The following is a 69,219-nucleotide window of genomic DNA, read 5'->3' on the forward strand; positions in this document are numbered from 1 at the left end:
AACATTAAGTGCTATAGAGATGATAAATGAGCTTGATGGTAAGAGAATGTTCTAATGTGATGACATAAAAATTTGGGTACATACGGAAAAACAGACCTGTGCAACTTCCATCATTCTCATTGTGAATACTACTTAAATACATAAAACCTAATGAGGACAGGTAGAAGAGAAGAATAAGACCTCTTATAAGGCCAATGAATAATACTGTGGCCAAGGTGTACAGAATAAGAAATATATAAAAGCACAGTCCTCTATAATCCTTTACTATGGTGTTCAGTATAAGAATACTGATTCTAAATTCAAATGAAACAATTGTGAAATTTGACATTAACTTAAACACCAGTAATACTCGAGTGAAATTATTAATTTAACTCGAGTCCAATTATTAGGAATGAAACCCATATATAAATTAAAGTAATTAATATTAATATATTAATATTAATATATTAATATATTAGAGCCAACTAGGAAAGGTGCCCTCCTAGATCTGTTGCTGGAGAACAGAGAGGGTCTTGTGGGAGAAGTGGCAATTGGCAGCCATCTCAGTCATAGTGACCATGAAGTGGTTGAGTTTAGAATTTATGGTGACAGAAGGAAAACTGCCACCAAAACTTCAGCCCTGGATATGGGGAAAGCAGACTTCAGGCTGCTCAGGGAACTAGTCAGCAAGGTCCCCTGGGAAACTGATTTTGAAGGCATTGACGTCCATCAGTGCTGGTCAATCTTTAAGCACTGCCTCCTAAAAGCACAAGATCAGGCAATTCCAAAATATCGGAAGTCAGGCAGGCGGGGCAGAAGGCCGGCCTGGCTGACCAGGGATCTTCTACTGGAGCTTAGGCGAAAAAAGAAAGTGTACGGCTGCTGAAAGGAGGGTCAGGCAACGAGGAAGGAATACAGGGATGTTGTTCGTGTTTGTAGGGAGAAAATTTCGTGTGGCCAAAGCCCAACTAGAGTTGAAGCTGGCCATGTCTATGGGAGACAATAAAAAAGGGTTTTTTTAGATATCTGAACAGAAATAGGAGGACCAAAGAAAACACAGGTCCGATACTTGATGGGGAAGGTCTCCTCACAGACAATGACATAGGCAAAGCAGAGACACTTAATGCCTTCTTCGCCTCTGTCTTCAATACTGATGATGGGCTTCGGGACCCAGGGTGCCCTGAGCTGGAGGACCATGACGGTGGGAATGACAAACTCCCAACCGACCCTGAACATGTGCGGGATTTGCTGCTCCACCTGGATCCATACAAGTCCAAGGGTCCAGATGGGATTCATCCCAGGGTGCTTAAAGAGCTAGCTGACATCATCGCGGGACCTCTCTCAATTATTTTTCAACGATCTTGGGAATCTGGAGAGGTCCCAGTGGACTGGAAACTGGCAAATGTTGTGCCAATTTTCAAGAAGGGTAAGAAAGAAGACCCTAGCAATTACAGGCCTGTCAGTCTCACGTCAGTGCCTGGTAAAATTATGGAGATGATGATCCCTGAAGTTATTGAAGCGCACCTGGGGGACAATGCAGTCATTGGTCCCAGCCAACATGGGTTCATGAGGGGTAGGTCCTGCCTAACAAATTTGATTTCCTTTTATGATAAGATCACCCATCTAGTCGATCAAGGGAAACCAGCTGATGTGATCTTTTTGGACTTCAGCAAAGCTTTTGACACAATTTCCCATAGGATCCTACTGGACAAAATGTCCAGCATACAACTTAACAAAAACACCATACGATGGGTGAGCTATTGGCTGATGGGCAGGGCTCAAAGGGTTGTGGTAAATGGGGCCACATCTGGCTGGCGGATGGTCACTAGTGGGGTCCCTCAAGGCTCCATTTTAGGGCCAGTCTTCAATGTTTTTATAAATGATTTGGATGTAGGACTAGCAGGTGTTTTGAGCAAATTTGCTGACAACACCAAACTTGGAGGAGTTGTGGACTCGGATGAGGGTGGAAAGGCCTTGCAGAGAGATCTGGACAGACTGGAGAGCTGGGCAATCACCAACCACATGAAGTTTTAACAAAAGCAAGTGCCGGGTCCTGCACCTGGGATGGGGCAACCCTGGCTGTACATACAGACTGGGCGACGAGACGCTGGAGAGCAGCCCCGCAGAGAGGGATCTGGGGGTTGTGGTTGACAGCAAGTTGAATATGAGCCAGCAGTGTGCCCTGGCAGCCAAGAGGGCCAACCGTATCCTGGGGTGCATCAAGCACAGCATTGCAAGTCGGTCGAGAGAAGTGATTGTCCCCCTCTACTCTGCACTGGTGCGGCCTCACCTCGAGTACTGTGTGCAGTTCTGGGCACCACAGTACAAGAAGGACATTAAACTGTTGGAGAGTGTCCAGAGGAGGGCTAGAAAGATGGTGAAGGGCCTAGAGGGGAAGACATATGACGAGCGGCTGAGGTCACTGGGCCTGTTCAGCCTGGAGAAGAGGAGGCTGAGGGGAGACCTCATCGCAGTCTACAACTTCCTCACGAGGGGGAGTGGAGGGGCAGGTGACCTATTCTCCGTTATCACCAGTGAGAGGACCCGTGGGAACGGTGTTAGGCTGAGGCAGGGGAAGTTTAGGCTGGACATCAGGAAGAAGTTCTTCACCGAGAGTGTGGTCACACACTGGAACAGGCTCCTCAGTGACGTAGTCACTGCACCAAGCCTGTCTGAATTTAAAGAGCAATTGGACTGTGCACTTAGTCACATGGTCTAAACTTTTGTGTAGACCTGTGGGGTGCCATGAGTTGGACTTGATGATCCTTATGGGTCCCTTCCAACTCAAGATATTCTATGACTCTATGATTCTATGATTCTGTGATTCTAATATTGTAAAATAATGGCTGGAATACTAAGTGTTTTATTATCACAATCAATAATATGAAAATAATTAAAAAGATTAAAAAACATAAAGTCAGTGTACTATCAAAACAGAAAAACTTAAGAAATCAAATAAAATCAATCACCTTATACCCTTGATTTATGCATTCTCATTGACCCTTTGTATTTTGCCTGACCCTACATAAACACAAACAACTAAATCCAGTGGTATTCAGGGATGAAAAAAAAAAAAAAAAGTATTGTTTTTCAGTCAACTCGATTAGTCTCTTACATATTAAGGTCCCAGAAGAACAAATCTGATATACATCAGAATATTCTACTACTACTTATAATCCAGTAAAGTAATTATAAGGGTGATTTCATCTGACATAATATCAATTTTAGATCAGTTCACATTTAAGTTTCTGTTTGTTTTTTGGTTGATCAGCCACTGCCAGTATAATATTTACTGTGCATGCTGATCACTTCAACAGTCATGATTTAATAGCTTTATTTAATAGCTTTATTTATTTGGTTATATCCAGTAAGTTTGGCTAACTATAGTATTCAAAGATTTATAATTGCAAATGGGCAAAATGAAGGAAGCAAGCTCAGGAGAGCTAAGGAAAACAAACAAACAGATAAACAAATAAACAAACAAACAAAAAACCCAACCCCTTAACTTACATGGAACAAGTAATAAATTCCTAGCTGCATAAGTTTTATGTTAAATTTTGTTTTTTTTAACCATAGCTGTGATACTGTGGTATCGAACTCTTGATAACTAATTGACGATTGGTCATGTTCTGCTTATTTAAATTCATTGTTGGTCCCAAGCCCCCTAAAGAGCTTAATTTGCTGTATCTTTTGAATTTATTACCTCCAGGCTCTGGTATGGTATGCCTAAACCCTAAAACATCAGATTGTCAGATTTGCTTGCATTGGTCTATCTTTTTTTTCTTTTTTTTAAACTAAGTGTAAGGCTGTGTGTAGTTCCTTTGACTATGTAAAGCACTAAAGCACACTGGCCCATCTTCTGTCCATCCTGTTCAAGTATTTTTACACTCTAAAAGAGTGTGGCTGCCCCATATGACTTATTAGGCCTGATCCCTGATTTGTGTTACTTTTTGATAGAAATTATATGGGAAAATAGCATTTGTACAGATGAAGACATGCCAAGCATCACTTCAACAATTTAACAATCTGAAAGATCATGTTCCAGAGCCTGAGAACATGCCCTTCTATTGTGTAATTTGCCCATACAGATATATGTCCAATGAGCGCCATGGGTGCTAAAATGAAATCTAATGAATCTTAGTATATATGTGAATACTACTTTGAACTGAACTAAATATTTGATCTTCAAGGATGGCTCAAGAATGTCAAACCAACATCAGGAATAATGACAAGATTTTTTCTATTATTTTTATTTTTTTCCCATTAGCTGTTATTGAGGGTACTGAGTGTATAGTTTCTACCAAAATACTTGATTCACACCATGCCTTCTGGAGACCTAGTGTGAAGTATACATACTTCTCCCTCAGAATGCACATCAGTCTACACATGCATGTAGATATCAATAAAATTAGGGCAATTCCAGTGGCACACTACACGGGGACCATTTACCCATTTGGATCAGTGCGGGTTTGGTACGTACTATTTTAAAGGCAAAACTAAGTATTAATGTAGCCTCATTACATTAATTACATTACAGATGAGAGGCCTCATCTGCTTTCAAGATGCACATATTTTTGATCCACCACAGAAAGTAAGCTATAGACACTCACCAGGAATGATCCATTACCAGAGTAAACTTTTTAGCCCTCCTGTTCTTAGCCAAATTGCTTAGAGTTTCAGCAGAAAGCTTGGTGCTCTGACATTACTCCACCAGGTTTACTATTATGCTCAGTAGGGACAGAAATAATATGAATACTATTTGGCTTATCTATCTTATCTAAAATTATTTTCAAGTAAACGCCTCAAAATCCGATCTGCAAAGGAATATGACTATTCAAAATATTCCTATAAAGTGACCGTTGGTCTGGGGATGCAAATACCCATTAAGAGATTGTCTACAGGGAACTGTGCCATATACTTTGTCTCTCTAGAAATTGATTATGTGTTCCTCTGTTGTTCCTCTCTCTTAAGGTAACAGAAGTAGGATGTTTGTCCAACCATGCTCAGTACGGCACCTACCATTAGACTCTAAAGAGTGAGAATAAGTAATTTTAATTAATATTAAATAATGTTTAGTATTAATTAAAGTTAATATTAAAGTTTAATAAGAAAAGGAATAAAGCAAGGATAGATAGATTTAAAAAAAAAAAGAAAAAAAAAAAGTGGTGCATAATGGAATTACACATCCACTGACCATCCCAGCCAGTCTCCAAGCAACTGCAGCCCACTCAGCCAACTCCCCCTGTGATGTGTAAAGAATGTTTGTTCGTTATTTCTCATGGCTATATTAAGAAGGAACAAAAGGAGTCACCCAGGTGGCGGTAAGAACCTTGAGATATCCTGCCTGTTGATGTCTTGGACATAAAATTGAGAGAACTTTGTGTAAATAATATAATTGCCAAACCGATAACCCACTGCCCTATCTTAAGACAAACTAACATGACCAATTAAGGAGGGGAAAACACCACATACTAAGCAGAGGAAGACTACTGCCTTCATCCGCGCGACCACCAGAGGGACCAGAGACGACCCCCTAGCAACAGCCGACGCAGCCGCAGTACTAGGAAGGGGCTACATAAACCTGGAAGAACTTGATGATAAAAGGGGACTGCGAAAAAGGGGGGGGCGCGCGCCGTTTGGAGGAGCATGGACTCCCCGGCCGCCCAGCGCTGTTTTGCTTGCTGATCGCTTACTCAATAAACTAATTCTTTCTGGCTGAAAGAGTAATTTATAACACCCCCCAGTTCTATTGTTCAGCATGACACCATATGGTATGGGATATCCCTTTGGCCAGTTTGGGTCAGCTGTCTTGGTTCTGTCCCCTCCCAGATACTTGTGCACTCCCAGTCTCCTCACTGGCAGGACAGCATGAGGCGCTGAAAAGTGCTTGACTTACTGCAAACCCTGATCAACAGCAACTAAAACATCAGTGTGTTATCAACATTATTTTTCTCCTAAATCCAAAACATGCACCAGCCACTATGAAGAGCTCTTACCCAGCTGAAACCAGGACACTGATACATTGCACAGACACCAGTGTTCAGAACATAAGTCCGCAGTCACAGATATTAAAAAAACACAGCCAAGAATACTCATCAGTTTTTCACAAGATGTCAAATGGTTGACAAACAGTTCTAGAACGCTTCTCCAGAAAGTGAAAAACTTGATTTAGTTCAATGTTCTTCATAAGGCTTTTCAAACTAATTTTTCATCTTACTGCTACTGAAGCTACTTCATTAGGACTATATGCCAAAAATGTAAGATTCATCAAATTAGCAAGAGGACAAGAATATGATTCTGTAGTGTGGTAATAAGGAAAAATCCCAGTGAAGGGTGGTACTCAGGCTTCCAAACAACTGCCAGAGCTGTATAAACATTTTATGCCACATCTCTTTAACATGAAATGTATGAACGTATGTAAAAACATTTAAGTGGGGATTAAAACCAAAGACCTAAGCTACACAAGCATGTTGTTAACAAAGCTACAGAAGTAGGCACCTTTTATTGTCCTATTCTTAGAATTATTACAGCTGTCCACACAGTGGCACAACTTCCACAGAGGGAAGAAAAAAAAATAAAAAAAAGAGACAAAATTTCAGGCAAATTGCTTTAATATTACCAGTTAGATGAATATGGGACTGCTGTGTCTGTTTAGCATACCTTTTTTTCTTCTTCTTCTTCTTTTTTTGTATAGCTCATCCTAAAATACCCTGTTCTGTTTATATCTTATCCAAGTAATCTGAGAATCTAATTTGCGTTTACAAATTCCACTCCTCCAGCCATATCTCCCTCTCTCTATATATATGTATATGTATACATATGTACATATATATGTATATGTATATATGTGTATATATATGTATATATGTGAATTTGGCCACTGATATATAATTTGGATGAGAGGTGAAGAGGAAATGAACTCAGGCAAGCTGGACAAGGAGACAACGCTAATCAAGGTACAAGATTGTAAACAGCATATAATTTGATTTGGTGGCAGCTTACTGTTACATTTTACTGTATATAAGGGAAAATTAAAAAAGAAAAATGGTAATAGCAGGTAATGGAATTTTGTTACATGATGTTGAAAGCATGTCTGCCTCCTCCAGCTCCCCTAGTCCACAACTCCTCCTGCATGGTGCTAGAGCCCAGCCCAGTGCCAGTGGAACCAGGGTCTCTGCCCAGGCTGGGAAATGCAGCTGAGCTTTCTCCATAGGTTCAACCTATAGCAAAGCTGAGCACCGGTCCCAGAGATGCACAGGTAGCAAAGTCCCCTCCTCCTCTTGGTATGGCAGAGATAGAAGATCACTAGTGAAGGCAAAAACACAACACTTTCTGCCCACCGTCCCTGCCTGGATCCTGGCCCGTCACCTGCCTCATGGGTTCGCCCACTCACCAGCTGCTCCTGCGAGGCGTTTGCCAGCAAACACACATGCACACTCTGCACACACACAATCTGGGGCAAACACAGACGCTACCACCAGCAGCCAGCACCAGGTACACGGGCTGTTTGACCTGTGACCCCGCTCCAGCTGCCAGCACAGAGCCCCTCACTCGTCTCACTCACAACTCCCACCCCAGGGGCTGGAGGCTGAAGACCACCACCCGCTCCAGGAGCTGACAGTAAGACCCCACTGGTTCCAGCAGCTGTCACCGCAGGGCAGGGTACATACAAACCCGGCCTGAGTGCAGCAGCTGGTACCAAATTTCTCTCACACGTCTCACCTGGAGAGCCCCTTGTAGCAATGACACACATGCAATTTCTTATTCTTTGTTGCACTGGAAAAGGTCATTGAAAAGAAAAATACCCTTTCAAGAGCAGACACATTCTCTCCTTCTACCCAGCTTTACAAATTTAACTGAATATCTCAAGCTGGATATCCAAGACAGTAAACTGGTCTAAAAACATGAAAATTGCTGTAGTGGATAACATTTGAGGTCCATCTTTCCCAGAATCTGAGTACGTACTATACCTAAGAGATCTACTTTTGCTTTAGAAGACAGAAAGAAATGCTGATTAAGACAACACTGAATAAATCTGTATCTTGGAAATATTCTTTTAATCCCTAATTAGGAATGATGTGAATTGTGAAGATATAAATTTTAGAAAACTGAGCTAGAGAAAAAAAAAAAAAAAGATATTTTTTCTGTTGGAACTGAGCTATGCAAAATACATAGTTTTCTCTCTAAATTTATTCTTTCATACAGCAGATTATTCTTTATCTACCCAGGAGATGGCACCAGAAGCTTGAATAAAGTTTAGTTCACACACCTTGACATTTATATGTCTTCACCGCATACCTTGCTGAAAAAATAAAAAAACAAACAGCATAAATGCAATGACAATGGCACAAACCCAGAATTCTATGTCTGCCAAACACTTTGAAATGACATATACTTTTTATAAACTGTAAAGGTAGCGCTCGCCTCAGTTTGATTCAAATAGGTATTTTGCTACATATTGGACCAATACTGAAACTTAAAATATTTTCTCAGAATACTTTAACAAGGACTTAAAAATGCAGGCTAGTTCCCAGGGAAGGCCATTTCTTCAGTAATATGATTTAAGTTTTATATTCTTTTAAAGATCAAGTAATTACATTTTATTAGAAGGTCCAAACCTTTGGAATTGTAAAAGATCTTTCAGGGTTAGTAGTGGTTAGCATCACTTTAAATGGGGTTCTGCCAAAATGGAAAATTGTTTATGGTGTGACTGCTACTGATGAACTTAGAGATGCTGATTTATTTAGTTTCTACTTTTTATTTACTAAATCTTCATTAAAAAAAAAAAAAGAGAGAGAAGGAGTTTCTGTAATAATATGAAGGGTATAACGAATGTTTCTATTACCCTTCTCTGGGAATCTTTCAAATAAAAATAAACTATTTGGAATTGAAATAAGACCCTTAAGATTTCTTTGTCTACAACAATCTATAACAGAGTAATGATGAAAGTGTTCCTGTAAAATCTTCAAGATGATTAAATTGTAAAATTGGAGAAAATTGTAACTTTCAGAAAGCAGAAATTCTTTAGATTTGTAAAACCAAGGTAAATAATTAACCTGCAAAAATTATCAGAAATATTTCAGAATTCCAATGCATGTTCTTTCGTCATATAAAAGATACACGTGCCTACATGATATAGATATTCTTTAAATGTATGAGACAAAAGGACTGACTAAGAATGAGAAAAGAGAAAAATAATAATAATAATTTCATACTGAAAACAAGACAAGTTAATTGTAAAGCTTCTGTCACACCACAATGCAAATGCCAATAATATGTAGTTAATATTATTTGTCACAGATGACAAAATTAAAGGGAATTATACAGTAAATTGGAAAAAAATACACTTTGACAGTGTATTTTAATAAGTTTAAGTACAATTTAAATGGTGCAGTAAGTAAAAAAGCAAAAGGACCAATTCCCTAATCTTTTCATGACAATCTGCTTGACTGCAGTGACACAGCATGTGGAATAGTTACAGACATGCCCTAATGCCTTAATTTCTATTCAGAAGATATAGAAAATATATTCTCAAATAAAGTACAGTGATCAAAATTTAATCAATCCACACTTTAGTTTGCTGTCTTGAACTGGGCATGACATCGTGACTTGCTGAATACATGGCTGTAGTATTCTGGCATTTCTTTTTTCGTATTTTTAGTGACTACATCATATCTCACAAAAAGTAATTCAGTCTGTGATTCTGATATATAGTGAGTAGAAAATGGCTTATATCCTGAACTTTCCCCTTTTCCTTACAGTTCATATTGTGACAACATTTAAATGTTTCATAATTACTTAGATGCATACTTACCTAGTACTTCTTTAGTGCTACAAGAAGAGGTTATCAACCCTCCTCAGGGAACTGAGGGAACTCTATATGCCGGGAACTCTAAATTGTTTGATTCAGCTGTGTTGTAGAATGAGACACCCTACTATTAATGACGGAAGGTTTATATTTATCCTTTCTCTTTTTAAAGTCTGGAATAAAACCATGTTCAGAATATTTTGCATATGACAAAAAAAATAACATTTCAGTATTGTTTATGCATTTTTCAGTTTCCAGGCCTGAAACAGTTATATCATCAGTCCTCTCTGAGTACATCAGAAATTCACAAAATCCTTTTGTTTTATTAACTGGTACCAGATGTCACAGCAAGTTAACTATACCTCAGCTGTCTGTGGGTTAGCAAACTCCTCATGTTCAACATTTCTTAGATTAATTGGCACCCCATTTGCTTTTGACGAGCAGCTACTTGCACTGCAGGACTGGGCATGGGTACAAAACATGTCTCAGCTATGCAATTGCATCAAAGGCTACAAGAAATAAAGCTTCACCTTTAACAGCTAGATTAATTAAAAACCTAACATGCATTATTTATGGCTGATTCTTCAAATATTTTTCTTATGCATCTAACCCCCCCCAAAAAAAAAAAAGTCAACAATGCTCCCTTAAGATATGTTAAGAACAAAAAATATTTTCATATTTGTTCATTTTTTAATCTGAACTTCCCTTTGTTGAGATTATGTAGTTTTACGGAATTTCCCACTCTCAATCAAGAATTACGCTAAAATGTGTCTTATTATGTGACCTCTAAGATTTTAAGTATGATCCTTGGCACAGTAGAGGAGGTTTTAGCATCTTTAAGCACTTGAGAGGCCTTCCTGACCAAGGGCTCCCAAATTCTTAAGATATGTAAATTCTCCAATATTGACAGTTCCACATAGCCACCAATGTGAGGACAACCCTAGCTGAGCTCATCTTTCACAACATTCAGGTGTCAGGCAGTAGAAACCCTTCCCTAGAGCGTGGCATCATAGATGATAGTCATGGTTATAAGCCAGCAGTGTGCCCTGGCAGCCAGGAGGGCCAACCGCACCCTAGGATGCATCAAGCACGGCATTGCAAGTCGGTCGAGGGAAGTGATTGTCCCCCTCTACTCTGCACTGGTGCGGCCTCACCTCGAGTACTGTGTGCAGTTCTGGGCACCACAGTACAAGAAGGACATTAAACTGTTGGAGAGTGTCCAGAGGAGGGCTAGAAAGATGGTGAAGGGCCTAGAGGGGAAGACATATGACGAGCGGCTGAGGTCACTGGGCCTGTTCAGCCGGGAGAAGAGGAGGCTGAGGGGAGACCTCATCGCAGTCTACAACTTCCTCACGAGGGGGAGTGGAGAGGCAGGTGACCTATTCTCCGTTATCACCAGTGAGAGGACCCGTGGGAACGGTGTTAGGCTGAGGCAGGGGAGGTTTAGGCTGGACATCAGGAAGAAGTTCTTCACCGAGAGTATGGTCGCACACTGGAACAGGCTCCTCAGTGACGTAGTCACTGCACCAAGCCTGTCTGAATTTAAGAAGCGTGTGAGAAGAGACTGTAAGATGCGTTAAGAAGAGACTGTAAGAAGCGTTAAGAAGAGACTGTGCACTTAGTCACATGGTCTAAACTTTTGTGTAGACCTGTGTGGTGCCATGGGTTGGACTTGATGATCCTTATGGGTCCCTTCCAACTCGGGATATTCTGTGATCCTATGATTCTGTGGTTATCATCCCTAAAGCAGAAGACTTCCACTCAGCAGGACTGGGTGGATCATGTGTTACTTGCATAGTTGACAGGGTGTCTTAGTGAGAACATCCTGCATCTTCAAGGGGTTGAGGGTCCCATTGAATCCTGCAACTTTCTACTTTTGGGCAACTCAGGGGTAGTGGCAGTCCCCACCTACTTCCTTACATTTGAAGTCTCTCTGCCTTATGATATTCCCTGCATCTCCCCATGAAACTTTACCCAGCCAGTCTACCTCCAAATCTCATCTTGGAAATGGATCTCTGAGATTATGCTCCATTTCATTTTCTTTACGATTTCAGAGGGATATTGGTGCCTTCAGAAGGAAAGAAACCTCAGTGAGCTAGGGAAATCTGTTATTTGTCTTTACCATGAATATAAATTGCAAAATCACTCATGAATAAAAAGCTAAGGAGAGTGAACTGTGTGGTTCAGTACATTGTTTCCTCTGTGATGAGAAGAATGTCCCTTACCTGAGACACCTACACCAAATAAAACCACTTCCTTACTTCCACCATGGGTACAGTATTTCCTACAACTGTTCATCTCATCCTTGTAACCCTGACATGAATGTCTTGGAACCAGAGTCTCGCTAATGTGAACAGAGAATAAACTGTTGTCATCCCTTGCTACTCCTGATTTTATAGGCCTCACTATTCCTTCCTCTAAGTAATACTTTTTTTTTTTTTTAGATTTGATGTTCTTAGCCTGTCTAGTCATTTCTTGTACAGAAAAAAAAAATAAAAAAAAGTCTGTATCGTCTTTTTCTGTTTTGTTTGCTTGTTGTTGTTTTTCTTTTCTTTTTTATTCATTGCACTTTTTATTAGAATCAGAACTGTTTATATCATTCAAGGTGTGGGACAGTCTGCTAACAGTATTATGGTGGCTTATGTTTTGTTCTCTCTTTTTAAAATAATCCCTAATATTCTATTTGTTTTTCCAACTACTGCTATTATTAAACTGATATTTCAGGGAACTGTTTTTTATAACTCCAAGATATGAGTCTTGAAAGGTAATGGTTAGTTCTGAATCTGTAATTTTATATGTGAAAATAGGACTGTTTTTCGTCATCACTCTACATCACATTTATTTACACTGAATTTCATTTGTCACTTCATTGCCCTTTAAGTCTTAGGCGGTCTTTTTCAGTTCCTCGCAGTCAGCTTTCATCCTTACTATCCTGAATAATATAGTATTTTCAGCAGTCTTTCTTTTCACTGATTTCCTGCTTTCCAGGTCAATGATTAATATGTTTTACAGTACAAACCCCTGCTTACCAGCACTGATGACCTGTCTCCACTTCAAGAACTGACAATTTATACTCCTACTTGTGTTTTATTTCTCTTAACCAGTTATTTATACATGCAACAAATGGCTTTGTTCATGCTATCTTATTTACTTAAAAGCTTTCTGAGAGAGCCTGTCCAAAGGCTTTTTGAAATTTATGTAGACTAAATAGTTTTTGCCACAGCTCTTGGAACCTGTTAGAAAATTTGAAGTAAAATTTTCCACCTTCTGATCTTCAGGATCTAAAGCTTTTTAAAGTGAAAAGCTACATGAAAGTCAGTAATTCAGATATTTCATCCTTGAGTTCCTCTAGATCTCATGTGTGAATAACATCTGGTCCTGGAAATTCATTATTGTTCATTTGTCATTTTTTTTCATAAACTCTACTACAATTATGCACTTTCAGGCAGATCCTTGATAAGTCTCCTGCAGAGAGTGGCTCCCTAATAGGAGTCTTCTCTCCTTTTTTCTTCTGCAAGGATCACCATTACAACCTCTCAACAATGACCTTTTCTGCTGGTTTGGTTTTAGTACTCCTTTTATGTTCTGATCATCAACTAGCTGCACAGACTTCTTGATCCTGATGTATATGAAAAAAAAAAAAAAAGTTTTAGTTTTGTTTCCTTTTGCCACTTTTTTTTTCCTGTTTTATGCTTTCTGTTTTCTTTTGAATGTAAGAATATGACTTCATCTTTTTGAAGGATGACTTAATGCTTCTTCACTCCACTTCATTATGAGTTGGGCTTTCAATTTGTTTTTGCTCCTCAGTCTTCTGTTAGCAGGTAATCTTAATTGAACTTGCCTGCCATTGCTATTTTTTAGTGATACTCATGTTCCCTATAAGGCTTGAATTTCTTTGGTGTGGTGGTTTTACTCAGCTGGGCAGCTGAGCTCCACCACAATCACTTTCTCACTCTCCTTCTCAAAGTGAAACAGGGAGAAAATACGATGGAAAGGGCTCAAGGGTTGAGATTAGGACAGGCAGATCACTCAGCAAACTAAAAATACCTTCCCCACCACAACGCTCTTCCACCTCCTCCCCCCGCATGGTGCAGGGGAACAGGGAACGGGGTCTGCGGTGAGTCCCTAACACTTTGTCTCCACCGCCCCTTCATGGTCACTCTCTGCCCCTGCTCCACGTGGGGTCCCTCCCACGGGATGCCGTCCTTCCTGAACTGATCCTGTGGGGGCTGCCCATAGGCAGCAGCTCTTCAAGAACTGCTCCCACATGGCTCCGTACCACAGGGTCCATCCCCCAGGAGCAAACTGCTCCAGCACGGGTCCCCCACGGGCGGCAGCTCCCCCCAGACCCCCTGCTCCTGCGTGGGCTCCTCTCCACGGGCTGCAGCTCCGGCCCGGGGCCTGCTCCTGCGGGGGCTCTCCATGGGCTGCAGCCTCCTCCAGGCCACATCCACCTGCTCCACCGGGGGCTCCTCCACGGGCTGCAGCGTGGAGATCTGCTCCGTGTGGGACCCATGGGCTGCAGGGGGACAGCCTGCTCCACCAGGGGCCTCTCCACAGGCCGCAGGGGAACTTCTACAGCACCTGGAGCACCTCCTGCTGTCCTTCTGCACTGACCGTGGTAAGGGCTATTTCTCACTCACAACTGGTGTTGGGCAGCAGTTATTTTTGCCGTTTCTTAAATATGCTCTCAGAGGCACCAACAACGTCACTTACTGTCTCAGCTCTGGCCAGCAGCGGGTCCCTTTTGGAGCCACCTGAAACTGGCCCTTATCTAACATGGGGCAGCTTCTGGACTCTACAGAGACCACTCCTGTACCCCCATGCAACCAAAGCCTTGCCATGGAAACCCCGATACAGGCCTGCATTACGTTTTCTAGATTGAAGAGGATTGAAAGTATCTATGAAGAAAAGCCATATGCAATATATATTCATTTTGAATTACTGTTTTGCTTAAAAAAAAAAAAAAAAAAGTAGAATTTTGGCCTCTGCTTTAATGCCGTGAAGTTCTTGTTATCAATGGAACATTGATCTGTTTGCTGTCTTCTATTTTATTTTACCAAATTAGGGATCTGCTATGAATAATTTTGTTTTGTATCTCAAGCACATGTAATATAAAGCAAAAAATGTCTATCTGCCCTCACAGATATATTAAAAATATTGGTTCTATTTATGAAAGAACATTTTCTTGTGAAAACCTTCTATATACTCAATCAGTACCTATGTTTTTGGGTGCAACACTTAGCTGTAGGTAGACTGTATAGATCAATGTTATTACACTGAGATTTAATGTAGCTTGGAATTGTATATTATCTTTATATATGACAGACATTTAATATTCTATTTCTTACATAGTGCTCTGCACCCCCAAATCACTTTTTAACTGCATTTGCTTAATGTAAAGTGTAACTTCATAAAAAACAGTTTTTATGTCAAATTTTTGTTCCCAAATTTTTCGTTTGAAATGCACATCTAGTAACTATGATCAGAAAATGGTGCAACTGTGAATTTAATTGATGATTAATCATTCTAAAAGAGATCTTCAGCTTACTTGAATATAAATCATACACAACAAAATTGAGACAAGCAAATTTACACAAGACTGTAAGATAATAATGCTTCCTGTAAGTTTTCGAGCACTGTTTTGTTAGTTTCTAAGTTGAACCTGGTTTGAGGAGGAGATTGCACTAGGTGACCTCCTGAGGTCCCTTCCAACTTGAATTCACCTGTGAATCTCGGTTCAAGCTATGTCTTAGAGGAGGATCCTTTACCTCAGTTATGCCGTTGAACTGCCTCTGTCTTCTTCATATTTTCCAGACAACTATGTTGAGAACATTAGCAGTATTAGTATGGTTGATCATCTCACCAAAAGATGAATTGATCATCCAATCGTATCATGAGTAACAAGATTATCACGATTAATTTAATCATATTATATATATATATAAAAAATTATTTTTATATTTTTATATCTTTTATATTTTTTATATTTTTTTAATATAAATTCTGCAAAATACTCAGTAAGGATATTTTTCAAAGTAGTTGTACTTATGACTCCTGGATTATTTTTCATGTTCTTTTAATACTAAAAAATGAATAAATTTGAGACAGAAAAGCAAAATATATGTTTGTTTGTTTTTTGTATGACCTGAAACCATGAAACCAGGAAAGTCTTTTTTTTTTCAACTATTAATAACTCAAACAGGAATCCATGTCAGTCATATCCTTGTTTAAGGATAAAGCGTGACTGATAGCAATCTGCTTGTGATTTCTAATGGCTAATGTTATGAAAATACATACGCATTATCAAAATGCCTTAATTAAAAAAAATAATTAAAAAAATATTATCAACATATTGAATCATGAATGTTAGATGGCTGCATTGAAACTCCTGTTTCAAAGACAGCTAGTGTTCAGAATCATCATTCCTTTAGCAGAAGTGGAAGAAAATTTCGTACCACAAGTTAATCTAATGTTATTGTTAACACTTGTTATATTAATTTAATTTTACATTTAAGGAAATACAGGATAAGATTTAATACTTTTTAGGATAAGAAAATCTCTAAGCTAGATCCAAATTACTTTGTGGTTCAAACATCTGGGCCATGGCAATCCCATGCACAAATACAGGCTGGGCAGAGAATGGATTGAAAGTAGTCCTAATCAGAAGGACCTGGGGGTCTTGGTTGATGAGAAGTCCAACATGAACTGGCAATGTGTGCGTGCAGCCCAGAAAGCCAACCGTATCCTGGATTACATCAAAAGAAGCATGGCCTGAGCAGGTCAAAGGAGGTGATTCTCCCTCTCTGCTCTGCCCTTGTGAGATGGCAGCTGGAGCACTGTGTTCAGCTCTGGAGCCCTCAGTACAAGAAGAACATGGACCTATTAGAATGAGTCCAGAGGACTACCTCTCCTACAAAGACAGGCTGAGGAAGTTGCCGTTGTTCAGACTGGAGAAGAGAAGGCTCTGGGGGGACATCAAAGCGGCCTTCCGGTACCTAAAGGGGGTGTACAGGAAAGCTGGGGAGGGATTCTGTCAGGGAGTGTAGTGATAGGACAAGAAGTAATGGCTTTAAACTAAAAGAGGGTAGATTTAGATTAGATATAAGGAGGAATTTTTTTTCCTCTGAGGGTGGTGAGCCACTGGCACAGGTTGCCCAGAGAAGTTGTGGATGTCTTGGAGGTGTTCAAGGCCAGGTTGAATGGGGCTTTGAGCAACCTAATTTAGTGGAAGGTGTCCCTAACCATGGCAGAGGGGGAGGGGGAGGGATGGAACTAGATGATCTTTAAGGTCCCTTCCAATCCAAACTATTCTATGACCTGTAACAAGAAGAAAAGAATAACGCTACCTTGTGTTTTTCACTTTGAAGAAAGGACTATTTCATGAGCAAGTTCTCCCGTACATTGTCCACTTGAGCATTTGCTGTCAAGTTGTGTTTTAGTCATCATCTAATAGACAGAACATGGAGAGCTGAAAGCTCATCTTTTTTTCCATGTGCTCTTTCCTTTTCTCACTACTTCTCACAGTTCTGAAGTACAGTCCAATGAAAAAGTTATTTTATGACTTTCCAAGACATACATATTTTTATACATTTTTGGATTCTTTATCATGTCCTTAACTTAGAGAAATTTTAGTGTTTTACCCATCACTTAAGATCACTATGCATTAAAACCATATCTGCAAAAAAAACATTAAATGGAATTATGTCCTCAAATCTAAAATTGAATGTCCTATAGTATCTTACTCAGCTGACTCTAAGCTTCCTACAGAAACTCTCAGTTCTGAAGTTTTTTTTTGCCTGAAAGTGTTCAAGGGACTCAAACTTCTGCTTCCTGGTCTGTATGGAAATGCTTTAGTCTTGAGGAGGCTGTGGAGTCTGACACCCAATGAAATTAACTGCAGACTTGAAAGGAGGCATTCCACATAACATCCAGAAGGACTGATTCAGTGAATCCTTACGGAGAATGTGTAATAGACTTGACTTTGTATAAGATGAAGAAGAGCAATATTTGATTATAACACCATCTGCTCAGTACCTATTGGTGCATTAAAGAAGGAAGAGAGAAACCCATACCCTTTTTTTCTGTGCCTCAGGAAACTGGAACCTACAAAAGTTTACTTGAAAATGGTGATTTAATATTTTGGCTGTCCAAAAGTAATGTTAAAAGCCAGGGAAATATGGGAAATATTTAACTTCCATTTTTAAAGATGTACTTTTCAGGGAACTTAAGCAGTAACTCAAGGTGTAGTGAGCCAGAACAGAAATGGAAGAGACACAAATATGAGGAATGACATAAAATGCAAAAACGGCTCATGGATAGGGAATGGAATTCTGTCTTTCTTGCTACATTAATATGTTTTGTTTGATAAAATGTGTACTTTCTTTTAATTCTGCCATGCATAGCAAAGCAGCTGCAACAAGGCAGTGGTGCATGTCTCTGAGTTTTAAGGCTGAATTTTTAAAATTATATAATCTGAATTTGTAGTAGCACAGCCCCTAGGATCTCATTGATACTTCCACGAAATCTGTAAGGCCTGGCAGAGCTACACCATACTTACTTGAGAAGATACTCACTCCTATTTAAAAGCCGTGAACTGATAAGGAAGCTACTTCATTTCCATGTTAATTAGTCCATTAGTTAATTACCCTTATCATTTATTTTTATGTTCTTTCTTCATTCATTTATCTCTGGCTTCTAACTTTGGGTCTCATTGTGGCTATGGACACAGTGTTATTGGAAATATACTCTTTCTACAAATTCATAAATGACATGAATATGTCACTCCTAGATAAATTACAGAGAAATGACATCTGTCTCTCAGTGGGGTTTGTTATATGGTGAAATACTGCAAATCATTTCATAATTGTGAGCATCTATTTAAAGCAGAGATTCTATAATGTGCACAGTATCCTAATATTTTTTTTATTAATTCTGTAAATGGTTAGAATATCATCTGGACACCTTCTGTTTCACATTCCCTAGCTGGTATACCCACAAGGCATTTTTTTCACTTGAGATGACTCACTATACTGTTGGCTGACATTAAAACGGTTACTTATTACTTGGAGAGAAAAAAAAGCTGTAGCTCTTTTCCTATGCAAAATCTGTATGTATGGTTAGCAATTCAATACTGCACTAGTGACAGAGTATTACAGTATGCAACAATGTATGTATTATCTAACCTTTATACTATATATTTAATAAATACTTTATTATTTTTTTTCCAGAAAGAACAGCTTCTCTGTAAGACACAAGTTCAAAAAATTCATATGTCACTAGGATTTGCAAAGTTCATATTGAGCCCCCTGGCATTCTGTAAGCTGCTTCAGGCTTAGAAATCAAACAGTTTATACCATAGTACATTTATTCATTAAATAAATGCTGAAGAAGGTGAATATCCACAGACAAATGGGATATATTAACCAAAAGAGACTGTGTGGTTTTGTGTGTTTTTAGTTACTGCATATTTTAAACCCATATTTGTATGTTTCATCCAAAGACAGAAGGTTAGAAAGTGTCAGGAATAACCTCGCTAATTTGATTTTTGTTAATTCACAGAGGTCATAAGACTCATCCCTTAAAAAAACAGTTGGAAAGACATGTCTCTCTACTGTCTTTCTTGTGGCTCTCTGTAGCGTAAGCGCTGTGCATTCCTAAAAACAAATAGTTGTGGCTTTAGTTTAATGTGGGTCCAAACTGTCTCTTAGCTGCTCTGAGTATTAGCCTCATGATGCATATAAAAGTCTTCTTCTTCAGGTCCCCAAGCCCTGTGCCAGAGAGTGTGTATGCCTTGCTTTAGATATCAAGAGTGAAGGTGTAGAGAAAAGGATGTGTTCTGAACATTTCAGAATCAAGTCTGTATGCTAAATATTATTTCATATGATCATTTTAATTATCACCTTCCTTGAACTACTGTAATTTTTCCAGTCTTAAGCTGAAGTAATTTACAGAAGAATTTGACATCATTTTTAGAGGTTAAATGGTAAAGATTAAAAAAGAGGAAAGATCAATTTTCAGTAAGAGCAATTAAGTAGAAAATCATATATGATGAAGATAATGGAAAATTAAAGTATTTTAGGAGAAAAGACTACACTTAGAAGTTCTTAACACCCTTTCATAGAGCAAAAGCACCTTAACATCCTATATAAAAGTGGTTTCGCTGGAATCATATTCAAATTAATTAAAAATATACAGCTGTAATTTTTGCTTTTTCTCCTTTATTGTAAAACTATTTATTTTTTTAAAGCTCAGCACCACTTAACGTTGTCTTGGAGTATGACTAGTATGACAGATACAAAGCCATTTATTATTTCATCAAAAATTATGTTTCTACTCACATGCAAATCAACTGTTGGTATGAGTCATTATCAGGAGTAGTTCCCCAAAATAATTGTTTTAATACTTTCCAACTTATTTTTTATTTTGTTTTGTTTTAAAAATTGTATGATTGTGATTAAAGTCAAAACTTCTGTTAGATTTAATTACACTTCCAAAATGTGCTTTTGATGGAAATCAGTTTTAAAAGTTATTTGAATTAGAAACTCATTGTGTGCTCTGCTTGAACATGACCTATACAGTGAGGCCCTTCTGTTTGCCACAACAAATGAAAAAAAGAAGGAATTCTGACTAATTAACTTAATATGACAAAAATTATCTTTTTTGTTATAGTTCATATGACACATTTACTATCTTTACACTGTAGTAGATTTAGCATTCTCTTTGCAAGTATTATACTTCACAACATAGGTACAATGGAGTATCCTGATAAGCAGTTGAAACTGTGTCAACATTTGCTCTGCTTAAAATGCTTTAGCTTCAGAAGTGTCCAGACTTAATTTTGAAATGTTGGCTAGGTTCTGTATAAGGAGTTCATATACTGGTGGAAAATGAAGTGAGATTATTCAGTTTTTGGGGAACTGACAAAAGGGAATGAGTTTGATCTTCTTTCCTAGTACTCAGAGAAGCACATTAGAATTAATCTCATTCATTGAATGGATTTTGTTTGTCCATTCTGATACCTCTCTTTCAGTTAAACTGAGACTCAAATAGAAATTCATCTTGAAGGCTTTCCTTACAGATAAAAAGTGTCACTTGCCTGTGGCAATGATGTGTGTTATGGCCTCAGGAAAGGTTAGAAATGAGAAAATCTTGTATTTTAGTCTCCAAACCTCCAAATTAACTGTGAAGAGTTACTAGAGTCATGTATGTACTCAGCTACAGGTTAGGGCTTGAATTTTGATCCGAAATTACTGGAACATGCCAGAATGGTCCAATTTCTCAAAGCTTATTCAGATTGCTAACTAAAAAAGCATGCTGCCTAACAACAAAATTCAACAAATAATGCATTTTATCCTGATAATGTCAGCATCAATACCAAAAACATGAACTATGATATGCAATGAGCAAAATACAATGTAGTTTGAAATTGACAAAAAAAGAATTGTCAGCTTTTGTGTATGGCTAACTACCAAGTCCCCACCTAACTGCTCTCTCATTCTCCTTCCTCAGCAGGATCAAGGGAGAAAATACGACGAGCAAGGTCATGGGTGAAAATAAAGACAGGGAGATTGTTTACCTTTATAGGCAAAACAGACTAAATTTGCACAAAATTATTTTAATTTCTTGCCAGTTAAAATAGATTCAGGTAGTGAGATACAAAGAAAGATGTTAAAACATGTTTTCTCTTCACTTTCTTCATTTCTTCTCCCTCAACTTAATTTCTTCACACCCAACTCCTCTCATTCTGAATGCTCCAAATAAGTTTTTTTTTTCTTTTCATCATACCTTGTTTTCAAGGAAGGAGTCTGCTTACTTTCTCAAAATAAGTGAGCAGTCACCCTTTTTTCCTTCTTTATTCCTTCTTTTAATTCAAATTCTTTCAAAAATATTTTCATTTCATTTTAAGAAAATATATAGAGAGATGGTAAAAGAGTAAAACATCCAGTAACAGCAAAATTTTGCAGAACTAGGGAACAATGCAGGGAATATGAGAAAATGAAATAGACGAAAAGGCAAATATGAAAAATAAGAGGAAGAGAAATGTATAATAGAAGTTAAATTAATGAGTTATAATGATGTGGGTTTTTTTTTTTTTCAGTTAAACTGAAACACAATGCAATACCATTACATTTTGTTTCAAAACCTTTCTTCCCACCTTGACTCAAAATTCTTAGAAGGAAACCAGATTCCTTTGCCTGTCCAAACACCACTGAAGTTTGTAAGGATTAGTATGTTTCCTAGAATTGGAATAGATTATCATTCAACAAGGGTGAGTGCTGGCACCTGCATCTGGGACTTAACCTGAAGCAGCAGTATAGGCTTGGGAAACAGTGGCTGAAAAGTTCCTCAGCAGAAAAGGACCTCAGGGTGCTGAACATGAGCCAGCAGAGTGCTCAGGTGGCCAAGAAGGCCAATGGCATCCTGGCCTGCAACAGAAATAGCATGACCAGCAGGGCTAGGGAAGTGTTTGTCCCTTTGTATGCAACACTGATAGGACTGCATCTCAAGTACTGTGTTTGGTTTTGGGCCTCTCACTACAGGAAGGAAATTGAGTTGAGTGTGTGCAGGGAAGAGCAATGAAGCTGATGAAGAGACTAGGAAACAAGAGTTACGAAGAGCAGCAGAGGGAATTGGTGTTGTTTAGTCTGGAGAAGAGGAAGCTGAGGTGATACCTCATACCTCATTACTCTCTACAACTGCCAGAAAGAAGGTTTTAGCAAGATGTCAGTCTCTTTTCTCAGTTGACAAGTGATAGGACGCAAGGAAGTAGTCTCAAGTTGTGCCGGGGGTGTTTTAGATTGGATGTTGGGAAGGATTTCTTCACAGAGAGGGTGGTTAAGCATTGGATCAGGCTGCCTGTGGAAGTGGTGGAGTTGCCATCCGTGGAGATATTCAAGAGATGTGTGGACGTGGCACTATGGGACATGGTTAAGGGATGGGATTCACTAGGTCAGGCTGATGGTTTTACTTCGTGATCTTAAAGGTCTTTTCTAATGTTGATTATTCTATGATTCTGTTTTGCAATTTTCAGTAAGAATTAAGAAAAATAAGAAAAATTATTGCATTCTGAAAACTACAATAAGATCTTCTTCACATGTTAAGAATAGCAAACTTGTTATGTCAGGTAGTTCTGATATTACCTAAAAGTTTGTTTACTGCTGTGGATGGATTACTGGATAGTATGGAAAGGCAAAAGATTCCTGATTTTGTACTGTATCATCATACTTTGTATCACCTCTTATTTCTTAAATCCGAATAAAATTAAAAGACCATTGGAATAATACTTATAGAACCTGTTTTTCAGTATGAATCTATTTAAAGTTCAGCCTCCAGAATGAAAATTCACATGTTCACAGATTGTTAAAGGCTATAGCCTAGCACAAAATGTTATCCCAAAGCACTTTCTGTTCACTGTAGTTTTTACATTGAACAGTTCCTGTAAGCAAGAGCAGTTCACTTAGACGTATTAAAGTATGTTTGATTGTCTTTGCAGAGCTCAGCCTTTTAGTGTTCCATAATGTGTTGCAGTTCCTAGTTCAATGTCAGAGGATAAGAACTGTTTCAGTGGGGTTCATTTATATCCAGTTATTTTTCCAATAAAACAAAGCCAAAAGCAAACTGATCTAAGAAAATTGACACCAAAAAAGTTGAGTGTATTTCAAAACGATTTATAACTTGATGCAGTGATTAGCAGGTATAGTGAGACAACATTTATTGTCTTTTTTTCAGTCATACCTTATGCAAACATAGACTATTCAGATTGAATAGGCCACTTGCTGGTGCTTACTGCCACTACATGTAGACTATTATTACACATATGAAACCATAACTTTTTATTATCTTTAGTGTATGTTTCTATGTTTTATGTTTTTAAAGTTACACATTCTTACTGACATTAAAGTTATTGCTGATATTCTTTTCAGTCTTCTAGAGTAGGTAATAGAAAAACAAAATTTTTCACACAATAAAAAAAAATCTCTGTACACTTTTTTCTTTTTTTTTTTTATGAATTTTGTGGTGTGTCAGTTCTCTTCATCACGTATGAGGAAACTGGTCCAGCCTTAAAAACTAGCAGTGCTTAAAACCACATGGAGTACAACCCTTTTTGAAATTTTAATGGCCCACTAAAAACACGTATATTGAACTATGTTTTTTCTGCTGATTGATTGTGTGTGTGTGATATTCCCAGATCAGTACTGAAAGGAAAGAATACCTCTTAGATAAGTTTATGAACTTCAATTCATATATGTGTTAACCAAGTTTCAAAAAAATTTCAATTTTATTCTACATTGGTAACGATTTTTTTTCCCCCCAAAGGAATAAAGGATGTTCAGAAAAATTCTAAATAGAACATCTTTAAAAAAATGCTGTTTTTCCACCCACACAAACTTGAAAACAGCAGATACATTCCACGACAAAGACAGTAAATAAGCCTTTTTTTTTTCCCCCTCAAATGGAGCAGCAGAAAATAACACAATAAATATGTGAACAAACAGAAGTCTAGCTAAAAAGGTATTGTTAGCAGTAGTAATAGGACAAACACAAATCTAACATTTGTCCTGCTGAATTCACCGTATAGCACCCAGTGATCTTCAATGAAAACATAACTAAAGAAGGTAAATGGTAGACTGATAGAAGGCAAAAAGAGGATGTAAACCACAACAGATAAATCTTTACTATCATTTTGCTATTATATAGTTAATCTGTACTGTTAATATAATCAGTAATGCCTAACGGGAAAGTAACATCCAAGAGTATATTTTCTGGAACATACTAAAAATTATATGTATTTTTGAAAGTTTGATTTAAAACATTAAATAGGTAGATTATAGGGGATAAATTTTAGATTGATTGATTTGATATTTAGTTTTAATTTGCTACATACAGTGCAGTTAAATGCTTCCATGTGCTCTTTTCAATGTTAACAATGTAACATTTTAATTGTGCTTATTTTTTTTTTCTTTTTAAACAGAAAACCCGATATGAAGATGAGTTTATCCTAAAACTCATCCATGATAAATTCTAAAGTCTACTTCTTGTGCAATATTAAGCATCTAAATTTGGCCTAGACCATTTCAGGCAGTTGAAAGAAAATATTTAAAAGCATTTGAGATTCTGATTTAGCTTTTAAATTCATCTATCAGCTAGTCAGACAAGACTGATGAATGTGGTTCAAAATTTTATTTTTTTTTTTACACATTACTTTTAAATTATTTACAGACAAAAATTATTCACGGAAATTATTTTCTGGACACTATGAAATGATTAATATATCTGGGAGTGTTCAAATGTTCCCACAGAGAATTCAAGAATATAGATAGGTGAAATTCAATGAATAAATTAGAAGAAAAAAAAAAAAACACCTCAGCATCAGCTAGAGTGTACAGATCAGCATATTTAGGGGGCCTCTTTTCAGTCTTTTTTTTTTATTGATTAGCTTTAATATACCATCGCATCATTTTCTTTAACTAGGGATGTCTTAGGGATGCAGGTTGTAATTGTTAATATGCATCAGTTGTTTCTATTGTATGTTACTGATTTTCAATCTTTTATTCATCAAAAGAGAACATCACAAATTTAAAATTTATCTTCATGATATTCTTCATATCATGTAATATCGTCTTCATGTTATCCCACTTGTTAGATACGGCAAATACAAATAATTTAAAAGAATATAAATATTTTTTGCAATCCTTAATTAGGCAAGCCTTAGAATTAAATAGACAGACGTCTAAAGAGCTGAACTGGTTTCTACACAAAATAATTCACACACACACACACACACAAAAAAAAAGTAAGTAACATACTTGGATAGTACTTGAAGGGTTCAATGTCAAGAAATCTCTTTTATGCCTCATCTAGATGGGTGTCAGCTAAGGCCCATTTGTAATTGGATATTTTTAACATCGTTAGAACTCTGCTTAAGAATAATAATGACTGCCAAATAAAATTAGCACAGGTGAGATGTCTGAATAATCTCAAAACTCATTTTGTGGGAATTTTGTAAAACATCTCACTAAATTAGCTGGAGGTCAAGAGAACTTGAGATTAAATGAAGAAACGATTTTGAAAATCTTCTTTTATAAGTGCTTGGCAGTACAACCAGATCTTAATGATATATGTTTAGATAGTAAAAGTTAAGCTTAAGATAGTTAAGAGTACTAATACCCATATGTACTCAGGGAAATAGTTAAAGCTTCAGCATTTTACCTGTATAAAAAGTACATTAAGTAACTTTTAGCTGATTCAGCCACATGATTACCTTGTTACATATGAAAAATGGTTATAAAAGGAAATTTTGTCATAAATGAAAAGAGCATTTACTTAAAGAATACAAGTAATCAGAGTGAAAAACTTCAAATTCATGGAAACGCATAGGTAGTATTTAGCTTGAAATATTTACGGGAATATTGTGTTACCCAAACTTGGTGGTAAGTCGTTCCTGAAAATCTGACTTGCAATTCTGTCCAATTTTGGGTGCAAGACTATATTAACCTTAAATTCAGGATTACAGTAATCTTTCTAGTGCTTTCAGTACAGTGTACTCAGTACAGAAAAGTGTCGTCTACACCATGGATGCATGAACAGATCAACAGAAATTTTCAGGGATTTTGACATAAGTGAAAAATTGAAAAGAGAAAAAATCCCTTATGAAATGGTAAAGTTACCAAATAATTAGTGATTAAGCTGAAGGGTGAGGTCAGTTTAATTTAGACAATTAAATAAATTTAAAATAGAGTGGTTTTTTTGTTTTGTTTTTTTGTTTTTTTTTTTTAAGTAGAGGGTTTAGGGATAATAATCATGAGATTAATAGTTTTTATTTTCTTGTCAATGAGGAAAGTCAGTGTTCTTTTTCTGCTCAGTTGAAATCTGAGTAGAATTTAATAATGAAGACAATCCTTATCAGCATACTTTATAAGAAAACATAAAAAATACATTGATCAAAAGCAAACAGGTTGAATACCAGCTTATGAAGATATTTGTCCCATTAAAATCACAAAACAACTCATAAGATAATTTCAATCAGAAAGGCTATCTTAACCAGTCCACAGAAGTCAAAGGAAAACAAACAAACATACAATTCTACCTCTGAAAAACAAAATATAGCGTAAACAACAGATGGACAAGAAGGAGGGAAAGAAGGTGACACAATTATATTTTAATCTTTTCTAGAGGACTATATGTCATCTGTTCTCATTGATTTTTATGGACATTCTTGACAGTACTTTTTAGAACATTAGATTATTATTCTCTTCTCTTTTTGAGAGGTGCTAGGGGAGATAAATGGATTTATCTAATATGTATATGGGATTATCTTTTTTATATAAACAACTTCTTTCTGGACTAAACATATGCAGTCTCCAGAATAGACCGCAGCCTCAGAATTTCCTGCTGCTTTTGATTATTTTTTCACTTTTTGTGGGGTAAGATCATCCTTGGAACACTTTATTAGAGTCATCCCATGGCAGTTTAGAAGAGTATTACTGTGAATATCAGGAGTGGTGTACAGGTTAGGCATTCTTCCAAATATATCTTATGTCTGACTCAATTTTTTCCCTGGTATCTAGATATTTCCCTAATTTATCATTTCCTCTAACTTATATATTTAATAACATAATACAAGACAGTAAGGCACACTCATGTACACAGATCTAGCTGTGAATTATCCGTTCCTAACCTGGTTTAGTTATATTCTTCTGTAATTTGAATGTATATTTTCATTTCAAATTTTGGAAATAAAGTAAAATCAGTATGATCAAATATGATCAGAGCCACATTGCTATATTATTGCCATATTATTGCCATCATCATCATGCAAGAAAGCATTTTCTGTATCAGTGAAAAGTAACAAGTGCTTCATGAAGATATGAATAAAGGAAGGAGAAGTGTATGGTTGCCTTCTTGCTCAGCTAGATGGCATTTCTTGCAGAATGGGAGTTTATCTTGACAATGTGACTTGATAGCCTTGCTGGCTCTGGTTTAACTGATCTACAGCAGTTCTTAGTAGAAATCCTCATTAGTAGAAATTATTACTAAAGATACCAAAAAAATGTTTACTGCTTTATAAATGATCTCAAAAATAGAGAATTAAAGGAGAATCATAAGAGTAACTATTCAGAGTTAAAAACTCAAAAATTATATCTTTCAGAATTTTACTAAACATTCTAAAGTAAGTTTGCAATTAAAGACATCAAGTACATGGATACATTACGCAACGAAGTCACCTTCGATCTGGAGTTGTGAAACCACATATGAGCATAGCTGAATGTCACCATTTATTCAGCACTGTTGTGGTTTAACCAGGCAGGCAGCTAAGCACCACACAGCTGTTTGCTCATTATCCCCCTCCTCCCCACAGTGGGATGGGGGACAGAATCGACAGCCAGATCCCCAGCAGCAGTCCCTTCACAGCCAACTGCCCCCCAGTTCTATTGTACAGCTTGATGCCATATGGTATAGGACATCTCTTTGGCCAGTCTGGGTCAGCTGTCCTGGTTCTGTCCCCTCTCAGCATCTTGTGCACCCCCAGCCTCCTCACTGGCACAGCAGTGTATGGAGCCGAAAAGTCCTTGACTTAGCGCAAGCACCGCTATGCAACAACTACAACATCAGTGTGTTATCAGCATTATTCTCATCCTAAATCCAAAACACAGCACCATACTAGCTATTAGGAAGAAAATTAACTCTATTCTAGATGAAACCAGGACAAGCAAAAAGCACACAAGATTTTATTGAAATATTTGCTCAATAAAAATACAGCTTTATTAACTTAAAGAAAAACTTACAAAAAAACAAATGTCTTTTCTTCTAATGTAGAAGATGAAGTCAAACTACAAAAAATATACCACTTATTGATAAGAATTAAAGTGTTTGGATTTAATGAAAAAATAAAACAAAGCGGACAGGGTCTGGGTGAACTTAAAATCTTAAAACCACAATTTGGACAAAACCAACAGGATCTAGAGGAAAACCTGAAAGCCCTAAGGCCTGATAAATGCTGGCTTTATTGGTATGATTTTTTTTATATATAAATACCTATGAAACACAACCTTTTTTAATGAAAAATTATTCACTGTAGTTACAGTAATATTTATGTAGCTCTAGCAACTGAAATGCAGCTTTGCAGGATAAACTTGTCATTATAACAGGAAATCCATATCCAAATAAATTGCACTTTATGGTACCCTGTTACTGTTTAATAAACTTTGTTGCTTTTTGTCTACCAAAATATTAGAAGGATTGTGGTCTAGTGATCTGAGTATTGGGCTGTGAAATTGGTACCTATATTCTTCACCACTAGAGGTGACCTTGAGCATTCCACAGAAGTATAAATCTCTGGATTTCCAAGGCACATTTAATTGAGAAATAGGTTATAAATATCTCAAAAAAAATGAATACCCCAAAAAATCGTTAAATGAAATTGGGAAACATTTTTGAAAAGTATGATGTGAGTTAATTTAAGCATCACCAAAGTATTATGACTCAAATATATAAATATAATATTAATATTTTTATAATGCAGAGGCCTAAAATACTTTGGATGCTATGTAGGAAAAAAAAAAAAGATAAAAAAAGAAGAAAAAAAGAAAAAAGAAAAAAGAAAAAAGAAAAACAACTACTTGAACAACTACCAATAATTTTGATCTATTAACATTGTGTGAAAAGTTACAGATTTTGAATTGCATGTCTTGTAACCATGTAAAATCATTTACTGTGAAAAGTTATATCCTACTTTTATTCTTTAATAAAGGAAATCCACAAAACGTTTCTTCTCACCAGTTATGTTTCTCATTTCACAGGTTACACTCTTCTGTGCCATGGAATGAATGTTAATCCCTTTGTTCCTTCTACCCCCCAAACCCCCACCCCCATTTTAAATGCTACCTGTATTCAAGCACATCTATTATTTACAACATTTTTTATATTACTTCAGCAGAGCAAAATTAGGACCACAAGCCCCAAGTAATGGAGATGGAAAGCTGTGAACTCAATTTTCATTAATATGTGAAAACAGTTTTGAATTACCACCTGAGCAGCACCTTAGCCTGCCAGCTTCCCACAGAGATTCCACAGAATCCAGCAAAGGGCCATTTTGCTGCTTACAAAAAGATGTAGAGGGGTGACTTTAATATGAAGGACAAATAAGTTATTCCAAATCTTCCAGTACTCTGGTGTTTTTCTACTCGGATGAAAATAGAAATAATAAAATGCTTAAAAGTAGACTTCCACATATTAAAAAGGAATATAGTTATAAGATAACATTGTTTTATCACTGACAACTTGTTCCTATTACATATGTACCAGTGTGCTGTGGCAAAATAGAAAGGCAGTAAACTTCCTTACTTGCTGTCTGCTGGTGAAGGTGTCCATGTCCATGTCGGGGGGTTGGAACTAGTTGATCCTTTCAACCCAAACCATTCTATGATTCTGATCCCTGTGTCACAGATGGAGAAACAAGACATTAGTGCATAAATTGATAGATTTGAGCCATCAAAATCTTTCCTAGCATTGGAGTTAAACAGTATTAAAATTCTTGAATTCTAAACAGTGACTCAGACAATCTGCTTACAAGTTCAAGCTAACCTCAAGGGAATTTTAAATGAACTGGCAACTCCTTCTGAGATTGCATAGATCTCAAGATACCTGAAATTGGGTGTTTGTGTTATGTCAGAAGTGCTCTTATCTAAATTACTAGAAAACTAACTCTTGTTTAAATATCAGTTGTACAGAGACAGGGCTAGATATTGCTCAGGTCTACAGGGAAACCTATTGTTTCTGTGTTCAGACTACTTCTAATGTATAGTGACAGCAACACACATAGCAGTCACAACCACTTTACAAATTATGGCTATTGGTAATGTCACCACCAGCCAGCTTTTATATTGTTGACATTAGTCACCCAGTAGGTAGGGGATATGGATTCTGAATCCTTCATAGATTGACAATACTTAAGTCAAACGTGAAGCTCTCATATTCCAGATAGGTTGGAACAGGGCCATTCTCAGCTGAAGTTGCCCTATTTTGAGATTCAAAAATCATGTCAGCTTTTGGGCAGGATGCATTATATTCTCTCGTTTTACAAAAGGAACTGAATAAAGGAGGATTTTGACCAGAGATGACAGTGAAGGAATTTCATCTCCAAATATAAACTGCTTACTTATACTGAAGAATCTAAAGCTTTCTAAAGCTTGTCAGTGTGGCTCAATTCAGTAAGACTCAGAAGGTTACTAAGCCAGTCTAAAAATTTCTAAAGATCTCAAGTATTCAACATGCAGATGTACACCTAGGACATTTAGGGCCAAAAACAAACAAAGAAACAAAACTCTAATTAAGACTAATCTGCAAACTCGTTAATGCACACTCATAGAGTGAAATCACTGACTAGAATATTACACAGAAATGTCTCTACTGCCTTATGTAGTCTAGAAGTGCTACTTAGTCTTGCCATCTTGGGCAGTGTTTGTGTGGGGATAACAACATCTCTCAGCCTAAAAGACTGGAAGCTGCATGGATTTTTGAAGCTGCTTGATGAAGCTAACATTGCATGAACTCCAAGTTCATCAGACTGAACCCCTTCCTTGGACTGATCCCCTGTTTCCAGAGTCCCAAACTCACTTCCTAATTATTGAAAGATGTCAAGGATAAAAACCCAATTCATTTTTAAGTTGCAAACTGTTTTTTCCTACTTTTCCTCCTTTTTACTACTTATAAAACATTTTCAATCAGATATTCTGTTTTCCAGTTTAGGCAAAAATGTCACTTTTATGTTCTATTTTTAAAAAAGGAATCAGGCTATTCCATAAGAGAGGTGATGGCTTTAGAGAGTCTCTTTCCAGTTCAGAGTACTCTTTAAGAACTGTGCAGCTAAGCTGCAATATTCTTGTAACAGATGTGTTTCACAATCTGGGAATTCTTTCTACAAGTTTCAAGTGGTATTTGGCATGTAAATCTATTAAATGTCTCAAGCATTTCTGAAAATCTTTCTTTCCCTTATTGTAGCTTGTTTTAAACTTTTATGAATGTATTAACAGGAGACAGGGAACAGAAAGTAGAGTTGACCAGAACGACTGGAAACCCCTGACGTTTCTTTCGTTGTATTTTCAATTTCATTCTGCAATTTTCAGATAATAATTAGAGTTTCCAGATTCATTTTTTTTTCTTGCAAGTTCTTGATATAAGATGTGGTTAAAATAACAGGATACCCTAATATTTTATAGCCTGAAGGTAGAAATATATCTATGGAGTTTAAATTCTCATTTCTTCTCCAGTTCACAGGGGGAGTGGTTACCTTTTCCACAATGCTTTTAATTCTGAGTTACAAACAGTGTGGAGTCCTGTTTAGATTACTTAACTTGAACAAAATAAAACTGACTTTTTTGCCTCCTTAGGGTTTCAAACCCCCTTTTCCACTAGTTTAAGTTTGAATAGCTTCAGATCCCTTGTGTTTTCATTTAATAAATCTGGTTCCTTGAAAACTGTTACAAAGAAGGTGAAACAAAAAATGGAGCTCAATTAATAAGCTTTATAAATTGCTTCTGACAGCGCAAATACTTATTTCTTCAACAAATCACCACCTATGACTTGTTTCTCTTCCAAGCCAAAAAAAATGTTAAAGCACAAAGTCAGTCTTAGAAAGCCTGTGGCTATCTAAGGGCATTGAAAGTTTTAAAGCTACAGCTTTGCCAGCTCTGAAAAAAAAAATCTGTAAAACTAGCTTTGAATTCTTTTTCTCAATTTTTATATTAAACCGGAAAGTTTCACTTTTTTTTTTTAAACAGAAACTTCTCAGATCTATTTATTTTATGTGTATATCATGGTTATGTAATTTGAACAATAAAAATGCTGTCATTTAATAAAAAAAGGATAACATTTTTTATCATTATTTATTGCTAAATGAATTGGTATAAAGTTCTTATCACTGGATTTAAAAGCATTTTACATTCACTTTGTATTGGACCAAAGGTCTGTGGAAAGTACAGACGGGATTTGGAATGATAGGAGGAGGGAGGCTTAGATAATAGCCACAGTTCTTTACTCACTTTTTTTTCCCCCCATACATTCTCATCATATAATTCAGTTACACTAGAAGAAGTTAAGTACTAAGAAGAAGAATATCAGGACTGTTAACATGCAGAGAAATCAGCACCTTTGTAGCCTATAGACACCTTGCAATAAAAATAAAATGTAAAAAAACCAAATATGACACACTTGCAAATACACATATAGTAGTGTATTGGCTCTTTAAACAGAAACAAAAACTATTCCTACATATGATGAATATTAAAAAAATATATATACAAAAAGTCTCTTAAATATCTATTTTTTTCTGTTATGGATAATTTGTGAAAATTGTGTGGCTTGACACAGATTCACAGAGCAATTTTTATATAAGTCTGCAGCACTTGAAGTACTGGTCTTGGAGAGACCTGGGGGTGCCGATCAGCAGCAATCAGAACATGAGCCAGCAGAGCACTCAGGTGGCCAAGAAGGCCACTGGCATCCTGACCTGCATAAGAAATAGTGTGGCCAGCAGGACTAGGGAAGTGATTGTCCCTCTGTATGTGACACTGGTGAGACTGCACCTTGAAAACTGTGTTTAGTTTTGGGCCTCTCACTACAGGAAAGATACTGAGTTGCTGGAATGCATTCAGAGAAAAGCAACAAAGCTGATGAAGTGTCAGCAAGCAAGACAGAGGAGGAGTGGCTGAGAGAACTGGAGTTGTTTAGTCTTCAGAAAAGAAAGCTAAAGATTTTAGCTTTGTGCTAATGCTTTAGTTTGTATCAGAAGTATTCTTCTGATATAAATCTCAGGTCCGCTGGCACATGATGTGTTTGCACAGTGTTTGGAGCACATCCTGGTTTTGTTTTAGATGTAAGTAACTTGAAAAAGACAATCCAGGAGTTAACACAGTGTGCTCCAGCTGCACGTGGACATTCAGTCACTGAGTACAGACAAAAGCTATCCTGATATCACAACCCCAAAAAATCCTCCCAGACCAGAAAGGTTTACAGTGTTATCAGTACCAACTGGTTTACTCCTCTGATTTGTTCCTGTCTGCCTGAACGTGACATGACAGAGACTTAAACCATCATTAAGGCTAATCAAAACTCCCTAAAAAGTACATCATTTCAGAACTCTACATCACAACTTAAAAAGAAGGAAAAAAATATATATATATATATATATTCCATCAGTACCTTTTTAGAGCTTCCAAAACACATCTGTACTGATGCAAGCCATTAACACCAGACTTCCCCTGCCTTTGTCATCATTTTTATTCAACCTGTGCCCTTCATATAATATGTGAGCATTTGGCTTGTCTTTTTCCTTAGCTTTGTCATAATTTCTGTAACAGAAAAGCAGGAGGAAGTAAGAATAAAATAAATATTTCAGAACATTAATGTGCAGTTACAACAGTTCTCAAAAAAAAAAAAAAGAGGGGTTAACAAGAAAACAGGAATATACATGTAGTTGTTGCATAAGTCTTTTTTCTTCGTTTCTGAGAACTCAGCTTTTTCTACCAACTCCTTTTTTTTCAGCTGCTGAAGAAAAGACTCTGAAAGTGTCCATGAGATTATTGTTCAGGGTAAGAGCAGATGTATTTGCTAAACACGGTATTTGTGTAGGTGTGTATATTCTTCTACTGCAACTTGATTAGCTATTCATATTTCCATATTACTTCAAGAAACAGTATCATTTGATTGACATTATGCTGTATAATGTCATACAAACAGTCTGAGAATCTGCAGTTTTCTCCACAGACAGCCGTATATAAGGATTAATCAGACAATTCCAAGTTGAGGAGTAAATTTGTCCTGTCATCAGCCTGGTGACAGAAAGGGTGAAGCCTGTGACAGCTGCAAGGAAGACAAGAAGGCTAGGTTCCAGGAAGCAGGTTCAGTGTTGCACAATTATACTGGTACAACTGCCATTAATACTGTAATCATAACATTATTTTCACAATTTAAAATTCATAGTACTTAATTTTATTTTAAATTGGACTTCATAATGAACATCTGAATAAAACAGGGCTGTGAATTACTATCCCATCAGAATAATGAATAATGACTTACAGTGTATGATTTAGTAGGCATCTATCCACAATCACAAATACTTTTCTTCTGAGAAAATTAATTCATAAGTTTTGCCAGTTCCACAGCAATCCTTTTTTTGGTGCTTATGACACATATGCCTGTCAACGTATAGCAGAAAGAAAATATAAAGTTCAGTGGATGGAAACACTTCACAGAGGAAAATGCAAAATGAAGATTCAGTCATATAGGAAGATGGAATCTTAATGGTTTTCTATCGAAAAAGAGAAGACTTACATTCCTCCACATCTGGCTGTGTGCACAGACCCCTCTCTTTGCATCTATAATGCTTGTTAGGCTATATATTAAACTAAATCAATTCACCAGAAATCTACCTGATAAAAAAGAAATGAAGGTGTGGTCACTAAAGAGGCAAGGTGGAAATGTTTTACTTTGTTGCATCAAGATAATGTTTATTGAGCAGCAATCTGATGACATCTGATTTTATAAGGTAGTATTTGCTCTCATAGAACAAGAAGTGTTTATTTTTGGTTAAGTTCAATAAGCCAGATGGCTGAACAGAAACCAAGTTCAGATTTAACCCTAATATAGCTTGAGAAATCTTAATTTTCAATGTTATTATTGTTATTTTTTTAATCAACAGTCGTTTTACTATAAATTTCTGTATTCTTGGTCTATTCTGTATGTGGGAAACACTAGTATATCTGATCTGTTTTAGTTTACCAGGAGTTAGCAGTGGTCTGAAGGAAATAGGACCAACAGCAAGTTGCCAACTACCAAAGCACTTAATGATTTTGTAGATCAGGATACCACAGTATACACTCCACCAGTTTAACACATTCTGAAGAATAATCAAGTTTGCATAAACTGTTTCGAAAGCTGCTTTTCAAGCTCAGAGAAAGAACCTTCTCCACTGATATCCTAGCAAATTTCCTGGAACACAGAAATGTATTTGGAGCATACCTTAATCCCCTCAAAAGAAAATTGTTCCCATCAGGCTCAAGCAAACACCAAACTCTGAGCCTTCTATGTTTGGATAGTTGTCACTCATTGACCACTTAGCTTTTGAGAATGTGCCAATCCTAAAAGAATGGCAAGGCAAGGAAAGGCAAATATTTTCTATGGAACTTCTAAAGTCACAAGAATTTATTTATTTATTTATTTATTTATTCAGAATGAGTAGTAACTGCTGTGCTTGAGATGCAGTCAGCCACCTGTACACGTATATTCAGGTGTAATTAAAATACCCCAAACGTGAAATGAAAATATGAAAATACCACAATAAAAATAATCTTGTGAATTATTTTTACAAGTATTGTTAATGATGGTATTTAATGCAAAAGTTAGATATACTTGAACATTAAATTGTATACTTGGTCTGTTCTAAAGAAGAAGAAAAAAAAAAAAGATTATCTTATATTCAGGTTGAACTATATTTAGTTTCCCAAAGTTACTATTTCTTGCTATCTCATCTTCTTTAAGTAGTATTTCTGAACTGATTTAATTAACACTTGACAGTTACAGCATTTCCTTTTAGATTTCAACTGCTGTAATTGCTATTCTTGACAAAAAAAAAAAAAAGGCAGCTAGATTTAACTCTTTTTCAGGTGATAAAAAAATCATGAACTCAAACTTATTTGTGTCGTTTGTGCAGCTGTTAGCTTATCTGAAAACAGCATTTGTATTTGATTGTTAAGATGAGTACTTGATTGACCCATAAGTCCCTATAATGGAAGAAGGCTCTGTGAAAACGGACAATCTGCCCCCTTTTTTGGGTCAATTGTTTATTGCTATATTGTGCTTTTTTGTTTGTGTGATTTTGATACATTGTTGTATCATTTTTCTAAATCCAAATCCCATGTAACATTAGATATCTTCCAATAAGTAAATCTGATATTTGAGTACACTCTCCACCTGTGGAATAACTCAAAGAATCTGGCCAGAGAATACTGCATTTACTGTAACAGTACTTTTTGCTACGTTAGCTCTTTTGTTATTTGTACTGGATTGTATTCTTTGAACTGTATTTGAACATGACAAAATATATTGTATGTGCTTCATAACCAGAAGAAAATGCTGACTTTTTTTTTTATGTAGTCTAATAAGTAATAGTATACTAATGTTCCATAATGCTACATATTTCATGGATTCATAACAAATGGCAATAACAGTATCCTTGGAAACCCAGTTTAGATTCATCCCAGTCTCATTTCTTAATGTATATCATATATGGGAACATCACAAACATTTCTATTCCTAATGTACAAGGCATATTAAGCTTTTGTTCTGTTTGTGAAAGACAATTTCATCCTTAATTATGAATTATTTTATATACATTTTAATTAATCTTAACTGCAAATGAAACAATCACCTATTGCAAAAAAAGGCTTTCCAAAAATGTTATTTTTTTCCTAGCAACCACAGAAACTTGAACATCAATTTTGACATTATGTGGTAAATTATTGACTTAAAAATGTCAAAATGTAATATTTCTTATTCTAAATGAAAATATGTTCATTTAAGTATGGATCATCATTACTCATATTTAAATGAGCACAGGAGCTTCTTTCTATATTCATTATTTTGTTCATGATGTCAGCCTTTTGCCTATGAATATACTAGAAATACTAGCAATTTTTTTTTTCAATTAAAATAGCTCATTGCATACCTGTCCATTTTCTGCAATTCTAACATCATTTGCATTTAACCTTCGTACTTGGTTTACTTTACTTTCCTCTCATAATCAGTGTATATAGAGCAGTCAGTTTATTTCTGTTGAAGCAATAAAACACATGGACGACTGTTACATTTCAAAGGTTTTCCATTCACAATTATCTGAGCTAAAAATGAAGGAACTAGAATCTGTTGCACTGGATAGCTTTCAGATTTCAGAGTTGGTAAGCAGTGCCATTAATCTGCAATAATGATCATTTTTGAAGGAATTTCCTTTCACGTAACTACTCATCTATTATATAAATGTGTATACCTTAGCTGATAACCTTAGGCTTCTCTTAGTGCTAGAGAAGAGAAATAGGCATTTTTTGGCTATGATTTATCCACCGTGTTAAATTTCTGTATTAGAATTAAACAAATGATACCTCAAATGTGATTGTTTCTCCTCATTAACTCTAAAATAAGCCTTGGGTATCTATTAGAGGTACAGACATCCATGCTAAGGACTTCCTAAGTTGGATAAAATGTATTGTATCCTAAATGTCAGTAACATTTAAGAAATTAGCATAGCCTCAAAATAACATCATTGGTAACAGTCAAACTTAACTATCTATTGATTCACTAATAAATAATTTCACTGTATATCAGTGGTTCTTCCATTCATTTTTTGATAGTGTCAAGGTTAAAATTAGGCTTAGAGCTATATCCTCTCCCCTTTATTTTCTAAAGAAAGTTTGGGAAGAAAAAGGGTTTGCAGTGACTCCAAGGTTGGCCAAAACTACAACTATAGATATCCTGATGTAGGTGTACACATGTGAGCTTCACTTGCTTGAAGATAAACATTTCTTTGCCTGAACTTACCCTGCTTCATGTCTAGGTGCTGGTCCAGGAGGAAATGGATCTCCAATAGTTCTGCGCCAGATCTTCAGCCCTGTAGAAATGTCTCAAACATCCTAAAAAATACCACATATATGTGTCACAAATACCTATAAATTATAGACAACTAAGACATCCCCAGAAAGTGAGGCATTGACTGGATGAGATGTTTAAGACTGCTAAAGTCTATTGGTGGAAGGGGGACGGTTGGACTAGATGATCTTGGAGGTCTTTTCCAACCTTTATGATTCCGTGATTCTTACTATCTAAACATCATGGTAAGAAATTTTGCATTGAAGGAGAAAGTAAAAGCAATGTATCAAAAAATCAGCATATCAGACAGAAATTAGAATGACAAGAAGTTCCCAAATCAGTATGTGCAAATACTAAAGTATATGCAGAACTCAAAGGAGAATTTGCATTTGGTAGAAGTGATGTTGCTATTTTGATTGTGCCTACTGCACAGCAGGTGATTACTGCGTGATCCTTCTGTCTTTCATCTCTCTAGGTAGTTACATAGCTGTCGTCACTTCAATACTTCAATGTAGTTTCCCTTTCCTTCATTTATACTGCATATCATTTATCCACTTATGTAGACCAGTCTCTGTGATAACCTTTGATTGCAATTAGTTTCTATCAAGTTCATTTCAAAAGTTATAAGCCATCCAAGTTTCTCTCGCATTTTTTCATAATCAGATCACTTTAGGATGGTAAGTTGCTCTCACGCAAGAATGCTAGTGCAATTTTCACTAGGCTGAGGCTATTCAATATAACTTTTGGCAACAGAAGAAAACTGCTAAGTGGATAGTTAGATAAAATTGTTCTTACTGACAGATGGTTGCTGTTTCATTTTACAAATGAGTCATAAACATACAAAAAGGATAATAACAATATTTTAATAACTTTAGCAATAACAATTTTCATAAGTCCATCTCCTGATAGAACAGCAAGGAAAACATAAGGTAATCATAACCATTTTCATTTACAGTATTAGGCTTAGTTGGCAAGGTTTTGGTGACAGGGGGGCTGCAAGGATGGCCTCTGTGAGAAGAGTCCAGAGGCTGCCCCATGTTAGATAAGGGCCGGTTTCAACTGGCTCCAAAAGTGACCCACCACTGGCCAAAGGGTAAGATCCTGTGAATTTTCCTAAAACGTTATGAGACTGTAGGTAATATATTTTCAGCAGTATTATTAAAATTTATGACCTACTAGTATCAGGGAAAACTACAGTATTGAACAATTGAGTTTTACTTTCTAGGGTAAGGGTTCGGGTTAGGGTTTGCTGTTACACTTCCAGTGTTATCTGGAGAGCAAGATTTCTGAAGAATGAACAGAACAGTTGTTGCCTAGTAGGGAGGCAAATCAATGACTTGACACTTGGCAGCTGTAAATGTGTATACAGTTTAATGTAAAGAGAATAATAATTTAAGGGAATGGAAAAAGTTGTAACACTTTCATGCTTTTTTATGCATATCAATCCTAGTAACAAAATGAAGTTAATTAAAGTGTGAACACATAGTCTATTAACAACTAAAAACAGTATGCTTTCTATAAAAGGAAATATGTGCCCTGTGGTTTGTTTTTTAAGCATTTTTTTTTTTTATTTTAGCTATTAATCCTCTCTCAAGCTTTGTCAAAACCACAGCAGATATCATGATTTCATGAAGGTTTATTTCCCCAAAATTATAAATGTTATTTTATGCATCTTGTTTAGGTCCTATTTATGTGAACAGGAATCGTGGTTTCCCAATGAAGTCAAACCTAAAAGTATATACATATAGATACTTTTTTGATAGTGTTTATATATCGTAAGTATTGCCTGACATTCTACTAAATCTCACAACATTAAAAAAGCAGAATTTGTGACTGAACTGAGAAAGAAAAACAAAACAAAACAAAAAAGCAACAAAATATAAGCTTTTTAATATTTCTTATGAAAATGAAGAACACCCTTTTTATTAAGACTCAATAATTCACAAAAACTAGTTGTGATGTACCAGGAGGTAGGCAGCCTGCAGTTTTCTTGTATACTGCCTTTCAGCTATTAAACTATATACAAATTTACAGTTGCCAAATGTCAAGTCATTGATTTACCTCCCTAGTAGGCAACAGCTGCTCTGTTCACTCTTCAGAAATCCTCCTCTCCAGATGACATTGAAAGCGTAACAAGAGACTTCATTACTAATGAAATAAAGTCTTGGACTACTCAGAGAATATGTTCAAAAATAAATTCTTAGTAGAAATGTACAGATGAAGCCCAGAAAAAAATGGTGGGAGCAAATGTGGTGCTTACCCAGAATCCTATCACCAGAATCCTATCACCTTACACCAGAATCCTATCACCTACCAGTTTTCTAATATACCAACTATTAAGAAAAATGCTTTTTTAGCCTACTAATTAAATAAATACAGATCTTTCAGATATTGCATTCTTCTTTTGATTCTTAAATGAAACTGCTAATAGTATTTCCTAAGGCAGGGAAAAGCATAACTTTATCAGTGATCTGTTAACTACAGAGTTAATGTAACAATAAATTAATTAATAAATAAATGTTGACAATACTCACAGCTCCAATGAGTAGATTTACTCTGGTAGATTCTAATCAACAGACAGATTTATTTTTTTAAAACATCCAGCTCATTTTTACAGATACCATTTTCTGTAAAACTTCAATATATACCCTACCTAAATAAATGATATCATACCTGGATTGGTTGGTGTTTCTCAGGACGTTCTGGGAAGAAAAAAAGTAATAAAAAAGGGAAGGGGAAGGGGAAGGGGAAGGGGAAGGGGAAGGGGAAGGGGAAGGGGAAGGGGAAGGGGAAGGGGAAGAAGGGGGCGGGGGCAGGGGAGGGGAGGGGAGGGGAGGGGAGGGGAGGGGAGGGGAGGGGAAGAAGGGGAAGGGGAAGAAAGGGAAGGGAAAGGGGAAGGGGAAAGGGAAAGGGAAGGGGTAATAAACATCTGTATTCATTAACAGTGGAAGAGAAAATTAAGATTGTAACTCGAAAACTCCATTTCCTGATTCTATACTCTGATATGTGATTATTACTTCCATTGCTTGATGTCTTTTTCACCTAAAATTGCTTCCTTAAAAACTTTTTCAATGACATATTACGTCATTATCTCTTCTCCTGGTGTCTTAGGTTTATGTGGAAAGATTTTAGTACTTCAGGGGGCTGCAGGGGTGGCCTCTTTGAGAAGAATCCAGAAGTTGTCCCATGTTAAATAAGAGCCAGGTCCAGCTGGCTCCAAAAGCCAGCTCCACTGCTGGCCAGAGCTGAGCCACTGACCAATGCTTGTTCTGCCTCTGTAATAGCATATTTAAGAAAGGGGGAAAAAAACTGCTGCACAACAGCATCCAGAATAGAGTAGTGTAGGAAATGTAGAGAGAATCAATCTTGCAGACACCAAGGTCAGTGAAGAGGAACAGGGAGGTGATGCTCCTGGCTCCAGGGCAGAAGTTCCCCTGCAACCCACAGAGGACCACATAGGAAAAGATACCCACGCTGCAACATGTGGAGAAGTCCACAGTGGTAGAGCAGGTGATCTGTCACGAGTTGCCACCTGTGAGGGACCCCTTCTGAGGAGTTAGTTCCTGAAGGACTGTACCCCATGCTACAGACCAATATTGGAGCAGTTCTTTAAGAACTACAATCTACATCAAGCATATGTAGGATCAGTTTGGGAAGGATCATCCCGTGGGAGGGACCCCACACTGGCTAGGTGTGTGGTGGCTTTACCCTGCTGGGCACTTCAACACAACCACTCTCTCACTCCCCCTCCTCCAAAGAAGAGAGGACGGATAAGAGAGTATGCTGGAAAGAAAGAAAGGTTGAGATAAGGGTAATTAAATAGAAAAGAAAGAGCAGGGATGAAAATCAATCAATCAATCAAACAAACAAAAAACAGCAAAGGCCATGCAGAAGTACAGGAGGGAAGGAAAAAAAAAATCTCTACTTCCCATCAACAAGAAATATTTGGCTAAGTCCAGGGAATCAGGGAATCAATACAGGTAGTCATTGTCTGGGAGGGACGGTTGTCTTCATAATGAGCGCTCCCCCTCTACCTTCCCCTTTCCCACCTTTTATTGCTGAGTGTGACATCATATGGTATGAAATATCCCTTTGGTTGGTTTAGGTCAGCTGCCCTGGTGATGTTCCCTCTCCAGGTCTTGCCCACCCTCAGCCTACTGGCTCTGGGGTGGGTTGGAGGGAGTCTTAATGCTGTGCCAGCACTGCTCAGCAACAGACAAAACATCGGTGTGATATCAGGGCCGTTCTAGCTACAAGTGCAGAGCACTATGTGGGCCACTACAGGGAAAGTTAACTGCAGCTGTGACCTCTGTGAGAAGAGAAGATTACATTATTATATTATAAAAAGACAAGTCTTACTATCTTCTTTTTACACAAGAGAACTTTACAATGAATGGAGAATTCAGAGATGCAGCAGACATTATATATTCTTAAAATAATATACAAAACTTAACCACCACCTTTCTTGAAAACAAAACTCCTTTCAAATTATCACAGAAAAAGCACAATTAATCTAAACCTGTTGAAAATAATTATTCTGGATTCTGACTCAGAAGTGACACTTCATTAGCCATATTTGTTTTATTTCTTTTGTTAAAAACACAATAACTGGTATTTTGAAATATTACCATATATTAGTAATACCATAGAATTGTAAAATTCTATTTTACAATTTCCATCTGTAGATCTGTAAGCAAAAAAGTACAAAATCAATCTATGTTAGTAATATTATTCACCAGTGATCTCAGGCAATGTTCTCTGAAGACAGGAAAAAATAGAATTGCTAATTTATTCTAACTAAATAAAATCATTGATATGTTCTTAGAAATTCAAATATGTAAGTGGTTTAGGAAAAAAAAAATTGTAAATCATCAATATGTTTTATGTTTATTTATAAAAAAAAAATAATAATAATAATTTGTAACACCTCAGATTTTTCCAACATATTACTATTTAAGTTGGCATTTTGACAGATTTCTCACTGTCTTTTCATTATTATTATTTTTATTTTAAATTTCCCTTAATTACTACTGTTACTTTGAAAAGACTTAAAACAGTTCCAGTGGGAGAAAGTTGGGAATCAGAAATGTATTACGTCAATAAGCCTATGGATAGATATTCAGTCTATATAGTATACCTGGATTCTGAAACACTTTCAACACAGTCCCAGATAGGAGTCTCCAGCAGAATAGAAAGGAATATCCTACCAGGATTATTAACAGGTTAAAAGACACAGAGCAAAATACAGAAGAAACAGAAGTTCAGTTTTCAAAAATGAGTAAAACTATAAACCGAGTACTACAACTTTTTGTATTTTCACGTAGTATGCTAGTTAGATAGGGACCAAAGAAAGATTATATGAGACCCCAATTGTTCACCTATAACTTACTTATGAATTCAATCCTTGATTGTTTTGGACCAGACAACTCCAACTGGCTGTACTGGGATTTCGTGGCAAGATTTTGGTAGCAGGGGACTGAAGGGGTGGCCTCTGTGAGAAGAATCCAGAAGCTGCCCCATGTTAGATAAGGGCCAGTTTCAGCCAGCTCCAGTGGGAAGACAGCAACATATTGGTGTTCCATTGATAATTAGGACTTCTCTGCATTATAGCAGAAACCAAAATTCTACAATGGTGTGTGCATGTGTGTGGTTGTGTGTTTTATGTTTTTGTTTGTTTGTTCGTTTTTGTATTGTTTTTTAAACAAAACAGTACTTAATAATGCAGCTATATTGAATATGGCTTTTCTTCATAGATACTTTTAATCTTCTTCAATCTAGAAAACATAATGCAGAAAACATAATGCAGGCCTATATTGGGTTTCCATGGCAAGGTTTCAGTTGCATAGGGGTATAGGGGTGGCCTCTGTGAGAAGAATCCAGAAGCTGCCCCATGTTAGATAACGGACAGTTTCAGCCAGCTTCCAAAGGGACCCACTGCTGGCCAGAGTCAAGCCAATAAGCGACGTTGTTTGCACCTCTGTGAGAGCATATTTAAGAAAGGGAAAAAATTGCTGCACAACAGCACCTGGGAGAGAGAGAGGGGTGAGAAACAGCCCTGCAGACACCAAGGTCAGCGCAGAAGAACAGCAGGAGGTGCTTCAGGAACGAGGGCAAAAGTTACCCTGTGGCATGTGGAGAGGCCCCTGGTGGAGCAGGCTGTCCCCCTGCAGCCCATGGGTCCCACATGGAGCAGATCTCCACGCTGCAGCCCGTGGAGGAGCCCCTGGTGGAGCAGGTGGATGTGGCCTGGAGGAGGCTGCGGCCCATGGAGAGCCCCCGCAGGAGCAGGCCCCGGGCCGGAGCTGCAGCCTGTGGAGAGGAGCCCACACAGGAGCAGGGGATCTGGGGGGAGCTGCCACCTGTGGGGGACCCAGGTTGGAACAGTTTACTCCTGGCGGATGGACCCCGTGGTACGGAGCCATATTGGAGCAGTTCTTGAAGAGCTGCTGCCTGTGGGAAGCCCCTGAAGGATCAGTTTGGGAAGGAAGTTTACTTGTTGCACAAATTCCACATCTTTAGCAAGAATTTTATCATTCTTATCAGACCTAAACAGTTCTCTCAAGAGAATTCGGGTGCCCTGCCAATTTGGATTATAACCAGCGTAAACATTAGAGAACAGATGGGCACATCTTTCAGCATCCTCTTGTAATCTAGGCTTTTTACTTTCCCAGAGTGCTATATCATCAGGATTGCATGGATGACCAGCCCACTGCATCCGAGGAGGAATCCATTGCCCCCCCCCCCCCCGCATATCCACTCCCCATTGCTGTAGGGTTTGGGATAACATCGAGTACCACAGAACACATCCCTACTAACTCTGGGGATGAGTAATGTAGAGCCACTGGAGTGGTTATAGTTGATCGCAATCCTACTGTCCTTTCCTCTTTTACCTTATCACAGGATTTTTGACCTCCCTCTGGGTGGGAGGTCCTCCCATACATACCAAAAGTCCATTTTATAAGGATGCTGATCTACCAGGTGATACTGAAGGAAGGTTAATTTCTGATGATCAAAGGTCCCAATCAATGGCTATCGAAGTTGTGTGTCTCCATCCTGAGTGTAGAAAGGCAACTTTTCTTTACATAGGGTCATAGCCCACTTCTTCGACAGTCCAGCAGTCCCATCATTTATTTTTTTCCTATTTTCTAACGCTTTTACTAAAGGGGTCCCTTTCTCTACTCCTCGGACATTCCCCATATTTTCCTGGCAGTTTGTGTGGGAGGGTGCTCAGGGAGAGCGCTGTCACTGCCACTTCCAACAGCGGTTGTAACCTGCTCACAGTCATGTTATCCACCTAGCAGAAAGACATGTCCTCTGTGTCCTTTATGGCCTCTCCAGCTACAGAAAATGACACAGCTACTCAGACAGAGCACCCAAGGGAACGAACATATGGCCATCCAGGTCTCAGGCGGCAGGGTGTGCCCCAGATTTCTGTCAGTCTCTGATGGCAGCAGTGAGTAAACCTGTGGGATATAAGCACAGGTAGAACTGATGTGTCAAGTAGAACTGCTCAGCATTGTGACAGAACTTTGGGAGGAGGTGGGGCAAGCTGAGGATCATTGGAGAGCTGGAGAAGGAGATCCACTGGTGGAAACATACTCTAACATCCCTGACACAGACTCATTGGTCAGCCACAACACAAGAAACAAAAGATCCCCTACCTTCTTGCCACCAGGCAGTAGGAGGGGACCTAAGAGACAGGGGGGATAGAAGCAGGCTTCTCTTCAGGGTGGCAAGTGAACTCCCTCCCTGCCTATCTCATCTTTCAAGGTACCATTACACAACATACATGAGGCTCTGGAATTTGATGGACAAACGATGTGGATGAATTTCCATCCAGGTTGGAGCGGTTGCCTAGGACAAGTCAGCCTATCCCCTGTATCACAACAACCTCCATGAAAAAAAAAAAAAAAAAAAGAGGATTATTGTTATAGATTACTCCCTTCTGAAGGGAACAGGGAGCCTGATATGCTGTCCGGATGCAAGGAAGTCTGCTGCCTCCCTGGGGCCTGGGTAAGAGGCATCACTAGAAAAGTCATTAGCACAGTACAGCCCTCTGATTATTATTCAGTTTTGTTTTGTTTTGTTTTGTTTTTGTTTTGTTTGTTTGTTTGTTTGTTTTACATTGGCAGTGATGAAGTTACAAAGAGAAGTCCAAGGGCAATCAAGAGGGACTTCAGAGCTTTGGAGCAATTGATTAAAGGGTAAGGCCCACAGGTAGTGCTTTTCCCTATACTTCCAATAGCAGGAATAACAGTACTGAAAGGAACAGGCAGACCCAACTGATTAATACATGGCTGTGAGGCTGGTGTCACCATCAGAATTTTGTTTTTTGTTCATGGGATGGTGTACACAACACCAAGCCTGCTGTCATGGGGTGGGTTGCACCTTTCTCAGAGGGGGAAAACGATTTTTGTGTGGGAGTTAGAAGGACTGATCTATAGGGGGTTAAGCAAGATTTGAAGAAGAAAAGGAATAAAATCAGGCCTGCTGGTGATGGGATGGCACACCAAAATCTGAGGGACTGCGTGCTAGTGAGATCCTTCAGTCTGCTCCACAAAGCGGTGGGTACAATGAAGCACATTTGAAATGTTTCTACACTAATGTGTGCAGCATGAGGGATAAGTACCAGAGCTATGACATTGTTGGCATAAATGAAATCTGATGGGAAGAGTCCTGTGACTGGTGTGTTATTATGGACTATTATAGGCTCTTCAGAAAGGATGGGCGGGGCAGGCAAAGTAGGGGTGTGGTGCTGTATGTAATGGAGGGTCCAAACTGTGCACATCTTGCAGTTGGCAATGACATGGTTGAGAGCCTCTAGGTAAGGATTAAGGGACAAGCAAATAAAGTGGATGTTGTTGTGGGAGTCTACTATAGACCACTCAGCCAGAATGACAACACCACTCAATTGTTCTTTAAGGAACTAAGAGGCTAGATCCTGAACTAGATCAGCTGCCCGTGTTTTTATGGGTGACTTCAACTTACTAGACATGAGCTGGAAGTACCGTACAGCTGATTCAAACAGGTCCAGGAAATTCCTGAAACACCTTGATGATAACTTCTTGGTACTAAGGGAGCTGACAAGGAGAGATGCCCTCCTAGATCTCTTGCTTGTGAACGGAGAGGGTCTCGTGAGCGAAGTGGCAAATGGTGACTGTCTTGGCCATAGTGACCATAAAGTAATTTATTTCAGAATCATTGGTGTTAGGAGGAAAACTGCCACGAAATCTTCAACCCTGGATTTGGGGGGAGCAGACTGCTCAGGGAACTAGTTAGATCCCCTGGCAAACTGCTTTTGATAGCATCAGGGTCCATCAGTGCTGGTCAATTTTTAAGTTCCACCTCTTAAAAGCACATGAAGAGGCAATTAAAAAAATATTGGAAGTCAAGCAGGTAGGGCAGAAGGCCAGCTTGGCTGGACAGGGATCTTCTAAAGAAAATGAAAGTGTATGGCCACTGGAAGAGAAGTCAGGCAACATGGGAGTACTACAGGGAGTCTGATTGTTTGAGTCTGATAGTGAGAAGAATTGTGCAGCCAAAGCACAATTAGAGTTGAAGCTGGCCAGAACTGTGGAGGATTTTTTTTTTTTGGTTGGTTGCTTGGTTGGTCATTTTTTTTTATATGCTAACAGCAAAAACAAAGAGGAACAGAGGACACATTGGTCCGTTACTTGGTGAGGATGGTCACCTCACAAACAGAGACATAGGCAAAGCAGAGAAGTTTAATGCCTTCTTCATTAAACTCTGTCTTCAACACTGATGATGTGGTCTGGGACCCCAGGTGCCCTGTGTTGGAGGACCATGACTGTGGTAATGACAAACTCCCAACCAACCCTGAAGTTGTGCAAGATTTGTTGCTCCAGCTGGACATATATAGGTCTATGAGGCCCAATGTAATTCATCCCAGGTTACTCAGAGAGCTGGCTGATATCATCACAAGACCTCTCTCAATTATTTTTCAATGGTTTTGGGAATCTGGAGAGGTCCCAGTTGACTGGAAGCTGCCAAACATTGTTCCAATTTTCAAGAAGGGCAAGAAAGGAGACCCTGGTAACCACAGGCCTGTCAGTCTCACTTCATTGTCTGGTAAAATTAAAGAGAAAATTATTCTGGGAGTTATTGAAAAACACTTGAAGGACAATGTGGTCATTGATCATAGCCAACATGAGTTCATGAGGTGAAGGTTCTGCTTAATGAACTTATTGTCCTTTTGTGACAAGGTCACCCACCTAGTTGACCAAGGGAAGCCAGATGATATAATCTTTTTGGATTTCAGGAAAGCTTTCAATACTGTTTCTTACAGTATCCTTTTGAACAAAAATATCCAGCATACATCTAGATAAAAACATAATATGATGGGTGAACAATTTGGCTGATGGGTTGGGCTTAAAGGGTTATAGTAAATGGGTTTACTTCAGGCTGGCAGCCAGTTTCTAGTGGGATTCTTCAGAGCTCCATTTTAGGGCCAGTTCTCTTTAACATTTTCATAAATGACTTTGATACAAGACTTGAAGGTGTATTAAGTAAGTCTATGGATTGTGGATGACACTAAATTGGGAGGAGCTGTTGACTGTGTGGCTATAGTTCAGCCAGACAGCAACCTAAAATCTCCATAAATCCCTGAAGAATACTGAAGCCTTGGATTAGAAAGTGGTTGCAAAAGTGAAAAAGTCCATCTAGGACTTCTGGAATATTTCTTTTTTATGTTGAGATGTGGTGGAGCAGAATAAAAATGTTGTTGTTGTTGTTGTTGTTTTCCCCTCAAAAGTAGGCTAGCTTGTTTAGTTCAAGGCCCATGTACATTAAATTGCCAGTATCTAAGAGGATTAGTAGACAGTGTTCCCTTTGGCACAGCTGTAGGACCTTTGTTGTAAGACCTTTATCCCATTCAAGATAAAGCAAAAGGTCTCTCTATTACAGAATGAGAGGTACATCTTCTAGCATACATAAAACACATCAAAGCAGGTCATAAATACTGTCTTGTGAGGACCCATTCCCAGGAGGACCTAGGAAAAATCTGGGCACAGTGTTTATTGGTGGATGAAGATATTATAATACATCCTACACTATCACAGGAGGAACTGGAAACCTGGCATAAACAGATAAGATCACTTTCTGGAGATTTTCTGCATTTTTATTATTATTATTATTATTATTTTCATTCTGACTGAATGCAGAAGGTAGGTATTTATTTTAGTTTGAGCAAGAACTATTTTACTTGTCAGGAGTTGGAACCCAACAGGATTTCAGCTTTATTGCGAAGGTTCATGATGTAGTACACATATTGCTTTGAATGATTCTGGATACATCCAAAGCATGGGATACATTAATACATCCCAAATGAAATTTAACTGAACTGTATTATCTACAGAATAAAAAGTTCCTCAATGAGCTATGAAGACTTACAAAAAGTTCAATTTGTAGAGCAAACAAAGGTAAAAAGTATTAAAAAGTATAACACAAGTTAAAACTACCATCTACTCAAATGACATAACTTTTCAGTACTTAAAGGGGGCCTACAGGAAAGATGTAGAGAGACTCTTTATCAGGGAGTGTAGTGATAGGACAAGGGATAACATATTTAAAATAAAGGAGGGTAGATTTAGTTTAGATATTAGGAATAAATTTGTTATTATGAGGGCGATGAGTCACTGGAACAGGTTGCCCAGAGAAGATGTGGTTGTTCCCTCCCTGGAAGTGTTTAAGGTCAGGCTGGATGGGGCTTTGAGCAACCTCGTCTAGTGGAAGCTATCACTGCCCATGGCAGGGGGACTGGAACGAGGTGGTCTTAAAGGTCCCTTCCAACCCAAACCTTTCTATGATCCTGTGATTCTGTGACACAGTCAGTACTCAAAATACATCCATTCATACCCAAATTATCAATGAGAGTAGCTCTATATAAGTGAATGTTATTGACTTCACACAGTCACGGAACAGGTGAAGTTAAAAGTGACCTCTGGAGGTCATCTGGTCCAACCCCTCTGCTCAAGCAGCGACACCTAAAACTGGCTGCTTAGGAACATGTCCAGATGAGTTTTGAATATCTCCAAGGAGAGAGACTCCACAGTGTCTATGGACAAGCTGTGCCACTATTTGATCATCCTCAGCATGTGTTCATCGACTCTTGTGCTGCCTGTCATTGGACAATGAAAAGAGTCTGGCTCCACTTTCTTTATACCCTCGCTTCAGGTATTTATATACATTGATGAGATTCTCCGTGAACCTTTTCTTCTCTACGCTGAAGATCCCAGCTGTCTCAGCCTTTCTTCACAGAACAGGTGCTCTAGTCTCTTCATTTTTGTGTCACTTTGCTGGACACTCTCCAGAAGATCCATGTCCCTCTTGTACTGGGAAGCCCAGAACTGAACACTGTACTCTAGGTGTGGCCTTACCAGTGCTGAGCACAGCAGAAGAATCACCTCCTTTGACTTGCTGACAACAGTCCCAGTGCAGCCCAGGATACAACTAGACTTCTTTGTGGCAAGGGCACGCTGTTGGCTTATGCTCCACTTTGTGTCCACTAAGACACCTAGGGCCTTTTCTGACAAGCTGCTTTCTTGCTGGGCAGCTCCCACCATGTACTGGTACATGGGGTTATTCCTTCTCAGGAACGTGGGACAGTGTAGGACTTTTCAATCCTTTGATGAATTGCATGAGGTTGTTTCAAGGTTCCTCTGGGTGGCCGCACAACAATTTGGTGTTTCAGTCTCTCTCTCAGTTTTGTGTCATCTGCATATTTGCTGAGGGTACACTCTGCTCCATGACTTCTATTTTTCATTTCACTCATATTCAACATGAAATATATATGCATACTGCCAACAGCTTTGTCTGTTAATTTTACATTCATGTTTTAAAAAGATTTAAAAATCTAAGAGGAGAAAAATAAAGAACTGTCAGAGCAGTTCCTGTAAATTTTGAGCAACTACCATTGAACCGTTCAAACAGATTTTGTCTGTCTGTTCTTCTACAATGTACATTTTTGCAGAACATTTGTGATAGTATTTAGCAGACACTGATCTGCTAGAAGCATGTGGTAACTAAGGAGGTAAATGTAATATGAACAGTGTAGCAGTTCTTTATGTTTGCCTTTTTTTTTTTTTTTTTTTCATTTTTGTCTCTCTGTGAGACAGACATTCAGTTACCTGGGTTTAGATCTTCTAGATCATTTTAGGTTTTGTACTCAAACACTGATACTGTTACAGAGCTTGCAAAACTATTTGGAGCCTTTGAACATTTTGGGCCAGCAAGTGAAAGGCAAGCAAGATATCCCACAGTGCCAAAATTACACTGAAATTATGGATTTTTACACAACTGAATATCTGTCTCTTTTCCTGTACTTTTCAGTTCTTCATATGGCATGGATTCTTTGAAATATATATATATATATATACGTGTGTGTGTATATATATATATATATGTAGTAATTCGTAGAAAAAATGAAAATTACCTTGTGGGTTTTTAAAGAATATCTGGGGTGGGTTAGAGCCCTACAGCATTTGAAAATAAGAAATCTGTTACCAGGAACATGGAAAAGCTTAAATCCATGCACAATTTTATTGTTTGTTCATCTGTTTCTGCAGGAGTTATTTAAACTTGTGCTGTAAACACAATGAGCTTGCATTATACTATTAATATTGCATATTATTCTAAGATGTTTGTTTCAGTTGCTTGTGACCTTAAATACTATCAACTTTAAACATATTGTTTGCCCCACTGAGGCCAGAGATTACTTCTCTAAAGATAAAGGGGTTCAAAGAATGGAGTGTAGCGTACTGCTAATTCTTGCAAGTTTCTCCACTCTTCTCTTAAAAATGACAGAAGGCAAAGAATATGAAACAAAATGTTATGAAAATGAAGATCACGTAACAGTTTCGAAGGGAAAACTATAAAGGAAGTGGAGGAGTATTTAGGTTTTGGTGGTAATGTTAGGAAAAGATATAGAGTATACCAGAGAAACATAGAGTCACCTGAGTGAAAGTGAGTTTGTTAAAGAATGGTAGAGACGCCAAATTAAAACTCCGGGAACAGCTTATTTACTACTTCTGTAACTGGTTTGCTTCTTTTGCTATGTTCTTTTCCTTCACTGATTTAATTAAAAAGTCAGTGAGTTGAAAGCTACTCTGAAAATTTACTGAGAGTTAAATCACCAAGGTGAGTGTGCAAGTGAGCCAGCTCACACATGACAGTTGACAAGTACAGTATTAGATGAATGTCAGTTATCCATACAACATCAAGGTGCTCCTCAAAGACAAATTTTGAGTAGTCCTTATTACTCAAACTCCTTTGAAGGATTCCAAGACAATTATATAGCTAGTAGTTCACAATTTGCCTCATATTATAAAATGTCTAATAAAGCTGGTCTGAGATGATTAGGAAAAACAAACAAACAAACAAACAAGAAACTATATGACTCCCAAAATCTGGAAGAAGCACTGAAATGATTATTTTCAAATTTCCAGTTTAATGTGCCTTGATATTAAACAAAAGTCTGAAAAAAAAAAATGATTTAAACTTTCTTCTAACACTGCCTGCTAATGTACCATCAGTATCCGCCAACCTATTAATGCTACCAGAATTAAATTTACATCAAGACTTACAAGGAACACAGGCAGATAATGTTAAATCTAGAAGAAACATGTCTCTGCAACTGTAGGCAAGTCACAGTACAAATTGCAGCACTTAACTTACTAATTCAATGTTAAATAGCCCTTTATGGTTTAATAGAAGCAACTGTAACTGCCCCATCTATACCTCTTTTTTCATACTTCTAACATTTTTCTGCCCCATATGTTTTCTAATGCCTGACAGCAAAGAAGCACATTTGACCAAGTTTTAGTTTATAATAATATAAATCATTCTAAAATCTATTTTTGAAGTTTCCCTATTCAGTGATGATATGTTCCTGAGGGAAAAAAAAAATAGCATTAAAAAATAATAAAAAAAAACACCACACCTTCAGAGTACACTTTGTTCTCCAGCATTGATCAAATGTCTTCATATCATAGAGGTTATTATAGGAGATTTTTTTAAATTAGAACCCTTTTACTTCTCTACTTTTAAGCTTATAAGTGGCTTATCTTGATGTGAAATCAATAAATGTTTCATTTCCATTTCTAATTGCCTCTGGTCCTGGTTATAACAAATTCCTTTGAAAACAGAGAACCTGACAAATTCTTCATGTGAAATCCTTCAAAGTGTTGGCAAGAAAGGGATAAAAAAAAATGTTACGTGAAAAACCCAGTCATGCAGTGAATATTGTGTCTGAGTCCATGATCCTGGGTGACTGAAACTGTTTATTAAACTAACCAGAGTGAGTGTAATCATGTGCTAAGTGGTAGCTGAACTGAGTACCTGAAGACTCCAAACTACACCCTTTAAAACTGTGGTGGTTTAACAACTGATGTGTACCACCACATACCACTATCTCACTTCCAATCCTCTGTAGGAAAAGGGGAGAAAATTCAATATATATATATATATATATTTAAAGAAAGACACATACAAACAAAAAAACCCCCACCACAAAAAAAAACTTTCTGGGTTTAGATAAGGAGAAGTTTAATGAAAGGAAAAAAAAAAAATATGTGTGGAAATAGAGAAAAAAATATTCTGTACTTCCCACCAGCAAACAATGTTCGGCCATGTCTTGGGAAGCAAGGCTTCAATATGTGTAGTGGTTGCTCAGGAAGACAAATGCTTTCATAACAAGTCCTTCTTTCTTCTTCTTCCCCACCTAGCACTGATTACTAAGCATAACATCATATGGTATGTTATATCCCTTTGGTCAGTTTAGGTTATCTGTCCTGGCTGTGTTTCCACTACCACCACCTATTGCCCACCCCCAGCCTACTGGCCTTTGAAGGGGTGGATGGGTTGCATAGATATCCTTTATTCTGTGCCAGCACTGGTCAGCAACTGTGGTGAGATATCAAGGCGGTTCTAGCTACAAATGCAAAGCACAATACTGTACGATTATGCTTCTTCCTCACTTAGAAAGGCAGGTGAGTGGTGTGATTTCCTAACAAAGGCATTGCTTAAACAGTATGGTTGGATAAGCACATTGAAAGGTTGCACTGGGAATGCTAATTACTTCATGGCAGTAGCAAAGTCTGTACGAGGGCTACAATGTCATGAAAGCCTGTGTAATTATCCAAGAATGTTTACATTTGGACATGGGGTTGTTTGGTTGTCTTTTTTGGTTGGTTGTTTTTTGGCTCATGCCTGCCTGGCACTTGCGGTACGCATATATTATAATGCAAAAGACACTACTGGCCAAAGCCTTGGAAAAATAAACTGAGCTGTTATAACACTAAATCAAAACAGTGCCAAAGTATGTTTATATTTGATGAGCTATGGTGTTGTTAGTGTTTTTTTCCCTTTTACATTACCACTGTGCTACCTGCATCAATGGTAGAAACAGCAAAAATGCTTGTGTAAATAGTTTGCAGCAACAGTATCATTATGATATCTTCCTATGTTCATTGTATATACTTAAGTACCATGGAAAAATCTGGAAGCCTGGCAAATTTTCTTTGTCCTTTAGAGTTGCTTTAATTTATTGACTTTAAAAAAATCATATACCAATTGTATTCCTACCTTGGGTACCTTATTAGAAACCTAAAACTAGCTGAGATGAATCTTGTTCTTTATCTTGTTAGCACAAGTGCTTCTGTTGCTGCAGCTGCTGTATTGCTGCACAGTATACCAATAAGTTCAGGAATATATGTGTGTAGACAGGGTAGAAATTCAGTTTGTCTAAATTTAGGTGTCTGCATAAAATTAGATGTCTGGACATAAGATTAGATATCTGAATTTACATTATTGTCACTGGTGATCTAAACGGTACAGTCAATGAAGCCTCACCCTACCTACCTGATCTTTTTTATAGCTCTCTAGAAACCAATATCTGTATGGACTAGAATTCTACACTCAATAACGGGAGCTAGGACATCAAACCTGCATATAGACACCTATAGTGTAGGTATTAAGAGAGACAATAAGATGAATATCGCCTGCAGGGCTACGGGGATGCAGGGCACTGGTGTATGAAATCCTGCAACAACCTCAGTATGAAAACATAGAATAGCGTAGTAACAGTGACTATCTCCAGCAAAAGTATATGGTTAGGTTTAGCAGCATAAGAAGAGGCAAATTCACTCAAACTCACTTGCACTTGTCTTTTAAGTAAGTTACATGCTGCTAATGCCAATAATGAGAAGAAATATTTAGTAGTTGTGATGAGAACTGAAAGAAGATAACTGTGATTTGATTAATTAAATGTTTTTGACATTTTAACTGATGTAAGTAACAACGAACTAAAGCAAAAATCCTTGACAGTCTTTGGAAAGAAAAACATGACAAAAAATGTGATAAGAACAAGAAGCTGAAAGGAAGACAGTGAGGGGGTTTAAAATAAACCGTATAATCATTTAGTAAATGTAAGATCTGATAAATGTAGTTGGTGTATATAAGAGGAAATGAATTAGCAGTTGAACAAGCAGTTGATGTTATGCTTCTGGAGGACCATAGTGCCTGCATAGGTGTCTCATTAAAAATATGTAGCTTAACTGCCCAGACAAAAGAAAAGAAAATATCTTCATATACCTATGTAAGTATTTCTCCTGCAAAAAGACAACATTTCCTGAGTAGTCAAGAGACAAAACAGAATTAACCTTTGCAATGTTTTCCTTCATGTATTCCAAGCAGCACAGTATTACATACCATGATTTGATGAGGTAGTTGCTTCTGTTTAATGAAATTACGTCCTTTAATAAGTAGGAAAAAAATTGGAAGGCATATGCTGGAACACAAGGTAGAGGAAAGTGAGTGCAGTGCTAGTATATTAATTCCATCACTGTAATTTTCAATCAGGAATCTGGGTAGGAAAGGCTTATATGAGCTGTTTTAACATTATTGGATAATTCTACTTCAGTATTTTAGTTCACATCAGAAGATGTGTTGGATTTATATGGCAAGGCTTTGGTAGCTGGGAGGGTGTAGGGAGGCCTCTGTAAGAAGACTTCAGAAGCTGCCCCATGTTAAATAAGAGCCAGTTCCAGTCAGCTCCAAAAGTTACCCACCACTGGCTGGAGCTGAGCCAATGAGCGATGCTGGTTGTGCCTCTGTGAGAACAGATTTAAGAAAAGATGAGAAACTGCTGTGCAACTACAGCTGGGAGAGAGGAATGAGAAACTGAGAGAGAAACAATCTTGCAGACACAAAGGTCAATGAAGAAGGAGGTGGAGGAGGTGCTCCAGGCTCCAGAGCAAAAGTTCCACTGCAGCCTGTGGAGAGGGCCATAGTGAAGCAGCAGGTTGTTCCCCTGCAGCCCATGGAGGACCATATCAGAGCAGATATCCATGCTGCAACCTATGGAGAGCCCGTCGTGGAGCAGGATGTCTGGCAGATGCTGCTGCCTATGGGGGACCCCTGCAATAACTGGATCTGTTAGTTCCTGAAGGACTGCATCCCATGTTACAGACCCACACTGGAAGTTCTTGAAGAACTCCAAACTGTTGGAAGTCCATGTAGAATCAGTTTGGGAAGGACTGCCTCCTGTGCAAGGGACCCTATGCTGGAGCAGGAGAAGAGAGTCAGGATAAAGGAGCAGCAGAGATGAACTATTATGGACTGACCATGACTCTCATTCCCCATTCCCCTGAACTGATCAGGGGGAGGAGGTAGAAACAGGTAGATTGGAGGAAAGCATTTTTAGTTTGCTTTTAATTCTCACTGCTCTAGTCTGTTAGTAATAGACAACAAATTACATTAATCTCTCTTATTCTGAATTTGTTTTGCTTGTGATGGTAATTGGTAAGTGATCTCCCTGTCCTTATCTCAATCTCTGAGCCCTATTTTCATCATCTTTTCTCCCCATGGTCTGTTGAGGAGAAGGAGTGAGAGAGTGGTGTAGCAGTTCTTAGCTGCTCGTCATTGTAAAACCACCTTTTGAAGTGAGCCTTTGAACTGCCTCCTAGGGTTCACATGGTGGAGTAGTTTCAGAAAGGCAATTATTGAATTCCTTTGGGGAAAAAAGTAAACCACTGGATGTACTCTGGGCTCTCATCTAATGCATTCCAGTTGCTGTTGAGTTCACACCGTAGGACCAAAATAGAGTTGCACCAAATTAAATGTTCCTGAAACATGCAATGTGTGCTGGTTTCTCATTTTCAGCTGTTTCTTCTGTGTGTCTGATAAAACTGCATGTCACCACTTGCTGATGTAGAAATGGTCCTCATCATAGTCATGAAGATCAGGAGCAACCCTTAGTAGTACATCAATATTTAAAATATTTTTTAAAGTACCTTCAACTGGTTTCTTCTAAGCAGAGCCAGGGATATGAAATATAAGCCCTATAAAAATGGAGAAATTCTGGGTAGTGGTTCTACTATTACAATATCTCTGTGTTTCAGGAATCCTAGAGATATATTAAAATGAACAATCAGATGCAAAACTGCTGTAGCAAATTCCGTGACTACAACAGTCTTCCATAACAATTAATTTCTTACTCTCTGAGATATTAATAACATGTTACCTTAATCAAGCAAAATGAGATTTCAGCTTTTATTCTAAGAGCTATTCAACACCATTTCTTTCAGTAGTGCCATACAAAAAGGAAGTCTTATTCTTCAAAAAGAATTATGAGAACAATATTGTCCTGTGGAACAAGCAAAAAATTATAATTTGAAATAACAGTTTGGATGAGAAGATCACAATCAATCAATATTTAGATTAATTTATTTCTTACTTAGGAAGCTTTTCTGTAATGTATGACAAAGTGAGTCATGTTAATAGAAGAGCTAACCATGAAATTATGCCTTTTTGGTAAAGTGTGGAGCTCAGCAGCAGTATAACTCAGTTCCTTGATTTCATAAAATACAGTTAGTTGAATGCAGAGAAAAAGAAAAAAAAAATAATATAACTCAGGGACAATCAAACTATAGACAGTAAATCAGGTTAAGTAGTAAAGGTTATGAATACTTCTGGGAGATGAGAAACTGTATCTAGTTCAACTACAGATGCCATTTCTAAATAACACATCCTTCTATAAATTAAAAGTTGTTTATTTTACTTTAGTATAGTAGTGTTGTATGATAACTTCAAAACTCTTTGCTAGCTCATTAATTTGGATTTGACCTTTGCTTATCACTTTTTGATGCAATAAATAAATAATTAAATAACTGTAAGAAATGTCCAGCAACTTCTTAGACTAATGTATATAAATGTTTAATAGTAGGCAAGCTTCAGAACACTATAATGATAACAAAATATTCTAAGAATATATTTCTTATATATATTTCTTATATATATATTTCTTATTATCTAAGAAATATTCTAAGAATAATACAGCAAATAATCTCATAACCCTACCTAATAGGTTTTGTATTTTTGTTTGTTTGTTTGTTTCCAAGGTAGAGGCAAAAATTCGTAATCAATTTAAAGGCTGGAGATAAGCTACAGTAAGTAGAGTTTTAGTGGCTTAGAACAACTTCACTTAAAAACAAGCACAAAGACTGTATAAGGAATTCTTCTGAAGATGTAGGATGATGAGATTCTTATGGAGAAAACAGAAATCAAGCTGTTATCCAGAGACTCAAAATAGCAAAACAAATTATGTTTAATAAAATCATACATGAACTCATAGATGTACGCATACACACTTGTAGAATTTAATTTAATTGTGTATAATTAGAGGCAGTGTACTGTAATATGCCCAAGTATTTATATATAACAATATAGAAGTTGATAAGAGAAAATTAGCAATTAACACAGGACAAGTAAGAATATTTTTAACATATAAATCAGTATTTTAACATATAAATCAGTATTTTCATGGCACTTGTCATTTTGGACACCCCATAATTTTTTATAGCTTCATTTAAAAAAATTGTTATTTTTTTTTTAAATTATTCATAAAGGGAAGCACGTTTCAGCCTTTTTGAAAGAGGCATGTTTCATCCTTTTTGAAAACGCATCACTTTGAATGTTTCAGAAGCATCCTGCATTTCTGTTTACTTTTAAAAATTGCCTATTTATATTTTTCTATGTATTACTTTTAGTTTTATTTAAATGTCAGAGATGATACAAGATTTCTGAATGAAAATATGAAGTCTCTTTGGAAAGAAACCCTTTAGTTCTATTAGTGTTATATATATCTCTATATATGTATGTGTGTATGCTTATATTTGTATTTACACATTTTCTGGTTTATGATGTATCGACAAAATTTTGTCTATGTGAGTAATTAAATGATATTGATTCAGTGGACCTTTCTCATATGAATGATTGACTACTTCTTGGTAGTTCAGTGATAGCATTTTAGATGTTTAGGTCCTATGGTAGCAATATGTAGAAACCTATAAAAAATAAACTTACTGAAATAGCTGAAAAGGATACACCTTGGATTTAAGTAGCTACTTTTCATCTTGATCCACTGTGAAGTGTGAAGTTTCTCAATGAATATAATTCAGAATGAGTTGCAGGAGTTGAATCTTTAGCTGTATAATATCAAACTGTTCAGAGATAATTGGGAGAGTCAGTCAAATGAGGAATCTCACAGAAGTGCTCTCTCATTCTCATCTTCATCTCTTGCTAACACTGCCTACCTGACCTACAAGCTGGCATCAAATGAAAACATAAATTACTTTTGTTATGTTAGATCAGGTCTTGTTGTTCTGCTTCTTTTTTAAATTGTTATCACTGCAAGTTGAATTTTGCCAGATTCCTTCGTAATGGATACTGAAAATTTAAAACAATATAAAGAAATTATTTCTAAAAGTTAACAGGAATGTAAGACTCCTTCAGCTTCATTTTCAGAAGGAGATGTTGGAAAGTTTATAACACAATCTTCTATTCTGACATATTTTATTTGCTTTACTTATTTGGTACCTCTTTCTTAACTAATGAGCACCCCTGCAGAAAAGGATCTCGGGATTTTCACCGAATCACAGAATGTTAAGGATTGGAAGGGATCTTGAGAGATCATCGAGCCCAATCCCCCTGCCAGAGCAGGAACACCTAGATCATGTCACACAGGATCCCATCCAGGTGGGTTTTGAAAGTCTCCAAAAAAGGAGACTCCACAACCCCCTGGGCAGCCAGTCCCAGTGTTCTGTCACCCTCACTGTGAAAAAGTTTCTTCTCATATTTAACATCTCCTATGTTCCCACTTACACCCATTGCCCCTTGTCCTGTCATTAGATGTCACTGAGAAGAGCCTGGCTCCATCATCCTGACACTCACCCTTTACATATTTATAAACATTAATAAGGTCACCCCTCAGTCTCCTCTTCTCCAAGCTAAAGAGACCCAGATCCCTCAGCCTTTCCTTGTGAGGGAGATGTTCCTTGTGGCTCTGTGCTGGAATCTCTCAAGCAGTTCCCTGTCCTTCTTGAACCGAGGGGCCCAGAAATGGATGCAATATTCTAGATGCAGTCTCACCAGGGCAGAGTAGAGGGGGGAGAACCTCTCTCGACCTACTAACCACACCCCTTCTAATACACCCCAGGATGCCATTGGCCTTCTTGGCCACAAGGGCACAGTGCTGGCTCATGGTCATCCCACTGTCCACCTGGGCCCCAAGGTCCCTTTCCCCTTCACTGCTCTCCAGCAGGATAGTTCCCAACCTATGCCTGGAGTTGTTCCTGCCCAGATGCAGGACTCTACACTTGCCCTTGTTATATTTCATTAAATTTCTGTCTGACCAACTCTCCAGACTGTTTTGGTCCATAGGAAGTTGAATATGTGTCAATAGTATGCCCTGGCAGCCAAGAGGGCCAAGTATATCCAGGAGTGCAAGCACAGCATTGCTAGCTGGTTGAAAGCGACTGTCCTGCTCTGCTCTGCGGCGGTGCATCCTCACCTCATATACTATGTGCAGTCTTGGGGACCACAGTATAAGAAGAACAGGAAACTATAAGAGAGTGTTTAAAGTGAGGAAAAAAAAAGTAGAAAAAAAAAAAAAAAGTAGGAAAAAAAAGTTTAGGGTCTATAGGGCAAGACATATGAAGAGCAGTTTGAAGTCACTTGGTTTGTTCAGCCCAGAGCAGAACAGACTGAGGGGACACCTCATGGTGGCCTGCAGCTTCCTAATGAGGGGAGCAGAGGGGCAGGCACGGAGCTCTGCTCTCTGGGGAAAGCAACAGGACCTGAGGGAACGGCATGGAGCTGGGACAGGGGAGAGTCAGGCTGGGTGTTACGAAATGGTTCTTCACTGAGAGGGTGGTCAGGCACTGGGACAGGTTCCCCACGTCTACCCAGTCTGATCAACTCTCTCAGACACATAGTTTTATTTTTGAGTGGTTCTGTGTGGATCCAGGAGTTGGACTTGATGGTCCTCGTGGGTCCATTTAAACTCAGGGTATTCTAAGATTCTATGATTGCTACAGGTGTTGAAAGGAGGTATTTTCTAATATGTATAAATGTATCCCTCCATACTGGCATGTACCTGTCATACCAATATATTCACTACCAACAGACAAAAAAAAGAAAACAAGTAAATACATACTTCATTATGAAGATTTTTTCCATTTCTAAGAATCCTGTACAAAAAAATTAAGAAAATGGATTTTTATTTTTTAAATCAATTCCACACAGATAATCTAGAGGACAAATTAATGCATCTATACTGCATTTATTCATTTAACATTCATCCCAACTACTTGTTTTCACAGACTTGTGCCACTTTCTTTTTCTTTTTTTTCTTTTTTACAGAGAGAACTGAGGAACACTGAGACCTTCACCTGTGGCTGGTGTGTTGCAATAGATGGTTACAAGCTCTTCAGGAGGGACAGGCAGGGTAGGCAAGGTGGTGGGGTGGCGATGTATGTGAAGCATGGGCTGGACTGTGTCGAACTTCAAGTTGGCGATGGCAAAGTTGAGAGCCTCTGGATAAGGATTAAGGGATGAACAAATAAAGGGGATGTTGTTGTGGGAGTCTATTATAGACCACTTGGCCAGGATGACAACGCCGATGAATTATTCTTTGCAGAACTAAGAGATGCCTCGAGATTAACTCCTCTTCTCCTTATGGGGGACTTCAACTTGCCAGACGTCAACTGGGATCACCACACGGCTGACACGAGCAAGTCCAGGAGGTTCATAAAACACCTAGATGATAACTTCTTGGCGCAGGTGCTAAGGGAGCCAACTAGGAAAGGCGCCCTCCTAGATCTGTTGCTGGAGAACAGAGAGGGTCTTGTGGGAGAAGTGGCAATTGGCAGCCATCTCAGTCATAGTGACCATGAAGTGGTTGAGTTTAGAATTTATGGTGACAGAAGGAAAACTGCCACCAAAACTTCAGCCCTAGATACGAGGAGAGCAGACTTCAGGCTGCTCAGGGTACTAGTCAGAAAGGTCCCCTGGGAAACTGCTTTTGAAGGCATTGACGTCCATCAGTGCTGGTCAATCTTTAAGCACTGCCTCCTAAAAGCACAAGATCAGGCAATTCCAAAATATCGGAAGTCAGGCAGGTGGGGCAGAAGGCCGGCCTGGCTGACCAGCGATCTTCTACTGGAGCTTAGGCGAAAAAAGAAAGTGTACGGCTGCTGAAAGGAGGGTCAGGCAACGAGGAAGGAATACAGGGATGCTGTTCACGTTTGTAGGGAGAAAATTCGTGTGGCCAAAGCCCAACTAGAGTTGAAGCTGGCCATCTCTGTGGGAGACAATAAAAAAGGGTTTTTTTTAAGATATGTGAACAGAAAAAGGAGAACCAAAGAAAACACAGGTCCGATACTTGATGGGGAAGGTCTCCTCACAGACAATGACATAGGCAAAGCAGAGACACTTAATGCCTTCTTCGCCTCTGTCTTCAATACTGATGATGGGCTTCGGGACCCAGGGTGCCCTGAGCTGGAGGACCATGACGGTGGGAATGACAAACTCCCAACCGACCCTGACTGTGTGCAGGATTTGCTGCTCCACCTGGATCCATACAAGTCCAAGGGTCCAGATGGGATTCATCCCAGGGTGCTTAAAGAGCTAGCTGACATCATCGCGGGACCTCTCTCAATTATTTTTCAACGATCTTGGGAATCTGGAGAGGTCCCAGTGGACTGGAAGCTGGCAAATGTTGTGCCGATTTTCAAGAGGGGTAAGAAAGAAGACCCTAGCAATTACAGGCCTGTCAGTCTCACGTCAGTGCCTGGTAAAATTATGGAGAGGATGATCCCTGAAGTTACTGAAGCGCACCTGGGGGACAATGCAGTCATTGGTCCCAGCCAACATGGGTTCATGAGGGGTAGGTCCTGCCTAACAAATTTGATTTCCTTTTATGATAAGATCACCCATCTAGTCGATCAAGGGAAACCAGCTGATGTGATCTTTTTGGACTTCAGCAAAGCTTTTGACACAATTTCCCATAGGATCCTACTGGACAAAATGTCCAGCATACAACTTAACAAAAACACCATACGATGGGTGAGCTATTGGCTGATGGGCAGGGCTCAAAGGGTTGTGGTAAATGGGGCCACATCTGGCTGGCGGATGGTCACTAGTGGTGTCCCTCAAGGCTCCATTTTAGGGCCAATCTTCAATGTTTTTATAAATGATTTGGATGTAGGACTAGAAGGTGTTTTGAGCAAATTTGCTGACAACACCAAACTTGGAGGAGTTGTGGACTCGGATGAGGGTGGAAAGGCCTTGCAGAGAGATCTGGACAGACTGGAGAGCTGGGCAATCACCAACCACATGAAGTTTTAACAAAAGCAAGTGCCGGGTCCTGCACCTGGGATGGGGCAACCCTGGCTGTACATACAGACTGGGCAACGAGACGCTGGAGAGCAGCCCCGCAGAGAGGGATCTGGGGGTTGTGGTTGACAGCAAGTTGAATATGAGCCAGCAGTGTGCCCTGGCAGCCAAGAGGGCCAACCGTATCCTGGGGTGCATCAAGCACAGCATTGCAAGTCGGTCGAGGGAAGTGATTGTCCCCCTCTACTCTGCACTGGTGCGGCCTCACCTCGAGTACTGTGTGCAGTTCTGGGCACCACAGTACAAGAAGGACATTAAACTGTTGGAGAGTGTCCAGAGGAGGGCTAGAAAGATGGTGAAGGGCCTAGAGGGGAAGACATATGAGGAGCGGCTGAGGTCACTGGGCCTGTTCAGCCTGGAGAAGAGGAGGCTGAGGGGAGACCTCATCGCAGTCTACAACTTCCTCACGAGGGGGAGTGGAGGGGCAGGTGACCTATTCTCCGTTATCACCAGTGAGAGGACCCGTGGGAACGGTGTTAGGCTGAGACAGGGGAGGTTTAGGCTGGACATCAGGAAGAGGTTCTTCACCGAGAGGGTGGTCACACACTGGAACAGGCTCCCCAGTGAAGTAGTCACTGCACCAAGCCTGTCTGAATTTAAAAAGCGATTGGACTGTGCACTTAGTCACATGGTCTAAACTTTTGTGTAGACCTGTGTGGTGCCATGAGTTGGACTTGATGATCCTTATGGGTCCCTTCCAACTCGGGATATTCTATGATTCTATGATTCTATTTCATCATCATTAAGTCTGATGCTTCAGACTGTTACTGAGATAGGACATCATCCTCCCATTACTTCTTTCAAGTGATAACGACTTGATTCCAAAAAAAAAAAAAAGTATTTTGAGCAGGAACTGCCAGAGTCAGTTGTCACCTTATACTCATATACTTTGTTTGATTATGGGGGTGAAACGTACAGTTACTGTATTTTCTTAATGAGCCTCCAGAAAACTGGGATTCTTCTCTAAAACAGGTATGCAAAGAGAAAATATTATGAGAAATTGATTCCTATGTGTAACCTCATACTGAATGAGCACACACTGATTTTTTTTCAGTGAGCATGATATGTTTCTCTTGTAGCAAGACTCGACTATGTAAAGGAAAAAGTAATTTGCTTGTGCTTGAAAGTCAAATGATCCTGTCCTTTTGCCATTTTTCTTTTCCATTGATTGTGCAGTTCTCTCTGAAGTGACACAATATATGGTAGTACTATTAAGGGTAGCTGAGTCACCAAGAATGTTCACATTTGTAGATCAGGTGTGAGTAATAATAAGACAAATTGCCTGGCACTACTCAGCTGGACCTCAGTGACACCGTGCAGACTATTTGTTGCTTATTTGCTCAGAGCCTTACCTTTATTTAATGCCTAGCCTGATACATTCTCAGATATTTTTCTGTGGCTGTACTTTTTGAATTCTGTGCATAGCGATGGGACCTGTCTTCATTCTGTAATTGTTACAAGAAGAAAGGTAAGGGCAGGGAAGGGTAGGGCAGGACAGGACACAGGTACACAGTTCGTTGTCTTTCTGCATAAAATGCCCCCCAAAAAGAGTGGAGAGAAGGTGAGAAATAGCATGAGATTTCTATATTTTGTAAGGAAGCCTAATACCAAGTTCTGCCTGTTAATTATACAGCATAGATTTGGCATTTGGGCTCTAAACAACAGGTGCTTTATTTTTGGTATTAAGTGAATAATTCTCATCAGAAATTACAACTGAGACCTTTAACTCCTAAATCCAAACCACTTTGAAACATCTGTATGCGTTGTGGCCTTACACACACACCACAGAGAAGAAGTTTACATAAGCTACCCAATAGATGTGGGTAAGATATAAAACATGAATTATGAAGACAGTAGGCATTTGAACTGTGTTTTTAAAAAGTCATGATCCAAAATTTAAGCATCACATGTGACTGGTAAACACTTTTATGAACATTGCTAAACACAGTCACTGTGTAAGCAAATGTTTCCCCCCTTTTCCTCTGCAAGCGTAATTATAATGTAGAAACTAGATTATATTCTATTTCAATTTGTCAGTCCATTGTGGTTGGCATTGTGGGAGTGCACTTAGCTGGAAATAAAAAAAAAAGCTTCAAAGCAGAATGCACTTGCCTCTCTTCATTTTTAAGCACTGTTTGAGGAGAAGATATCTCCAGTAAGAGCTAAAAATATGTTGCACGGGTCATTCAAGAATTGAAAGACCATAAGCCTCACTGTAGTCGGCCTTTCATCTTCCACCAACCAAGAGGTCTACAGGTGAGGCTAAAATTTGTTTCTCTTCCTCCCACTCAGAAGAATGAAAGCTTCCTGGTGTGAGAAATGGAACATTTAATCAAAGAACATGATCCATGAGGGCACGTAGCTAGGAAAGTGTACACCTAGCTTTTATCCTTAAAAAAATTTATTATACAAAAATTTGTAAACAATATAGGTTTAAGCCACTTGATTTGAGAAAATAAGTAATGCTAGAATAAAGAAAGAAATGGCCACTTAGCAGCTATCCCTGAAAGTACTCCCAGGCAAGATCTGTTTAGGCATGTGTACTACCTGCATTCAGAAGCAGTGAAGTAAAATCAGGCAGACCAGTTGAAAATCATTTGGATGATAACTGAAACTGGAACTAAGGATTCTGAGGAGGATGCTGAAGACTGTCTTTACGAATGGTAGTCCAGCTAGTCACAAAAACCTTTATCTTTTATCTAATAAAAAGACAACAAAACGTGAAAGGGCTGTATGAGTTACGTAATCTGCCTGAGGTACCTGGTTGAGTGAATTTTGACATAGATACAAGGAAACTCTGTCAGAAAGGCTGAAATGCACACTTCTTCCTAACTGGATGACTAAGCATATGACTTTACATTTTTTTATATAAGAAAGAAGATTTAGTTACAATGAAATAACTGCACAAGGACTTTTTTATTTTTCTTTTTTTTTCTTGTTAATTTTCCTTAAAGTACTTCCAAATAAATGAATGCTTTAAATTATCTTATCTAATGCCACAGTTCCTTTTTCTGTGAATTACTGCAAACTTAACATACTCAGTGAGAAAAAAAGATAGAAATCTCCAACGGCGTGTTTCCTTGTCTTCCCTGGCACAGCAGAAAAGGTGATGACTTCAATATCATTGCTTGGCAAGCTATTACTATCAATGTTACCTGTATGTAACCCTAAGAAAGATGAGCACTTGAAAATTTAAGTTATTGATCTATTGTACAGGGGGCCAAAGGAGAATTAGGCCCAAGATATGTGTCTGAGTTCTTTTAACACTTAGCTTTGCAGAGTCCTCTTTTTCAGTGTTTAAGCTTACCATTTATGTTGTGAATATGCCACTTCAGGTAATTACTCAGTTTCTTTTATGCACATGTATGAAAATTAACATCAGTTTAATGACTACATAATTTCAACAACACAAAGAAATTATATAATTTTAAATCCACCTGACTGATAGCACTATAAACTAGCATACACAGAAATCAAAATAAATTCATACTATGCAGACTTTGAGAAGCAATTGGGTGTCTGAAGAATAATAAATGTATACAATGGCCTATTAGGCAAGGGTATTCAAGGAAAAACACTGGAATCATTCAACAATCAGTGATTATATAGCACAATAAAGAACATGAAATACAAAGAAGAGAACGCGTTTTGACAGGTTAAATGCCCTTTACTCTTTCCTCAAAAACAAAAGAAAAAAAAAAGGGGGGGGGGGGGGGAATGTTCTTATTTATGGCTTTCCTTAGGGAAAATGTGTCCTTGTTGCATATTCTTTTTTTAAATGCCCTGTAAAATGATTATGACACCTGCTGTAGAACAACTTGACTGGTTTATGCCCACACAGATAGAACTGTGATGTTGTAAATCTAAGAGCTGCCAGAATGTCCATACACACTACGCTGGAATTGCCTGCGATCCTCTATTATTTGTCTTTAAATGTTTTGTGCTCCTGACACAAATCCAATATTGCTTGCTTGGCTGGATGATGTTTTCAGATTCCAAGGTCATTTGCTTTGACCAGTGGTTCATGAACCCTGTAAACAAACATTTTCAAGCTCTGTGTCTGTATGTATGCTATTGTATTAAAACAAGCAAACAAACAAACATCTCTATCTCAAACATAACCCAAAGATTCTGACATGACCATAGGAAGTGTCAACAAATGAATGAAATGGAAATAGTCAGGTAATCCTGAGTTATGGGTCCCATGGGTAAAGCTGTTGCCTTTTTTGTCTGTCCTGTAGTTGCGCAGAAAAACATAAAAGTCGGCAAATGACTGTTTATCCTTATATAAAGGACCCAAACACATCACCTCCTTCACATGACAGTTTCCAATTACATTACAACAGGTTACATTTTAATTAAACCCTAACAACTTGTGGTGGATTTACTCAGATGGACAGCTGAGCTTCACCACAACCACCCTGCTCAAAGGGAAAGGGGGAGAAAATACAGTGGAAATGTCTCAAGGACTGAGATAAGAACAAGGAGATCACTCAGTAATTATCATTGCAGGCAAAACAGACTCAGAATAGGGAGATTAATGTAACTGATTACGTTACTAACAAGCTAGACCAGTGAGAAACTAAAAACTAAAAAATAATAGCTCCTTTCCACTGGCTGCAGCTCTGGCCCGGGGCCTACTCCTGCGGGGGCTCTCCATGGGCCACAGCCTCCTCCAGGCCACATCCACTTGCACCACTGGGGACTCCTCCATGGGCTGCAGCATGGAGATCTGCTCCACCGTGGGACCCACGGGCTGCAGGGGGACAGCCTGCTCCACCATGGACCTCTCCACAGGCCATGGGGGAACTTCTGCTCCGTGCCTGGAGCACCTCCTGTCCTCCTTCTGCACTGACCTTGGGGTCTGCAGGGCTGTTTGTCACTCCTCACTCTCCCAACTGCTGTTGTGCTGCAGTATTTTCCCTTTCTTAAGTCTGCTCTTATGGAGGCACAAACAACACTGCATATTGGTTCGGCTCTGGCCAGTGTCAGGTCCCTTTGGAGCTGGCTGAAACTGTCCCTTATTTAACATGGGGAAGCTTCCA

The 69,219-nt window shown here is 38.2% G+C and overlaps 1 long non-coding RNA gene across 1 annotated transcript; it reads right to left on the reverse strand.

Moving 5' to 3' along the window:
• Positions 1 to 33,338: 33,338 nt before the first annotated feature.
• LOC310893165 lies at positions 33,339 to 38,471 on the reverse strand. The gene is made up of 3 exons (XR_014578770.1): positions 38,378 to 38,471; positions 34,865 to 34,983; positions 33,339 to 34,137 (listed from the first exon to the last, which is right to left on the reverse strand). It is a non-coding gene; the product is annotated as an uncharacterized lncRNA (long non-coding RNA).
• Positions 38,472 to 69,219: the final 30,748 nt, after the last annotated feature.

The sequence above is a fragment of the Anser anser genome (genome assembly GCF_964211835.1).
Source record: "Anser anser genome assembly, chromosome: 1".
In the NCBI taxonomy this organism is placed as follows: Eukaryota; Metazoa; Chordata; class Aves; order Anseriformes; family Anatidae; genus Anser; species Anser anser.